Here is a 72089-nt window from a genome sequence, read left to right on the forward strand (position 1 = left end):
GAGCAAATGCTGGGTAATTTTCGGTGCTGGACCCCGGACTCATTTCACCGGCATTATCACCTTCATTTCATCCAGACACTAAATAACGTTAGATGTTGATAAAGCGTCGTAAAATAACCTACTAAAAAAAAAAAAAGAAAACTGTCTTTAAACATGTTCTACTTCCTGAAACTGGAGATATATTCACTTCCTGAATTGGTCTATTATATAGAATTATGATATATAAAATCCCTTCAGAAGAATCTCTGTTATACTTTCTGAAACTAGAGATATATTAAATTGATGAATTGGTACATTGTATTGAATTAGGACGTTAAATAAAAGTGTCTTCAGAACAAAAATCCTTTTCGAAATGTTTTACTTTCTGAAACTGGAGATGCATTCACAACTCATGAATTGGTACACTGTGTTGCATTACGACATTATATAATAATTTCTTAAGAAAAATGTCTTTAAACATAATACGAAAATGTGAAGTCTTTGACGTATTTAATGTAGCAAAATATCAAAAGGTTATTGTTACTAATACATATTAGTGAACGTTTTCGCCCTTATTATGGGCATCATCAGACTAATAAGTAGATATCTATGTAAAAGTAAGTAAATCCATGTTAAACATATTACAATAAACAAGTTTTAAAATTTTAAACAACCATCAATTAAAAATAAATGATTAAAAATGATTGACAAGGTTACATGTAAAATTTATTAGAAAATTATGCATCTATACTAATAATAAATCTGTAGCCGAAATTTTTCTGGTAATTTTCGATTTTCCAAAAATAATTGGTCCTAACATATATAATTAACCACCCTGAAACCGAAAATCGCATTTTTGAAATTTTTGTTTGTATGTCTGTCTGCATGTTTGTTACCTTTTCACGCGATAATGGCTGAACCGATTTAAATGAAAATTGGAATATAAATTAAGTTTGTTGTAACTTAGATTTTAGGCTATATGGCATTCAAAATACTTTATTTAAAAGAGGGTCATAAGGGGGCCTGAATTAAATAAATAGAAATATCTCGCTTATTATTGATTTTTGTGAAAAATGTTACATAACAAAAGTTTCTTTAAAACTGATTTCCGATAAGTTTTATTCGTTACACAATATTGATAGGACTGATATTTAATGAGATAAGTGAGTTTTAAAATTAAAATAACGCCATCTACGACGGTGCAATGAAATAACAAATGACTTCGTCTATAAGTGGCCTTGGACAGCAACTTAGCCTACAGACAATGTTACTGTGTTTGTATGAAGTAATATCGGAAGCTAAATTAACCGATTTGTATAATTAATTATTATTTCACCATTGGAAAGTGTAGTTTCTCTAGATGGACATACTGCTATAATATTATTACAGTAACTTCTTAGTAAATCGAGGATAGGTAAGATTAAAGTAGCTTCCTATGCACAGAAAATTTGATAGACTTTTTTGTACATTCGTTTCCTGTATTTCTTAAAATAATATTTATGTACACATTCATTTTAATCTCAGAGAATTAACGAACAACGAGAGTGTATTGATTTAATATGCAGTAATAGTACGTTAGCTTAGCAGTCCATTATTTTATAATTCAAATTTAAACTATGCTCAATCGAATCGTGTTAAAATACATAAAATAGACTATATATGCAATAAATGCAACGCAAAAAAAATTGGGTAATGAGCGAAGCAGATTATGTTGCGCTGTTGTAAAAGTTGTTGCTTCTGAGATTCAAGAGCCCCCACAACAAATTAAAAACTTTCTTATCGGAGTACATCTGTTATTAACGCACTTTTTATATAATATAATATAATATAATATAATATAATATAATATAATATAATATAATATAATATAATATATACTAATAATAAATATGTAGCCGAAAATTTTCTGGTAATTTTCGCTTTTCCAAAAATAATTGGTGTTAACATGTATAATTATTCATCCTGAGACCGAAAATCGCTTTTTTGACATTTTTGTTTGTATGTCTGTCTGTCTGTCTGTCTGGATATTTGTTACCTTTTCACGCGATAATGGCTGAACGAATTTCGATGAAAATTGAAATATAAATTAAGTTCGTTTTAATTTAGATTTTAGGCTATATGGCATTCAAAATATTTCATTTAACGGGGCCTGAATTAAATCGAAATATCTCGCTTATTATTGCTTTTTTGTGAAAAATGTTACATAACAAAAGTTTCTTTAAAAATTATTTCCGGTAAGTTTTATTCTATGCGAAATTTGGTAGGTCTGATAGACTTTTAAAATAACAATACAATACGTTTTCACCACCGCCTCAGATTGTAGCGTTGTTGTTCCTGCAGTAATTCCCATGTGCAAAATATAAAACTTTTGATTAAGAAGAAAAAACACATTTATTCATTCCATGATAATGGTACATAGGAGATCGTGAATTTTTACATTTTCGAAAGAAAGAAATATAATTACATATCACTGTTTATGCTGTATCACTATTTAAGTTATTTGAAGGTTTCAGAACCATAGTGGGCCAAGCGCCATTTACTGAAGACGTAGAAAATAAGGGTTAAAATCAAGTTATTACCATAATTCAATGGAACCATATAGCAAGTAATATAAAGTTTACACATTAAAACTAAATGATATGTCAATCTTCATTAAACTATAGTTGCGTGTAATAACAAATAAGAAACATGTTAAAGGAATTGTCATTGCACCAAATGAGTGCTCTCTGGACCAAAATGATCGCAATCTAATTATTTAAATACAATTTCAATTAAGTAACATATTAAACGATTTATCCTTCTAACAAACACGAATGTTCCCTGGATCAAAAGTCCTATTTTAATTATGTAATTACTTTATATTTATTTCTAACAGGTGCGGCGGAGCGCACGGGTATGGCTAGTATTTAATAAAAGCGTAGTAAAAATTGTCTGTATGAGATGAGTTAAACATTTTTACGAACGAATGCTTTTCTATCATCACTAGGCTTTTATGGGTAAATTATTAAATGTATTCTTTACGCAACAATTGTATTAATGTGGGAAGTAACTGTAAGTAACCACTATTTATCTAGCAATGGGGAGAAATTAAATATGCATACTTTTTACAGAAAGTCTACAAAGATATCTGCAAAGAGAATTGTCATTAATATCTGGAAAATCAAGTGACGAAAACATGTAACTAAAATCGTGAAATTAAGTAATAAACATGAATGGAAAAGTACAGTATGGAATTAAATTGAATAGTGTATGACAAACTATGAATTAGAATAAGTTAACAGTGAGTGTGTGTGATTACTCAAATAGTGATACCAGAATAGATGAAAACTTAAATTGTATCTAACAATGTTGAAAGATGTGATGAACCAAAATTGAACATTGTTAAATTATAAATGTATGTCATAAATTAGATAATATACAAGTGTATTGTAGACAAGCGTTATTTATTCAAATAAAAGGAACAAGTGGATAATATATATGTATAAGATCAAGAATTAGTACTCATATGTGCTAGAACCACAAATAGAAAGTCCCTCTCGTGATACATATAATTGAAATTGTCCAATATTAAGCAACATTTAAATACTGATGCATTCCACTATTTGGATCGTAGAATTAAAGTGGAAATTATAAACCTTCTTAAATTATAAATATATGTCACAAAGTAGATTATGTAGGATTATGTTATAGCTATGCGTTTTAATATGGTGCTATAATTTATATAATTATGTTGTAAATAAACGTGGTATACTGTCATATAAATTGTGACAAGTGAATAATGTATAAAATAGAGATAATGAATTACTGCTCATATTGTATACTGTAACCACAGATATAAAATTAATATTGTGGTATATGCTAAAATTATCAAGTATTAAAAACATTAAACTAATGGCGCATTTCACTATTGGATCGTATAATTAAGGTAAATAGTGTGAATCTCCCAATGTCGAATCCTCAATGGAGTTGAATAAGAAACATAGAGACAGCAATATGTAATTGTATTATGACGGGAAGTTCTGTAAAGGGAGTCTTTAAACATGTTCTAGTTCCTAAAACTGGAGATATATTCACTTCATGAATTGGTATATTATATAGAATTACGATATCATATAAAATTCCTTCAGAAGAATCTCTTTAAACATGTTATACTTTCTGAAGCTGGAGATATATTCACTTCATGAATTACGATATCATATAAAAATTCCTTCAGAATCTCTTTAAACATATTATATTTCTGAAACTAGAGATAACTTATAGACCTATTGATTTATGAATTCGTTCATTATATTGAATCTGGACGTTATATAAAAATTTCTTCAGAAGAATTTCTTTAAACATGTTACATTTCTTGAAACGATATATTCAATTTCGGAATAGGTACATTTTATTGAATTACATTATATAAAAATTCCCCCTTAACAATTTAACTTGCTCTAATTTCTGAAACTGGAGATATAGGCCTATTCAATTCATGAATTATCCATCGTATTGAATTAGGAACTTGTACAAAAATTTCTTCTGAATGTGTGTTTAAATATGTTCTACTTTCAGAAACTGGATGCCTTGAATTCTTGAACTGGGTTCGTTATTGAGGTTGCAAATAAATCCGTAACTTTTTTCTGATTCAAAGACATTGAGTCAAGCTTCTCAAATTGACAACACTGTTTTCTTCAAAGATCCTAACATTACTAAATAAAACAGACTCTTTCTCTATAATTTCATTTCATCGAAGACATAGTCCATCTGTTAAAATTCGGTAACAAATTAAAACATCAGTCGAAATAATATAAAATAAACTCGCAAGCAGAAGATATTTTTATTGCTGAAACCAGTACCTTGAATTTCAAGCGGAGATGCGATATCACAAATTATTCATAATAACGTAAGTAAGTGTTCCTGAACGTTTTGCAAGTTTTCTTCTGAAGCTGCCAAATTAACCGATATTTTTTCTAACTGTTCATATATTGTCTTAAACCTCTGAATAATAGCATCTCGGTGTTCTTCAGAGTTGCAAGTCCTTGGTCGTGAAGTAGTCTCCTCCAAGACGTCCACTTTCACGGAAAGTCGCTTGGTAGAAATCAGAAATATCTGCATCGCAGTTATCAACTGCTGGAGCGCTACTTCCTGCAGCAGGCAGTTTCGTGTCACCACTTGCATGATGTCCATCAAGAGCTCATCCTGACCGAATCTAGACGCAGTTTCCTTGATGCTATCTGTCACATCCAAGAACGTGAATGACAGGTGGCTGTAGATTTTTATGAGATTCGTTGACGCGTCGTTAATATGCCCGAAAGCGACTTCCACTTTTCTGAATGCGGACTTGAGTTTGAATTGCTCCTGCTTCCAGATCCTCGCGAGATTGGCTGGCTCTGAAGTCGTCCTTCTCCTTGAAGGTAGTCGAACGGTTTTTACGACAGGTGGGCTGAACGTCACTCGCTGGACTGGTCGTTTTGTCTTCGGAGTTTCCATCCCAGTCCCTCCTTCCTGAAATTGTAAACAATTTGATTATTGTGAATAGGGCCAGGATAACAGAAAGGGTTTGCAATTTAACGGGTTACATAAGCTGCTTTTCTATGCGAATGACGTGAATAAGTTAGGAGAAAATTCACAAACGATTACAGAAAACACTAGAATATTACTTGAAGCAAATAAAGAGATAGATTTGGAAGTAAATCCCGAAAAGACAAAGTATATGATTATGTCTCGTGACCAGAATATTGTACGAAGGCACATCACATATAATAATATTAATAACAGTACATCTCCGGTACTATGACAAAAGTATTTTATACATTCTCCCAGCTGCCGAACATCACAAAATATTACAATTATATATAAAAATATATATACTATAAGAAATTAAGAAAATACCTGTAATGTCAAATATTTATCTCATATATCGGGCTGTGACCGAAATAGCACATAGGGAAAACTCACCAGATATGTTTTTTTTAGTTGGTTATTTAACGACGCTGTATCAACTGCTAGGTTATTTAGCGTCGATGAGATTGTGATAGAGAGATGGTATTTGGCGAGATGAGGTCGAGGATTCGCCATAGATTACCTGGCATTCACCTTACGGTTGGGGTAAACCTCAGAAAGAAGCCAATCAGGTAATCAGCCCAAGCGGGGATCGAACCCGCGCCCGAGCGCTACTTCAGACAGGCAGGCAAGCGCCTTAACCGACTGAGCCACGCCGGTGGCTACCAGATATGTTACGACACTGGGAAAATAAAATTCCTGAGGTGGACAAGAACTAGATGTTACATAGAGGACTTCATTTTCAGTTGCAATGAATGGAACTGATGAATAGTGAATTACAGAAAAAAAAATCTGTTCCTCCAAGTTGGGGGTTAATGCAGCAGGCTAGCAGCAACGTGGGTTAGACGAAAGATCTACTTCGAATACGAAGGGATTAACAGTTTTAACTTTGGACATCGCGTTTTTTTTCATAGCAAAGAATCTGGAATTAATTAACTTAGCCTAAATGAAAATGATGTGGTTTCTAGTATGTTAAAACGTGATATTTCTATTACAGTACCCTAAATAAACATTCTACACTAAATTCATTTCTTAAAATTATCATCCTACTTACAATTTTGACCCTTAGTGCATAATTTGAACTTATGATAGAAGTTCGTTCATTTCTCAAGCTATTTTCTCTATTGCTGTAATTTTTTCTGATTAATATAATTTCAAATCTTTTTCTAAAATACGACTTCCATACTGTAGTTAAGTTATCGTTAGAGAAGAACAAATATTTATTATTTTCTTCATCCTACCTAACACTACTTGTTCGAAGTTATCTTGATATAATAGCCTATATTTACTGAAATATTTATAAAATATTATGGAATGAAATATGAGAGAAATTCAATCCATCATCATCACAAAACATATATAACTTATTATTTAGTAGAGTTATTTCATTACCTCCATAGGAAGAATTGAACTATGCCTATTCCCCATAGCAATATGACAGAGACTGAAAATCCTTCCACTTGCCATTATGAAAATGCCACTTCACTTCACTTCAGTGTTATTTATTTATGGATGCTCCATGCGGAATTTATCCGGATATTAGCGTCAAATCTGTTTATCTAGACTCACGTTGTTAAACATCGTAATCTCTTTACATGTGCTACTCTAAAACTTCTTTTTGCATCTATATAAATGCCATTTTGCCTTGATTGTGAAATAAAATAGATGGTATATTATGATATGGTCAAATGTCTAGTATTTGATTAATATCTTTAAAAATCGATTGATTTCCTCTACATGACGTGCACAACCGAATATCGTTTTGGTTTATATCGCTACCTCTCCAAATTTGCAGAAAGAATTATCAGCTTTATGTATTTTAAACAGGTAACTTGGGGTAAGGGCTTTTTTGTGCAAAATATTAAAGAAGAGAGTTATTTCTTTACGATTTATCAATGAACCATGGTTTGGTAGATGGGATATCGGAAGTAAAATATAATATTAAATTAACATGAGGCTGTCTGGCCTGTGTCTTAAAAAAGAGTATAGCTATACGAGTATCATTAATAGGAAGAAGAATTTTACACATAATTGGTGAGTTTATTGCTGCTTTCGCAAGAGAATCTGCAGTTTCGTTACCCGGAATCTTACAGTGTCCAGGAATACAAACAAAGTGAATAGTGTTACGTTGCGTTGTAAGTTTATGTAGGCCTAATATAGTACATTATGCAACGAGCCTATAATGAAGGTAATTAAAAAGCGAGTATGGATATTTATGAAACGAGCGCAAGCGAGTTTTATAATTTTCATACGAGCTTCTTAATTACCATTATAGGCGAGTTTCATACGACTTTTTATGCTCGACCATATTTCTAACTTGATATTATTAATTTTCTTTGTATCTGACCTTGACCAATGTCCCGTATGTTGTGAGATGTGCGCAGACGCGAAAGTATTGATTTTTTTTCCGAGGAACAGATGTTCACATTGACCTTGCTAGGCCATAAGAACCTACAGAGATAACATTGAAATTAAATTAGACATTGAAAAACGAGACGATAAATTGAATTTATTTGAATATTATTTACAATTAACGCTAATTATTATAGTAACAGAACATAACCTTCTGCGACAGTATTGGATTTCCAGCCTCCGTGACTTTTTGCTAATTCTCTTTCGCTTGCATATCCGAGAATAATCGATACTTGCGGTTTTATAACGGTAGAAAGCTGACCTGTCATTGGCTGAACAGTTGTAACCTGAGTCGTCATTGGCTGAAAGACCTGACCTTTAATGGGTAGGTGTACTTTAATGACATGCATTAAAGGTCTGTTACCAGGTGTATAATTACTACATTTCGGCATGGTCGAGCATAAAAAATATTATGCAATTTAGTTCTAATCATCCAAAGGATGGCGTGGCATAAGGATATCTAATATTGGACATAGCATATTATTTCTAGGCATGTAGAACAAAAGTTTAGGTCAAGCACACCAATGTCTCCAAATACCTCCTAACTCATTCTGTATTCGTGATTGGAGAATATATTTTCTTTTATCTGATGGTCTGCTTTTGTATTGGATGATTTCCCCTAAATTTAATTCCGAAAATTACTATGTCGATAATTCCTGCAAAATTTGTCTCCTCATGTGAGAATAGCACAAGGAGAAAGGGAGTATTAGAATTTCGTAGTGTAAGAGAAACAATCTTAGTTTCTACCACAGTCTACTATATACAGTCACGAAGCTTGAGTTTTGAGGGTGCTAGAAACAATAGACTGTGACGGTACTATTTTGCATTGTCTGTAATGAGGCGATATTAGCGATCCTAGTGGTGAGCAACTATCTAATATTTGCATATTTACTACGTATTGAGCTTCGCGACTGTATATACTAGACTGTGGTTTCTACATACTTTGAAATCGATAACATTTCTAGGCATGTAGAACACACGTTTAGGTCAAATTCATCAACTGCCCTCAAATACCTCCAATGACAATACTTGTTTACGGTGGGACAATATCTGTTTTGGTTTGACACACTGCATTTTGCATACAATCGCTATTTTCTGTAAAATATCTTCACATTAGAGTAACCGAGAAGTGTGTATGACATATTTTCTTAACGAATATGAATGTAGAGGTCAACACAATCAGTGAAAATGTCTACAGCAAAATATAAAGCATTCTCGAATATTATTGTATTCCTTCCATCACAATGTCATTATAACGAAGTATTTATAATCGTTAAAAGTTTTTATGCTCGACCATGCCGAAATGTAGTAATTATACACCTGGTAGTAGACCTTTAATGCACCTCATTAAAGTACACCTATTCATTAAAGTTCAGGCAATATGAAAGCGCAAGTATCGATTATTCTCGGATATGCAATCGAAAGACAACTAGCGCGAGATTAGACAAAGTAAAAATGGCGGACACTAGTGATAACGAGCTGCAACTTACACCGCCGGAAATTTCAGCAAAAGCACTCGATGTGACTAATAACTTATTGCCACAGAAATCAAGAAAGATGTACGAAAAATTCTATGTACAGTTCATGGATTGGAGAAAATCAAAATCCATAAACTCATTTTCGGAAGATGTATTGCTGGTGTTCTTCGAAGAACTGTCGGTAAATATGAAATCATCGACCTTGTGGACTCACTACTCTATTTTGAAATCAACACCGAATATTAAGCACCAAATTGACTTATCTAAGTACTCAAAATTGAACAGCTTACTAAAACGCAAATCAGAGGGATATAAAGGCAAAAAAGCCAAAACATTTTCATCTGATGAATTAAAGACATTTATAAATGAAGCACCTGATATTAAATACCCCATGATAAAAATAAATACCCTATATTATCTTCATATTACTAATTACTTTCTTACAATTAGCATATATGTAATAATAGGCAAGGGGGGAAATATTTGGTAACGTGATTCATATTGTTACAGGTAGCAACAATTTTTGGAATAATGGGTGCTTGCTGAAGACATGAGTTACATCAATTGAAAGTTGATCATGTAAAAGATATTGGATCAACTATGGTAGTTACTATCCCAAATACTAAGACAAACTCAACAAGAACCTTTATGGTAACAGGAAAGTACTATGATATATGCCAGAAATACATAAATCTACGTCCAAAAATATGCAACACTCCCTCATTCTTTATAACTTAATAACATGGGAAATGCACCGTGCAGAATGTCGGCATAAATAAACTGGGAAATATGGGGAAAGAAATAGCAGTATACCTTAATCTCCCCAACTCCAATTTATACACAGGCCACTGTTTTCGCAGGAGTTCTGCGACAATTTTAGTAGACGCTGGCGGCGACATCACAACATTGAAACGTCACGGAGGCTGGAAATCCAATATTGTCGCAGAAGGTCATGTTGAATAATCGATCCAAAATAAAATTGAAATATCAAATACAATATTAAACTCAGTCGAAAAAACAACACACAAATTAACATCAATTCACAGTCATCTTCCAGCCTTTCACAAAGCACATTCCCGCAAATTCATTTCACCAATTGCACAATACATCACCTACATTTGAAATAAAGTCAGTTCTGTTACTATAATAATTGAAGCGTGCATTTCCAGAACGTTGTAAGTGCCAATTTGTAAAGTTTACAGTAGGAGCAAAAATAGTTTTATACTGTACATACAACGTTGTAACTTGCACAACCTGAAAGTGCACTACTTTATTACTTGGAGCAGCACTTTCTTCATAATATTTCGTAATATTCTCAAACAGACACCTACAACTGATATATGTGAAAAAATAGATTCTCCCACTTTCGGCACTTACAACGTTATGGAAATGCACGCTTCAATTAGCGTTAATTGTAAATAATATTAAAATAAATTCAATTTGTTATCTCGTTTTTTAATGTCTAATTTAATTTCAATGTTATATCAAGATTAATATTTAGTTTACTCTGAAGGTTATAGGCTATCAAGGTCAATGTGGAGATCTGTTCCTCGGAAAAAAATCAATACTTTCCATCTGCGCACATCTCACAATTTACGAGCTATGCACAAGGTCACTTCCGCTCTTCAGTTAGATACGAATAGAATGAATACTTCTGAATAATTTCAAGTTAGAAATATGGTCGAGCATAAAAAGTCGTATGAAACTTGCCTATAATGGTAATTAAGCGCTTGTATGAAAATTATGAAACTCGCTTGCGCTCGTTTCATAAACAAACATACTCGCGTCTTAATTACTATCATTATAGGCTCGTTGCATAATGTACTATTCATTCAGTGTTCATCTTACATTACTGTTTCCATTTTACTATTGCTCTGATATGTCTCTGTAATTCCGAAATTTGTTTGGTTCGTAGTTCCTATAAAATTTGTCTCCTGGTATTAGGTTAGTATAAAGAGATAGGAAGTATTAAAATTTAGTTCGTTAGCGGAACCAAACATTAAATTCTACATACTTTGCAATCGATAACATTTCTAGCCTTGTAGAACACAGAGACTCTGGAAACATGAACCGAACATACGACCTCTTACCGGTTTTCAATGGACTCTGTTATTTTAGTTTACATGCTTCACTTCCACGTACTCTTGGGATGTCTATGGAGTACGGCGAAGTTTGTAGTATCTTGATATCCCCTCACATGTTCGAACATTGCACTACTAGTGCAAATTGCATGAAACATGTTAGTGCCACGCTCACTCAACATAGCAGATCCACTATTTGGGAAAACGTATGTCTTTCGCTAGATTAGATGCAAAGAAAGGAAAGTAGAAAATTGCATGAGGAACGTAATATTGAAAGAGGAAGGAAAGAGGAATGATGTAAATGGGGAAAAAATACGAAGAAATAATTATTCGTTACTAAAAATATATTTTTATTCATAAAAGTGTAAAATAAGAGGAGGACACTTTGGTAAATATAGATAAAAGAAAGTACTTATAGGGATAATAGTAAAAAAGCTGTGTGTGCTTAAATGATGAAAAAAAAATTGTTTTTCATAGAAGCTGCAAGAAATATTAACATTTATGTATTATGAAATTGAGTTTCCTTAATATATCTTATGATAGAGTTAGTTCATAGTCTTTCATTGTAAAATTACTATACCGTGTTCCTAAATAGAAAAAAATAAAGTGTTCTACTATAAAACAAGTTTAAATTACATGCTTAGAATATTTGCCATTGAAATACAACTAAAAACGTTTCAGGTTTAGAACTACATTCTAATATTGCACTTCACGAAAACGTTATTCCTATATCAGACACATTAAATAAAATATTTAATTAGTTTTGAGCAGCATTTTGAACGAAGATATCGTTTGAGGAGTTTGCGTGGTTGAAGTTTTATTAAGATATTTATATCAAGGAGTAAATAAAGACGAAAACTTACCTCTTAAAATTGACACAGATATATGAATATTAAAAAACAACTTCTACGAATTTCATACTAATCTGCTATGTTTACGCAGTGGGTAAAGTCATCTCCAATATAGCTGTGAAATACAGTATGTAGACTATTTGAGTATTTTTATAATGTGAAATATAAGGTGAACTTAGCGCTACCGGTAAAGTCGTCACAGCTTCCGGAACTTCTGTCTGAATACTGGCACATCAGCTGATGTCCAAGGAGTTTAAGTTTCTTATTTTCAATGCAGTGCAGTCTTCTAACCGCCTGGTGTTCCGTATTGTGAAATAACACCCAATTATTAAACCTTAAAGAACTAAGTAGAATAATAAAACAATAAAGAATTAGAGTGTGAAATTAATAATCTATATTAAAAATGTAAATTTACATTCGAAAAGATCTTTTGCAAGGAGGAAACCGATTGTAGAAATTTTAGTTAAAACAAAGAATATCAGAATCATTGCAAATTGTTAAAAAAAATAGCTACATAAACAAATTTAATTTTAAAACAGTCAAAAAGAAGAAAAAAAAATCTACGGTTGAGAAGTTGGGTAAACACATTACTAGGAAACAAAGTTGAGACACCAAAACATTGCCTACAGGCGGCTACAGGTTTAAGGAACTCTGGCTATAGGATGACTTTGTAGTTTACTGTACTGATGTACCTACATGTTAATATGCAAAAGGAAACAGGTCGCGTAAAAAGTTTTATTCATTCGAAGTTAAATGGGTATCGGTTTTGTATTGTTTACTGCATTCTAAAAGGTTGTTTCGACACAGCATACCTATGTTCTGTTTAAAAAGTAAACCTTTCGTAAGGATCTTAGAGAGCATTGTGATAGTATTCTGAAAGTCAAAATATAATATAATATAATATAATATAATATAATATAATATAATATAATATAAGAATATTTATTTTATACGTTCAGTCGAAATGACTTATCAATATTTAAAAACAACAACAAATATTTATAGTATAAATATAAATATTTCATTGAAGTTAAAAGATTTAATGCTAACGTTTTCGCCTATTTGGCATCTTCAGGCTCATACTCAGATTATCTCATGCGGTATATTATTTTACAGTGATCGCAATAACCATTAAATATGTACATAAACAATCTTAAAATAAACATATTAAAAACGATATACACAAATTAAAGAAATAAACTAATAAACAACAGTTGAGTTGAATTAATTTATTTGTGTGATGGTTAAAACCAAACCAATATTCATATCTACTTCAATTTATAACAATAATTAAAACAACTATAGAAACACAAAAAATAAAAAATTATGGACATTAGAACAGGTTCAAATTATACAAATATTACCTTGTGATTAAGATTAATTACTTCTGAATGTATCTTATTAATGTATTGAACATGATTATATATTATGTTTTACAAAATAATGGTTTGTGTCGTTATGTTATATCAAGCATTATTATTAAAACTGTAACTGTAATGAAATGATCAAATCTCGTAGTTCATGTCAATTTCAATATTAAACTTCATTTATTAGCAGACGTCGAAATGTTTCAAATGGATCCTTCAATTTAAGTTGCAAAGTAGAATGTAGGTATAACTTTTGAAACAGGAAGTTGAGCTAGTCTTTTGTACGGAGTTCAGTTATGATTATAATCTAATGAAGGTACTGTGCAGGTGTTTTAAAATGGCGCCAATATGATCTGCTACTTTGCATGTGCTTGTGACAGAGTTCGGAAATGACTATTTTTCAATCAAGGACGAAAATATATCATGACGTAAAGTGTGTAAGTTAGATATAAAATTTAAAAAGCATAGTTATTTACAAAAACATTGTGACTCTAAAAGACACATCGAGCAACTGAAACTGTTTAATGAGTCGATCTCGGATGTGTCTGTCGCTGTTATGTGCTAATATTCCGTTCTGTAAACTAAAGAATCCACATTTTAAACACTTTATTGAAAATTATACGTCTAGAAAATTGCAGACTCCTTAACCATTCGTACAAAATACTTACCCTCGCATTATGAAGTAACTTTAAATTCTGTACGATCAGTTGTTGGTAACAATGAAAGAGTTGCACTAAAACTGAAAAGTTCTTGAAAAAATTCCTGCATATATGAAAATATTTGAAGTTCAATAAGAAATAAATAGTGAACAGGCACAATATTAGGGCCTGTAATGAAAACAAAAGAACTCAATTTCGCACCGATAACATCGTGTGATGTCGAAAGAACATTTTCTTGTTTGAGTAACAATCGAAAAGTTTTATAGGCCTACTTGACACTTTACGAATGTACAAAGTTGTATACTGCAACAAAATTAGTGACACTCAAAGTACACAATTTTTATTTTAAATGTATCACCATTTTCTACAAAGAAGAGAATGAGGAAAGTCTCTTTCGTGAAAGCTTCTTATACCTTATTTGTTTTTGTCACCTGACTATACAGAGCAATATTTTGATCCAAGCTTATCAGTGTTTTGTACATGTTCCTAAACTTCTACTACCATGAGTTTTTTATATTATATATAACCTAACCCAATTAACGTGGCATTATAACGTAATTTCCTTATTCCTGTCTTGCCACAGGTAGGCTATACTGACGTAAGTAATGAAGGCCTATGTTATATTATTTACTAACCGTACCCGTGCGCTCCGCTACACCCGTTAGAAATAAATATAAAGTAATTACATAATTAAAATAGAACATTTGATCCAAGGAACATTCGTGTTTGATAGAAGGATAAATCGTTTAATGTGTTACTTAATTTAAATTGCATCCAAATAATTAAAATCCGATCATTTTGGTCCAGAGACACTCATTTGGTGCAATGGCAATTCCTTTAACATGTTTCTTAATTTTTATTACATGCAACCATAGTTTAATGAAGATTGACATCATTTAGATTTAATGTGTATATTTTATTTTACTTGTTATAGGTTTCCATTGAATTATGGTGATAACTTAATTTTAACCCTTGTTTTCTATGTATTCAGTAAATGGCGCTTGGCCCACTATGGTTCTGAACCCTTCAAATAACTTAAATTATATTATATAATATTACATATTATATTATATTATATTATTTTTATATTATATTATGTCAGACGTTACTGTAATAACATTATAGCATTATGTCCATCTAGAGAAACTACTCTTTCCAATGGTGAAATAATAATTAATTATACAAATCGGTTAATTTAGCTTCCGATATTACTTCATACAAACACAGAAACATTCTCTGTAGGCTATCTTTCATAGCTTTCGATTGTTGCTGTCCAAGGTCCCTTATAGACGAAGTCATTTGTTTTTTAATTCATTACACGGCCTTAGATGGCAGTTATTTTAACTTTAAAACTCATTTATATCATTAAATATCAGTCCTATTAAAATTTTTCAAGGAATAAAACTTATCGCAAATTATTTTTAAAGAACCTTTTGTTATGTAACATTGTTCACAAAAATCAATAACAAGCGATATATTTCGATTTATTTAATTCAGGCCCCCTTATAACCCCCCTTTTAAATGATGTATTTTGAATGCCATATAGCCTAAAATCTAAGTTACAACGAACTTAATTTATATTCCAATTTTCATCGAAATCAGTTCAGCCATTATCGCGTGAAAAGGTAACAAACATACAGACAGACATGTAAACAAAAATTTCAAAAAAGCGATTTTCGGTTTCAGGGTGGTTAATTATATATGTTAGGACCAATTATTTTTGGAAAATCGGAAATTATCAGAAAAATTTCGGCTACAGATTTATTATTAGTATAGATTACCTATCAGCAATTTGCTAGGAGAAGTCGTCGTACATAGATCAGTTTTTCACTAAACCTAAATATACCTAACCTAACATTTGATTAATTATTGCTTAAATAAATACTACAGGGTTAATACAAAAATGCTATATATGTAACGACTCCTAGCAAATTACCAACACCTATTATCATAATTAAGCCTAGGTACAGAATAATTCTCATCCTTCTAAGCGCTAACAACTGATTTGTCTCATTTTTTAACTTCAAATCCTTCCAAAAGTTTTACACAAGCTGCGGCTGTATATCGCTGAACATTTACTATTCTGTAACGCAATACACTCACACTTCCTGCGACAAGTGAACAAGTAAACCGGCACTCTCGCAAGTCCTCGGCATAGTACCATCAAAATACAGGATCAAGTCTAACTTAATGTTGCGTAAACCACGTCACCACAACTATTTCATTCCTAACTGTACCAACATACCCAAAGAGGCTACAGAATTCTTCAAAATACAAATCCATCTCAACTACTTCTTTCTTCTTGCTTTATTTATAGATATCTTATTCACTAATGGATCCGAATTTTGTCTGTGTTAAGTCAAATTACAGAAAATCACCATCTTTATATAATCACAACTAAGTAATTTAAGGCAATTATAACATTATAAAAAGTAAATTACTGGCAAAAACACATGAATAAGGAAAGGGATGACAAACGCGTCTGCACTTCACCAAAACAGATGGAGAGTTAATGTAAACAACACGAGTTGTAAAATACGCAACGTATCTAATTAACTTCATATGTTCGCTGTGGGAACTTTCATCCCTAACATTACCTGCTACCGTTTATGTACTCAATTCATGAAATGAAATTCTTGAATAAAAACATTCGCTCTTTTAATAAGAGTAAAATTTGTGAATTAAACGTTTATGAAAGCGGAAGCTTTACGTCATTTTGATGAGAGTTTCCAAATCTATCTGTTCATTGAAATGTTATTCTACATAAAATTGGAAAAGAAATACAGTTAAATGGATTTCATGTAATGTTGCTCACGGTATTGTCGCAGACTGTTTTACCTAAACACACTATATAGAAGGAATTTTAATATATTTAAAACTATTAAAATTAAAGTGAGCTTAATTTCTTTTATGAACATAGAATATTCTGAAATACCAAGCATACACGTACTCCACTCAAAACTGATACGTATAGTAATCACTAATTGCTATGTAAACTTCCCTCACTATCACTGTAATCCGGGAGATCAAAGTGACCAAAGTCGATATGAATGTCACCCATCACGTTAATCCCAATTTCATGTTGAATATTTGGAGGTTGATCATCAAATATGGCAGGGCCTTCTCCATTGAGCAAAATATCTTCGTTAGGGGGAGGACTTAAGTCTTCTAGTCCATTAACAACCTGAGCATCAGGTTCAGCCACATTTTGTTCAATATCAGGTTCAGCCAAATCGTGTTCAGCACCATGTCCAGCCAAGTTTTGTTCATCACCAAGTTCAACCAACTCTTGTTCATCACCAGATTCAGCCAAATCTTGTTCAGCATCAGGTCCAGCAAAATATTGTTCAGCACTAGGTTCAACCACATCCTGTTCAGATTCAGCCACATCCCCCTGTTGTTCAGGAGCAAGTTGATTATCTGATGGCCTAGAAATTTGATTGTTGTCAGAGTCTTCCGCTTTGTCGAGTGAATCAATGGTATCTCCTGACAAACTTAATGTTTCAGGTGTAGTAGGCAGGGAGACAGGCGAGATACTCTGAGATCGCGTGATGTTTGAAGGCAACGACACAGCTAAGGAAATCTCTGAAGGTGATTCTGTAGGTAGAGGTGCAAGTTCACTGCAATCAGAACTCTGAACTGAAGTATTTGAACGTTTACACAACGGCGTCAACAACTCTTTTGCAGTACTCGGATCATCCAGTTGAAGAGTAGTTGTCGACAATTCTCCTTCGGTTAACATTGTTAGTTTTTCAAACATTTCCGTCAGAGTTTCTATGTTCATTGATGGCTCTGAAGGTTTTCCATAATTAGTCGCTTCCTCTGATTGAGCCTGAAATCCAGTCATATGTAACTCCCTTTTAATCTTAACAGCCTCCTCCTGCATACGAGCTTCCACTTGAGAGGTTTGCACTTTTGAGACTAGAGCTGAAGCATGTAGTCCTACTAATTGTGAGGCTTTGTCTTTGGAGGAAAATAAAACTTCTTGAGATACAGTCTGATATTCAGACTTCGACGACGGAATTTCTATCTGCATGGATGGTTCATCCTCCTCCTGCCTATGAGTTTCCACTTGAGAGGTATACGCTTTAGAAACTGAAGCCGAAGCGTGCAGTTCTACACATTTTGAGGCTTTGTGTTCGAGTGGAGATGCATATTCTTCAGGCAGAGTCGTGTGTTCAAACTTTGTCGACCGAATTTCTATCTTCATAGTTGGTTTTTCAAATTTTGAACTTTTTTCTAACTTAGCTTCGTCCTCGGATTGGGGCGGGAATCCAGCCACGTCTTTTTTCTTTTCAACTTTAACAGTCTCTTTTTCGGTACGAAATTCCATTTTAGAGGGCGACACTTTCGAGACTGGAGCTGAAGCGTGCAGTTCTACAACTTTTGGGGCTTTGTCTTCGAGAGAAGATGTATATTCTTCAGACAGAGTCGGGTGTTCAAATTTTTCTGATGGAATTTTTATTTGTATAGATTGTTCTTCAAAATTTGAACATTTTTCTATCGTATTTACTTCCTCAGATTGAGCCGGAAATCCAGCCATGTCTACCTTCTTTTCAACTTTAACAGTCTCTTCTTCGCTACGAGTTTCCACTTGAAAAGGTGGCACTTTCGAGATTAGAGCTGAAGCGTACACTACTCCAGATTGAATGTCTTTGTCTTCGGAGTGAATTGCGTCTTCCTCTTCACTCACAATTGGTTTTTCATCATATACTGATGATTTTGGAATACAAGTAATTGGACGGTCCACTAATTTTTGCAGTTGAATTTTTACTTCTGACGAAGAAGAAGGTTCATTTTGTTGTGCAATTACAGGTATCATATGTTCATCGGACGTTGTAGCTTTCTCATCACTTACATCCATTTTTGTGCGCTTCAATTTCGGATCTACAGTTGAAGTTTTCAAATTTTCTGGCATTATAACTTTGCTAGCAGTTAAAGTAAATTCATGAAGTGTAATTCGACTTTCAACAGGTGTTTCTTGGTCTGTCGAAGAAATATCAGAACTTTGTGGTAGTGCCAATGGATTTATTTTTAAGTTGTATTTTGAAGTTATGGTTTCTTCAAGCTGGATATTCTCCTCTGTATCTAATAATTGCTCTTGAAGTTTCGAAAACTTAGCCGGAGTTCCAGGTTCTTCATCCTTTCCTACAGCACCAGATTCGTGTTGTACGGTTGGGACTGTTTTCTCTATTTCGGCAAATTTTCCTGAAGACTTCTCACATAACGTAGGTTCCATTTCAGGTGGTGTTTTTTGTAGTTCAGGTAAGTCACTATCACTGGAATCATTTGATGAAAGAGATTCAGAGTGTTCTTCGTGGAGTTCTGCTATTTCTTTGTATTTGTCCATATTATTAGCCCGTAAAGATTCCTGAAATAAAATTGAACTCATTACATATAAAGCTACACATTATGCAAGGAATTCAGTTAATCAAGACTTTTATAGAATATTGAAAAATTGAACTTAATTTCGAAATTGGAGAGAGAATATATTAGCCTCGAAGATAGGATAAGCTAGTGACTAGGAGAGTTAAATATCGGAATGCTCCAACGGAGATTAGCCGTCAGAGAAGCCTACACATGAAAGGGAAACGTGGTACAAAACCCGTTAATGATATTGTTTATCTTAATAACAGAGTGAAATAGAAAGTTTATTTTAAGTCAGAAACTTAGTGTGGCAGGCTATTCAATTTTACTTTCTTTCCAAAGGAAACCTTTATTATCCACTATCATTACATTTATTTTTGTAGAGAAACTGACAGTCCTCTCACTTATTGTTACAATGTAGGCCTACTGTTATAGGCCTACATGCATTGTAACAGTTAGTGGAGTATTTTCTAGTGTCACTTTACCATTAGTATAGAAGATAAAAGAAAACATCAAAATATCAGTTGTAAAATTAACAATTAAAAATCTAACAAGGAATGCTATAATCTTGAGATGAGAAATAATGAGAAATTTTAAGATGAGAAATAATGAGGATTCATTTGGTGCAAGAGATTCAAAGTGTTCTTCGTGCAGTTCTGTTATTTCTTTGTATTTTTCCATATTCTTAGTCCATGAATATTCCTGAAATCAAATTGAACTCATTACATACAGGGTGTTTCATAATTCCTATTACAAACTTCTAGGGGTTGTAGAGAGGACTAAGTAGATAAAGTTTTGATTAGAAAGCCATGTCCAGAAATGTATCGTTTCGATGCAAAATAAGTTTGAAGATCGATTCGATTTACAATTTTCCGTTTCACGGTACGCAAACTAAATCCCCTGATATCGTGTGTCTTCTGTTTACAATCAGTTCTACGGTGTCCGCTTTCACATCAATGAAGATTTGCCACTGGCACTACGTAAGCAAATGTGGTTCCAACACGATGGCGCACCCGCGCACTTTTCATTTGCCGTCCGCGAACATCTCCACCAAACATTCGGGGAAAGGTGGATAGGTCGAGGTTGTCCAAATCCTTGGCCACCACGGTCGCCAGATTTAACTCCTCGACTTTTTCCTTTGGGGCCACGTGAAGAACCTTGTTTATGAGACTCCTGTAGAGTCGGAGGAAGATCTCATTGTCTCTAGTGGAGTGGGAGATGTGAAATCGATTCGATCTTCAACAATTTGCATCGAAACGATACATTTCCGGACATGGGTTCCCATTCAAAAATTTATCTACTTAGTCCTCTCTACAACCCCTAGAAGTTTTTAATAACAATTACGAAACACCCTGTATAAAGCTACATATTATGCATAGAATTCAGTTAATCAAGGCTTTAACTAATGTAAGAATTGTACCATACATAAATAATGAATCTCTAATTGCTTTAATCATATCTATGAAGATATAATTATTATCAAATAACAGGTCGAAACTGATTACAGTTTATCGCCTCTTTTTTTTTAAGATTCATTAAAATGCGTCAACTTTGAATGCAATATTTATGTCAATACTGTGATTGCAATAAAATTCAGAACCGATATTTTTCTTTCTAGAAATTCTTTTCAACGACTAATGTAAATTCAAGACCATTGCTAACACTTAGTATTGTTGTTTGGTCAACTGTCCGAAGATAGGTCTGAACCTCACAAGTGATACCAAGAAGGCACCACTTATGAGGCAATTAGGCCAGGAGATGATGAGGTAGGGCGGCCAGTTCCTTTCCCTCTCCATTGCATACATCGCCGATTAGCTACATATTCCACTAGTCAAATTTCAGATGTATAGCCTACAAACAATTGTTGTTCTTCTGACGCATATCGCCAAATGCGATTACTGCCTGATAAATAATAGATGTAACTACATTATCAGCCAGAACCTCAATCAGAGGTAAAACATAGTATGAGGGTGCTTAATGTAACAAGTGCTCTCCAGTTTGGACAAACTTTATTTCACAGGCAGATATACTGATATATAGTGATAGGGTACTGGTACGCATTATTTGCATCACCATGCTTGTACTCGTACAAACACTTGATCCAATGGTAGATCAAGCATCGATGCCGGCATAGAAGAAATCTGCGACAAGTCCCTGAAGCCACCTCATGAACTCATGATGGCTTGCTGCATGGCCGTATCGGTGTTGATATCTGGCTATATCGATTGGAGGTTGGATAAGTCTATGTCCCAGACATCCCCATCCCCATTTCCTCTGCCGAATTTCTAATGTAGTTCTTATCCAGAAACTTACATTTAATCCGGCCAGAATATTCTTAGTATGCTACGCAAGCATCCATTAGTAAGGGCTTGCAACTGGTTAAAATTGCTATTTAACGTGTCAATATTTTATGTTCGACCATGCCGAAATGTAGTAATTATACACCTGGTAGCAGCCCTTTAATGGACCTCATTAAAGTACATTTATCCATTAAAGTTCAGGTTTTCCACCAATCAGAAAACACCATTGTAGCAATATGAAAGCGCAAGTATCGATTATTCTCGGATATGCAATCGAAAGACAACTAGCGAAACGTCACGGAGGCTGGAAATCCAATACTGTCGCAGAAGGTTATGTTCTGTTATTATAATAATTAGCGTTAATTGTAAATAATATTCAAATAAATTCAATTTGTCATCTCGTTTTTCAATGTCTAAATCAATTTCCAGGTTATATCAAGATAAATGTTCATTTTACTCCTTAGATTATATCAAGGTCAATGACATTTGTTCCTCGGAAAAAATCAATACTTTCGCGTCTGCGCAAATCTAACAATTTACGAGATATTGTACAAGGTCACTTCCGCTCCCCAGTCATATAAGAATAATATGAATACTTATGAATAATTTCAAGTTAGAAATATGGTCGAGCATAAAAAGTCACATGAAACTTGCCTACAATGGTAATTAAGACGCTCGTATGAAAATTATGAAACTCGCTTGCTCTCGTTTCATAAACATACTCACGTCTTAATTACTACCATTATAGGCTCGCTGCATAATGTACTATTAAGCAACAGTTTCGTTTCATATTGTTTTTATAATATTTACTTGCCACCTTGCAACTTATATTTATTACTTGATGCTTTCTCGTCAGTTGTGATTTAAATTACAATATTTCCTTTTCGTCCCGGTTTGAAATAAATAGCTTTCATTATTCTATATACTCTCTTTCAGAGTTTTGTATACTATACATTTTCACAGTTTGATTCCTATAAAAACGAAACACTTATTTCCAATTAACATAGGCCTATTTGAAGGACAAATTAAATCTACAAGGCAATTTAAATATCTAGTCAATTATCCATAAATTATCGCCGCATCTTTTTTCTTGCTTTCGATTGTGTTTTTATATTTCCCCGAAACGATTTCAACACATGCATCTTTTTCTGTTTTGAAAAATTCTTTGCTCGCTCCTTTTTATGTTTATTTTCAGCCATTTCTTTACAATGAAACAAATGACGGTGTGATCATGAAACTGTAATACCAGCTGACTAGCTATGTTGCCGAACCGATGTTGTGTACTTAGATCACTCTATACTTAGAGCACTTGATCCAAGGTTAGTACTATATATCGTAACGTGTGTCTGAACTATTCATTTTTCGATCGTAGGTCAGCGAGTTCATACAATCGGGCCTAAGTGTTGTATTGGAATTCAGGAAATATATTGGATACATGGTCGTATATGCAACAAAAATTGCGACAGTGGCCGCGGCTACTTGACTATTCGTGATTCCCCCTTGTCAAACCAGTTCTGTAGGCCAATTTACAGACAGCAATTGCTCAGTGTGCGCCATAAGGATAAGATAAGATCATGACGGATAACTTATCTGTTGGAATGTCACAGGGAAACCAGAGCTCCCGGAGAAAACCCCTGTACAACGTATCCCTGTACAACGGGATCCGGATCATTCGTCATAAATTTTTCGCCACTAGGACGATTCGTAGTACATTAGAATTTGTTTTTCGGACGATTCGTAACACATTACATTTTTGTATAACAATATCATTCCGCAGTTATGGTTTCACATAATCCGTGGCGCTACAGCCCGTGAAGGGCCCAGACCGACCAGCCGGCGGCTGGCCTCACACCCACATGTCGAAGCAGAGGTGGACGATCATCCAACCAGAATGGAGGTATCGTATGGTTAGCAGGATGATCCCCCCAGCCGTTATAACTGGCTTTCGCAACCGAATGTCTCTACCTATCGTAGCTCCCCAAGTGCATCGCGATGCTGGGTGGGCACCGGTCCCATACACTGGCCGAAATTTCATGAGAAAATTTCTTCCCCCATGAGGACTCGAACCAGCTCGCATTCCGTAACGGGAATCTTAGGCAGGATGCCTTAGACCACGACGCCACGGCGAGGGACACTATTTCACATGCCATTCAAAAAAGTTTGTACAAATGTTTCCACAGTTTCGGTTTTACATTTCATTCAAACAAAATTTGTATATAGGCCTACATATTTCGTGATGGATAGTCTGAAGAAGAACTGTTCTCATTTTCGATTATGTGGAAGACAATTTCATTAGAGGTCGAAGACAACAATCCCTTTTCCCACAGAACATATGGAAGTGCTATGATACGACCTTAATGGAATTGCCAAGAACAACAACAACACCTGGCATAGGCTTAACCTTTTAATGGGAAAAACGCACTCCTCACTGTGTCATCTTCTATAGGCATCCAACAAGGAAAACTCAGTGCGCAGAAACCAGCGGGCGTGACTGTCTCGCGCAGATGATGTACACTCCCGTTCCCAGCATATTCTCAAGCCTACTGCAGGAGGGTAAGAGGGGTATAGCATGCACGGCGCGAGGAGTTCGAGCTGAGTTTTGTTTGTAGGATACCTATAGCACTCTTTCAGAGAGAGAGAGAGACGGCAGAAATCAACGTGGAAAAGAAAGAATGACAAGTGGCATACCTTCACGCAAGAAAAAAGAAGACATACATTGACTTAGACAAAATAATTCAGAGAATTGTTGAAAAATATGGGGAGTACAAAGATAACGATAATATATTAGGATACTTAAGGTCTCTTGAATATAACGTAGGAGGACATTTTGACTTTTATATATTTAAAACATAAGATTAATATAATTTTTAAGATTACAATATTCATGCGTTCATATTGGCAGCAAGTAGTACTGTGACAAAATTGTCATTGTAACAAACATGTCACATGTTACGAAAAAATACTTGTGAACAACTTATTGTAACCAACAGGTATTGTGACCAAATTTTCATTGTAACCAACTGCCAGCGACTATACAAGCCGGTAACGGAACATTTGTGGCGAAACGTCATAGACCCATTGCAAACACGATTTTGAAGCTCGAATCGGAAGATAATTCCAACAGCTCCTCATCATCATCATCATCATCATCATCATCATCATCATCATCATCATCATCATCTTTGACGAGCAAACATTTCTTGCCATTTTTTCGTCTGTTTTTTATTGCAGAAAGGAAAATATTCTCTTATGTTAAATTTCAGTCGATCAATATACTATTTTAGGCCTACATTTGTAACAAAATCGGAAAGTAGCTGAGAATAGCAAATGAATCTAATCCTACGTTCTCAATTCTGTGAGGACAGAAGTTTGTTTAATACTCGTAATTTCTTATCATTACTTCAGTCTTATCCTGAATGTTAACACTCTGATCATGTTGGAACCTGACGACTGAAATTTATATAATTTTAAGAGCTAACAATGCAGAAAGATAGACAAAACATTCAAGCCAAGATACATTTCTCAGACAGCCTCGTTCCTCTTAAATTGCCTTAATAGTTTCATAAATAAGAAATCCTACAAGTTATAAAATCAGAGAACATGATAGAATTCACTTACAAATGGCTTTTAAGGAACCCGCAGGTTCATTGCCACCCTCTCATAAGCCCTCCATCGATCCCTATCCTATGCAAGGATAATCCAGTCTCTGTCATCATATCCCAGCTTCCTCAAATCCATTTTAATATTATCCTCCCATCTACGTCTCGGCCTACCAGCTAACACTCTATATGCATTTCTGGTTTCGCCCATACGTGCTACATGCTCTGCCCATCTCGAATGTCTGGATTTAATGTTCCTAATTATGTCAGGTGAAGAATACAATGCGTGCAGTTCTTCGTTGTGTATCTTTCTCCATTCTCTTGTAACTTCATCCCTCTTAGCCCCAAATACTTTCCTTAGCACCTTATTCTCAAATACCCTTAATCTCTTTTCCTCAAAGTGAGAGTCCAAGTTTCACAAAAATACAGAACACTAGGTAATATAACTGTTTTATAAATTCTAACTTCCAGATTTTTTGTCATGAAGACATCCGACAAGAACTAAATATCGCAGCCATTACAGAGACAATCCACAAGTATCGGAGCAACTGGCATGAGCATGTTCTACGGATCCAAATGATAGACTACCCAGGAGATTATTAAATTACAGACCCCTTGGATACCGAGATCGTGGACGCCCGAAGAAGCGATGGAGAGACCAGCTTTTCACCTGAGACGGAACAGGCCAAATGGCCTAAACCCTGATAGCTATTGATGATTATGATTATATTTTTTGTCAGCAGATTAGATGACAAAATCTTCTCAACCGAATAATAACAGGCATTTCCCATATTTATTCTGCGTTTAATTTCCTCCCGAGTGTCATTTATATTCGTTACGGTTGCTCCAAGATATTCGAATTTTTCCACTTCTCCGAAGGATAAATCTCCAATTTTTATATTCCCATTTCGTACAATATTCTGGTCACGAGACATAATCATATTACTACCTTAATATACCATTTGAAAACACATCTCAGTTGCGCGGACCACAATTTGGAGACCTCTCACTTAAATCTTTTGAGATTTACCCAGACACTTGTTGCTAGAGATGGAGTGTGACAGCGTTTTGCCGTCACAGTTCCGAACTTTGACAGCTCCGGAAAAATCACTGTGATAGATAATAGCAACTTTGTTACAGTATGATTTTTTTGTTCGGATGATTCTAAGCGACTGCGAATGCGGTAATGCCCTGGCATTCACATAGTTACTCGTTAAAGTTGATGGCAGGCAAAACATGCCACATTCCAGACTCATTGTCATCATCAGTCGTAATGTAAATGTTTCTTGTTGCTGCAAGTCCCAGCTTGTCTGGATCCTTCAAGTTCTCAAATTGTGATCATTTTACAAAATTAAGGAATGTACTACGCCCTCAAATTAAATTTGAGTCCCGTGAATGCAAGAGACGAGCGCTAGTAGCTCGTTGTAGCATTCAACTTACAGTTTCATCTGTGAGTGACGTCATGTTACAAAAGAGAATGCAATGAGTGAAGTAATACATGAATCAGGGATTGCAGAAACAGCACATGTCACTATTTGTGGCGAAATGAGTTTATTCGAGTTTCATGGACTGTTGATATAGGGCTATCATTCCATGCAGGAACCACATACTTATGTCAGTATAGCTGCCTCACATTTGGTGACCTGTGAAATTCTGGAAGCGCGCAGAAACAACTGATGTCAAAGACGTGTGCCGACACATTGGTTCCGATTCCAGACGGCAGACATCTACGACACAAGGATACAAAAATTGATCCCACTGAATGACAAATGTCTCAATTTTGGTGGTGAATACATTAAAAAATAACTTAACACTTCCTATATATGTTGCAATAAAACGTTCCATGAAATTTTGTTCTCTTTCTGTAAACGGCCCCAGGGAAACTTATTTTTTACGGCCTTCGTAATTGCGCTCCAGTGGCCAAAATTTGTGTAAGCACTTCTTTTGACAATCTTTTTTTTTATCTGCTCCCAAAAGAATGTTTGCTTGTAGGTACAAAGGAGAATACCATATTTACCTTCTTCATTGGCATATCTAGACAAAATCGTGCCAATTCAAAGATATACGCAAAGTAATGCGTTACATAGCCTACCACACGAATATCAAGAATTTTACAATAATATTCTTCAATGGCCTATTGCGGAGAAATAAGTTCATTTATGTGCTGAACTTATGTATTAAGTACGCAGTAGCCCTATGCATACATTATATCCCTAATTTGACAAATAAACTTTAGTTGTACTGAAATTATTATACTACCATTTTGATTCCTTGCAGAAACAGCACATGTGAACTAATATATATATATATTGATTTATTTCATTGACAATTCATTAGATTCCAATAAATTTGGTATAAAACGACACATCTATTAGGCTTCTGTCTGAAGAAACCAGTACTATAGCCAATGATGTGGTCTATCACCAGTAATACCGTTTTTTGTGCCTATTGAAAAATTTTGTTTTCATGACGTGCTGTTTCTGCAGTCCCCGATTCATATATAATACGTGTAAAAAATACGGTGGATAATGTTAATATTAGTAATATGTATGTATGTATGTATGTATGTATGTATGTATGTATGTATGTATGTATGTATGTGTGTGTGCATGTATGAGTATGTATGTATGTACGTACGTATGCATGCATGCATGTATGTATGCGACGCCTACCCACTTCCCTTTACATGATTCGGGTTCCGGAGAGATTTAACCCAGGCATATTGGTGCAAAATTATTAGTTGAGGCATACCTCATTGCAATAATTAACTATACAGTATTGAGCATACACTGTATGTGAAGACGATCTGAAATTGGATAAAATAGTCTATCAGAATTAACTAATTATACGGGTACAACGCAGTATTTATATGAGTATAACATTTTCAGCACCTCCTATACACGTATATTCACCACTATCTCATACAACTCGCTGGCACGAATAGTAAACACCTCTTTACCAACTTTGTTTTTATTCGTTGGTTGCAAATGCGAGAGGGAGAGGGAACGGTGATTCACATTCTTTTCAGACACAGATTTAGCTTGGAGGCGTAGTAACTGTCTTTTGCAAGCGGAAATTATATCGAAACAAAAACGGAATAAATCCGAATGTTACAACCAAAATGCTTAATGCAGCCCGTAATGTAGTGAACACAAATATTCGTTTTGAGACCCAAACCATTACTTCTAACTGGTGACAGTGAAGTGTTCAGTTTCTTTTTTCTTTCTTAGTAAGTTATTTTACGACGCTGTATCAAGATCTTAGGTTATTTAGCGTCTGAATGAGATGAAGGTTATAATGTCGGTGAAATGAGTCCGAAGTCCAGCACCGATAGTTACCCAGCATTTGCTCATATTGGGTTGAGGGAACCACGGAAAAAACCTCAACCAGGTAACTTGTCCCAGCGGGGATTCGAACCCGGGCCACTTGGTTTCGTGTCCAGAAGGGTTAGCCGTTACTCCATAGGTGTGGACTTGTGTGTGTTCAGTTTCTCTTTCACATATTCCATAACATTCGATTATTTAAAATTTCATAGAATCAACAATGAGAGTTAAATTCTTGTAAATTAATCTTCTTTAGCAACATGAATTATATAAATTAATAATATATTTATTCAAAACATATCAATGTTTCCCATCATGAGCCAACAGTTGTTTGTTTTTCTGTCTTCTGCGAATTGAATTGATATACCGCTGCCATGTTTTGTATAAACAATAGTGATTAGCGCGGCGACTACACTAAAAACAAAACACATGCTGACCTGTCTTGCTGCGATGTGTTCCGAGAATGTTCATGAAGACGAGTCTTTCATGAAAGAATAGGCTATAGCAGATAGCGAGTGTGAGTTCATCTCTGTTCTAGACCTACCCCGTCTTCTACACAAACACTTGAGTTCCTTACAGACGAACCAATAGCGATCTTGTAGTATTAGTAAACCATAGTTTAACGAATAGAGCTACTTTCATTTGAATTCGATCTCCCTACGTACAACACACGGGATTGATGTCTGATTTTGTGTTGAATTATTTAACGATGATATAAAACAGAGATTGTATAACTTTACAAATATTCCTATACATACGAGTATATCTGAAAAAAATTCAGCGAGTTTTCGTGCGGTCGGGGATCAGTGACAGGCTAGTAGGTTTGATTTATTCAGGATTTTGATATTCCTTGCATACATGTTTTTTGATAGATAGCTAGACACATAGATAGAAAGAGAGTGTTTGTAATGTCTAGGATCAGTGACAGGTTTGTTTAGGTTTTTGGTATGTCTTGCATATACGCTTTTTTTTAGATAGGTACAGAAATAGATTTAGGTCTACCCCGAACAGAAGAAAGGAGTGCTTTTGCACTAAGCATTATGGTGGTATAACCAAAACCACCATTTCTGGCATGTGAAATAAGTAATGGTAACGTTGAGAGCGAGTATCTTACCTTTGCCAGAGTGGGCGTGAAAGCTGACAACTAATGTGATTAGCAGATTTTTGGCGTCACATCTGTTTAGGAGGTGGTACCACTCTCAGCCGAAGTGGCAACATGCCACTGACTGGACAGTGTACTCAAGGACACGCCCCAGAAACGCAAAGTGTGAGTGTCTTGCCTTCGAGCAGTCAGTGTTGGGTGGTACCGTTCTCAGCTGCACTGACAAAAAGTGCTTACTGACTGGCTTTTTACTCAAGGACACGCGCCAGAAACGCTGACACTGGCTGTACAACTGGTTGACGTTTACGCGTGAAAATGTCTGAGAAAATCATCGGTCAGGTGTATGAAAAATGAAGGTATTTGGAGTAGGGTGAGTGAGCTAATAGCTTTCGCAGTGTTCACATCGTGCCTCTATTCTCCCGTGTGTGATGTGTAGCGTACTTTCATTTCCCTCCTCAACACGAAACCCCCAGTCTTTTTGTCCGTGATCGACTACAGCAGGCCTGGGCGTTAATGCTTCAATTGAGATATTGCAGACTACCCCTTAACTCCCCACTCCACTTTTCCCGGCTGAGACAGTTATGTATCTGACCGATACGAGTAGACCTGAAGACAAGCATAGCTGAGTGACGGATTGTACCGGGACACCATTTTGCTTTTACTAACATTTATAATATTAATCTGGCTATGCCTTTGGATTAGCGGTTGAGAACCGGAAACACCGTTTGCCACCCCCTTCCACGACTGGAGTACAATGATACTGGCGTAAAATACAAATAAATCACTTTACTAGGTATAGGAGGGAAGAAAAGCAGTTCATCCATTTACTTAAATTAGGAAATATCACAATTTTGAGATCGATAATTTTCGTTAGGTTTTTGTTTAATCAAAATACAGTACAGTGTTAACAATAAGTGTTTTTACTCACGAACTGAGTTATCCATGCCAACGTATTCATAATGCAGTGTGTATTATACTTTCTACAGCCCATTAGCGTACAATATAGAGAATGAAGTTAAATTGAAAAATAATCATAATATGGATATTTAAACACATTTTTTTAAATGGTGGCCGTTCATTTCGATACAGCTTCAGTTATTTTGTGCATACTATCGAAAACGTTTCAAGCATATCTTCTAGAATTTAATGTATTGTTTCTTGAATGTAATTCTTTCTTTTATTGTTGTAGAATGGTTAGGAACATCACATTCTTTATGGTTGTGAAATTTGGACTCTCACTTTGAGAGAGGAACATAGGTTAAGGGTGTTTGAGAATAAGATGCTTAGGAAAATATTTGGGGCTAAGAGGGATGAAGTTACAGGAGAATGGAGAAAGTTACACAACACAGAACTGAACGCATTGTATTGTTCACCTGACATAATTAGGAACATTAAATCCAGACGTTTGAGATAGGCAGGGCATGTAGCACGTATGGGCGAATCCAGAAATGCATATAGAGTGTTAGTTGGAAGGTCGGAGGGAAAAAGACCTTTGGGGAGGCTGGGACGTAGATGGGAGGATAATATTAAAATGGATTTGAGGGAGGTGAGATATGATGAAAGAGACTGGATTAATCTTGCTCAGGACAGGGACCAATGGCGGGCTTATGTGAGGGCGGCAATGAACCTCCGGGTTCCTTAAAAGCCAGTAAGTAAGTGAGGATGTTTAGCAAACACAACTGTTTTACAGTAACTCCAAGAGAAATAATGCAAAACAATCAAATCAGTCGACATGGTGGGCCATAATCTTGCGCCTCTTGTTATTCTGTTCCTACTGTATAACAGAGTACCTTATGTACTGTAAATTCAATGTTTACTTGTGCCCGCTCCGCACAGATAAATTTATCCAGACATGCTGTCTACTGTGCATCCAAATGTTCATGTCGCAGGGTCGTAGAAAGGGGGGAAATCATGTGAATGTTACTTACTTAGCGAGAAAATTTTATTTAAATTATTTTAAACACTTTATACACAGCATCAAGTATACGTCCAATTTCTAACAGCAAATGTTTTCAGAAAAGAGCTAAGATAACCCAGCCACTAGCCTTTACAGAGGGACCAGTAGAAACGGGTGGGGGAAAATGGGAAGCGTCGTAACCAAACTGACACAGTATCTGTGCAAAAATATGATTCATAATAAATGCATTTTATTCACTGGAGAATATGACCATATTTCTGGAACATACCATACTCACTCATTCAGTACTGTATAGTCTTCTGTGACGGTAAGACGGCTTTGACTGCATATGCGGTTTTGGTTCTATATGGAGGACGGATGGAAGTTTACTAGTATGAGGGGTGGGAGGGAAGTACATTCAAAAGCTCAGGTACAATAAAAATTGAAGTAAAAGTAAAATGATGTCCCTGTATAAGGCATGCATCACAGCTTTCGGCTCTCGCTGGTCGCCTAAAATCCACCACTGATGCACAGTGATTTACTATGTGTTCGTTTCTAAAGCGGTAAAACGGAAAGGACATGGGCGGGGGTATCTCTTTTCCTTTTTCCTTCCCCTTTATGCCCAGGACTGGACTACAACTCCTCACCACTTTTGACTACTCCAGAGGGACGCTTGGCCAAGTCACAACAGACTGCACAACCAAAGACGTTCTTTGAAAAAAAAAATAATAAGAAGAAGCTCCCGGGCCGCTGGTAGTGTTTCGATGAGGTGGGTTACTATTTTGGAAAATATTCAACTGTTGAATTTTGTGTATTCAAACCTAATTTAGTACAGAAACATACAAGATTAAAATTGTACAATATTTTAGCACTAAAATGGAGCAGAATGTTCATAAGTAGGCCTAAGTAGTCCAGGTGCATTTGAACACTCGGTGAAGATAACTTCTATTCATGTAGAAGTCCTGTCAGTGTTATGATTCGTATTTTATCTTTACTCAGAAAAGTCGATGTTCCATATTTTTGTTTCAACTAAACGTTTCAGACCGACGCCTTAGAAATTAATGGGCAAATTTCTGTTATATCGATGGCTAAGAATTGATACCTACAAAAATGGTCATTTAGTTTCACTATATTATTATTTAGATTAACTGCATTATCGGCGTTATTAATTCAATTTTCAAATCTAATTTAGTGCAGATACATACCAGATTAAATATGTATAATATTTTAGCACGACTTATGGAGCAGAAGCCTGGACTCTGACAAAAAAGGCGTTCAACGTATAAGTACCAACGAAATGAAATTCATGAGGAAAACGGCGCGGTACACACTTTGGAATAGGAAAGGAAATACAGAAATTTTGAAAGAATTGACCATCCAATCTATATTACATTTTCTTCAAAACTACAGAATTAATTGGAAACAGCATGTCGAGAGAATGCCAACAGAAAGATGACCAAAGGCAGTACTACATTACCGGACAACGATCTCGCAACAGACCAGTAGGTCTAGTGGATGATGATGATGATGATGATGATGATGATGACGACGATGATGATGATCTACATTATTATGTCCACAAAATTGGACAGTTAATAAATATTTTGTTTTCAAGTAAAAGATCTTGCAAAGCAGGAACATATATAAAATGTTTGTCTATATTGAGAAAAATGTATTTTATAACATTTTTTTTTTTAATTCACCTGCAAATTTATAGATACAAGGTATCACTTCTTAGCCATCGATGTGAAACAGAACAGTGACGTGAAGCCTTCGGCTAAGTTAAAAAATAAATTCTATTTATTGTTATTATTACTTGCCTGTTAGTTTTGACAACAAATTTCTCGACATATGCACAGTATTCATTATTGTTTATAATTAGAATATGATGACGGATTTTTCTTTGGGGAAGAACATGATCGAACTCCTGAATGAAACTAAACATGAAGTCATCGAAACTATCAGAGTAAAGTTACAGAATTCAGAGTTCGATTTCAACTTTGCATTGCTAACAGACATTAGGCCTACGCAACATATCAATGAAATGAACGAAAATTCGAGGACAAAATGAAAATAGTCTACCTCAGACTTAGTTTCCCATTTTAATACCTTCATCAATAGTCTGAAACTCTTTAAATAACATTTTTCTGAAGAAACTTGATATATTTTTGGTCGTGTAAAGACGTGATAAAAGTGTTCCTGTTTTGAATATATAGTTAGCCTATGCTATATATAGTTGTGGATTTCGAGAGCATGAGGTCCCACAGGTAACGTCGTTCAATAATCCAATTAATTTTGAAATTGCATAACAAAATGAACAATTTTAATTAATTATATTTGTGTGATCTGCAGAATGATCCGTTATTTCAATCAAGACTACTATTTTGGAAAATTGTGCCAAGTGAAAGATTTCTTAAGTTGAGTGATTTTTCTAGAAGACTTGCTTACATAATATCTGAAAGTACTTCCGTCTGCGAGTGCACATTTTTCTTCATGAAATCAATTAAATCTATTCAGAGAAATCCATTGAGTGACGTCTGCTTCCGTGGTATCTTATTGCTGCCATAATCTTCGATGAAAATAGGCTTCGAAGATCTTGTTAGTAGAAGTAGGCAAAAACTGTAATTAAACAAATTAAATGACTTTACGTTAAGTGATTAGTTTAATTTTTACGCCCAAGTATTATTATTGTTATTATTATTATTATTATTATTATTATTATTATTATTATTATTATTATTATTGCCTGTATTATTAGTTAATTTATTGGTCTGACCCAATATTTTGGGTTTGCCCTGCCACACAGAATAGCTCACAATAAAATTTAAAATGAAAAAATTATATAAACAGGTTTCAGACAAAAGTGATTAAGACATAAGAAAAAAAAATAGAACCAAGTATAATTTAAATTGAATGTACGCCATTAAGATGCTGACGAAATATCGCTACAAAAAATTATATAATGGTGGTGACGATGGCATCTTGAAGATCTCTCGTCAGCTTGTATTTTTCCCTCCACTTTACAAAGGCTTTCGGAATGGTGCCTCTCGCTCCAAAGAAGAGACCGGTAACTGTGATTTTTTCAATGTTGTATTTCGCTGATAGGTACTGAATCGTGGGCTTGTAGATTTTATTTTTTCTCTTCGTTCACTTCAGATGGTTGAGTGGCTGAGATTTCAAATCTGATCGTAGGATCAATTATTTCGGCTGTCTGTTTATTCCTATTTATAGCTATGATATCGATCCTACGATTGCTCCGTGCAATGCAATGAACTTCCTCGTGAACGTCTAGATTTTTGGATCGAAGTGCATCTGCGATCATAGAACGTATGATGTTGTGACGTTTTATTCTGAGTACTTCTCCCTGTGGGCAACTCCCAAGCACATGTGGTAAAGTTTCATACTCACTGCAGCGCCTACAGTGGGTTGTGCCTGTAGAGCGACTTTGTATGTCTCATTTATTTTGATCTACTATTCATATTTTATTATGCATTTTTCTTTCTTTCTATATGTTATATCGTGAGCTTACAAGGAAAAGGTATTAAGTCCAAAAAGATAGTATTGAGTTAAATCAACTTGAAAGTTTCAATGATTATGAAAAATTTGGTTTTGCATTTAAACTCATTTACTCCTCCCTGTTAAATAATACATGTATTAAGCTACATATTGGCATATTTTTCCGATTGAATTATGTTTTTAACATAGCTAGGGCTAAATTGAATGAAACTAACATATTCACAGATTTTGAACTTCGTGATATAAAGAGTGCGTTAAATGATCGATCTTTTTAGAGGCTAATTCACAAGCTTACTAAAGAGTCATCTCCAGAATCATCACTTATCATCACTGTCATCCACAGCAGGTACTGGAACCTTGTCAACTGCAGTGTCACATGTTGGCAGAGTGTTGTACCAGCCATGCAACTCTTCAGGAATGATACTTGTTCGACAGACTTTTAGAAGATTATTCTTCTTTGCTGAGCTTATTGGCAACGAATTTTAGTATTCTGCTAGAGGTTGTTTTGGACAAACAAATGGTCGTCCCCCCTGCACGAATTTTGATTGCTCTATATTAATCAGAATACCCACACTTAAATTGTAGAGTCCAAAATGTTTCTTTCGTGTAACTGAAAGACTTTACTTTGAGCCAATTAAGAACGTCACCATTTTCATCTTTGGATTTCTTTTCCACCAACATATTTGCCACCTGCTGTAGGTTGGAGTATTTCTTTCGGAGAGAAGTTCAGAGTTTACGAATAATTTTTTCTAAAAACACTGTGTACCAGAAGCAAAGAAATTCTGACGGCTTCCAAACACAAAGGAGGAGGAATCGTAAAAACAGTGGTCCTCGTCGAGATTCTTACAATTCCTTCTCCTTCCTGGAATGCTGCTGATGGCTCAAAGGAGAATTAGGCTGTCTTTCTGCCTTCCAATAGGTTGAACACACCTCCTTTCGCCACTCTTCAGAAATGTTTTCAGTACACTTAAATCCAGACAAGTTACAATTTAGAGGTTCAAATAATTTTAGCATTTTGTGATTTTTTAATTTTATATGTCAAGCCACATTACATTTCCATTTGCTTGGATTCCTTTTTCTCCATCTACTTCCACTTTTTTGGGTTAGTTCTCCAGGTACCGCACATTTTTCATTGTCTTCTGAATACTCAGAGTTAGGATGGCAATGAAAACCTAAACCTGCAAAATCACTTCCGAAAGCATTATAAATTTTCTCCAACACATCTTGTTCCCTTATGACGTATGAGGTTCCTGCTGGTAAATGATCATTTTATTCATTGCATCCTGAGTAATAATTTTTGTTATAATAAATTAAATCATCATGTTTATTTTAGATGTTATGTATTATTTAATTTATTTCGCTTATTTGTAGATCATATCAAATTTAATTTATTAATCAAACATTTTTAATTGGAAATGGAATATCCACAATAAAATGTTTAATATTTACTACCTTGTCATTAGGTGGTCTACTGGATCTCAAAACAAGATTAACAAATGATTAGGTACATCATAAAAATAGCAACTTCACTTCAAAATGTTAAAGTAATACATAATTTGTTTTGGCTATCATGTATATTTTAAGAAGAATCACTTACTAGCAATCTGCAAAGCTAGCTGCAATGATTTCCTTCCTCTTGTCATATAATTGTTCATTTGTATGAGAAAAAACATATGCAATCAATGTTAATCACTAACATAGATCACTGTGTACCTGATCAGATTATGAGCTAAAAACCATTCTTCCTGTACAGCTGAAAGTGATATTGAGGTGTACAGTCAAAAGGTATTAAGTGCACTTAATACTCTTTACCTGTCAACATATCGTTTGTAATGGACTTAGTAATTTGCGAAGGTTTCATTACTAAGGAACTATAAGAGTTAAGACTTAATTCGTTTACCCAGTAGACTTATTGTTGTACTTATTACCATTAATAACTCATTTTTCGCATTTTTTGACTTAATAACTTTTTCTTATAAGCCCACGATATACCCACTGATTTCTACAGACTTGTTCTTTGCATTATATTATGATTCTCTACTTCAGTTTTGTGTGTAAAATTGTAGTGTACTCTTACTTTGTAAATTTGTAATGTTTTTTTTTTTTTTTTTTTGTATCGCAGTTTATTCCTGGTTGAGTGTTATAGAAGGCCGTATGGCCTTAACTCTGCCATGTTAAATAAATTATTATTATTATTAAGATTATTGAATATGTGTTACTAGCTTTAATAGGCCTGCTGCAATTAATATCATTATCATTGAATGCTTTAACACATTTGACACTAATTTCTTCAATGAAAGTGTGCGCGGTCTCCATTTCGAAAGTTGTATGTTGTAGTCCATTAGCCCGAAGAAGTTTGTCATCGCTGAAATAGAAGACTAACCAGAAAACTTTGAGGAAATATTATTCTAAATTAATATGTATTCTAATAATGAAAACTACCCGATTAGCAATGCGAGTTTTAGGTGTGTACCAACTCGACAATAACTTTCAAGACTGAATAATGGAAAGCTTAATCAGCATATGGTGGCTAAGGTTGTCTTGTGCTGTGCTTTAGGCTATAGGCATTCGAAGGTTTTCTATTTGACTCTTCTATACTGTAGACTACGCCAGTGATCGCAAAATGTGCTCTAGCGAGGCATGCACCTGAACGGGCCTGAACCCAGTCCAACGTAAGTAAGACGTCACAACACACGCCCCTCGTTCCACCCCTTCGCTTAGCTTACAGTTTAGACAGTAAAATCATTCTGTTATTTAGTGCTGTTCGAACATTTTGTGTGCTGTATAGAGATTACAATATCTACGGAAATGTCAGTTTCAAACAAAAAGAGAAAAGTTCACGAAAACATGTATTTAAGGCGTAACGGAAGGAGAACTTTTTTATGTAGTCATAACTAGAATGTAAATGTTTACTGTGCTCTAAAATATCAATGGGTGTCAACAGCGGCAACAAGCAACAACATTATGTGCCACATCACAATAGTCATGACTTAATTACAGGTAAGTTTGAGAGTTATTCATGTTCAAATTGAAGGAAATTAATATCGTTGGGTCCGTGTGAAGCGACAGAAAAAGAGTTTCTTCATTTTCAATGTCTGCGGTCACTTTAAAAGTTTTCTGAATCAAGAATAAATAAGTACTGTGAAAAAAAAACTGAAATTTTAGCAACAGAACTTAGAGATAAACGATTAAAAAATTATTGCGTGCACTATGAAAATCCTCTTAATATAGGCATAGTGAAAGTAAGACCAGACCTACAATAATTAGAAGTTCCTGAACTCCAAAACGACACATTTGTAAAAAGCAAGTATGAGAATTGTTTTGATTTATATGTTTTACAAATATTAACCTCTCTAAACAGGCACTTTTCAGATCATTTATTGCCAGAATCGGAGCTATGTTCGGGTCTGCCTACATTTTTGTAAACCATTTTTTAACAGAAAATATCAAAATCACCAAGAAGAACCCGCTTAACGGATGTCAGTCTTCATACACAATTAACAGTGGCTATTTATGAGATAATCCCTAATTCTGAAAGCCTAGTCAGTTCAGATGTATGTTCCAGTATTACAATAAAAATACAATTTAATGAAAAAATAAACAAAAAGGTGACTACAGATCAAACGAATATAATGCTAAACAGAATTTCATTCCTTTTTTCTTGTTATGAATACTGGAAGTAGAGATAAGTTCACAATCCACTGCGTTCTCACTCACTACGATGAATAAATCCCACCTCTAGCCTTCACTCTATGTCGAGCGGTAGTATTGACAATGCGTCATTAATTCATTAAATTATTTGTGACGTTATGCGACCACTGCTGTACGCTCGCTAAGTTTGAAAAACATTTTCAGATATTCTATAGCATGGCTGGCAATTGGCTTCCCGTATGAGCATTTTATCCGTACGGGCAGGGCAGGACTGCTATCCCTCTCTAAGGTACGTAGCGGAAAAGAGGAAAGTAGACAGTTCGTTTCGTCCTAGATCATATATGTAACAGATAATTTCCTCGCTACGTTAAAATCGGCAGCACTTTGAAGAGAACAACCGCCAGGATCGCCACCCGTCCGCCGTAAACGAACACGAGATGGCAGCACAATCGCTAATACAATTCAAATGGGAATTATGACGTGATTCCTTATGTAACAACTAGATGGCAGCGTAGTAAACCTGACAAAAGTTGTTAACCTCAAAGCCTATAAGCCCGACATATCTGTTACATATATGATCTAGGGTTTCGTACAGATCAGGGATGATGTATGTACTACGTATCTACATGAATGTCGCAAAGCAGAAAACTGTAACTAAGGGCCGAATTCATAGTCAACACTTATCGTAAGGAAACACTTAAGCAGTTGCTTATGATAATTTCCAATTCATAAATCACACTGAAGTGAACACTTATTCAAATAAGATAGGTTGTCAGCTTACTCAAGTGTTTCCTCATATGCATTGTAATCAGCTGATTCGGTACACAATAGATGATGATTATGATTTAATTTAATTTATTGAGTTTTGTAATTAAAATGAAAATGAGTTTCGGCAAGCAAAAGATATATCAGAGATATGGAAAATCCTTTAGAGATGTATAATTATCAACAATTTAAGAGGAGATACCGTTTCGACAAAAACACTGTTGTGAATATTCCGGTGTCTCTCATTTCAATTCACAATAAAACCATGAGGCTTACCGATTTCGCCACTACTGAAAGTACTGGTTGCTTTGAGATTTTATGATACAGGAGCATTTTAAGGCATGCTAGATTTAAGCGGCATTTATTTTTCGAAAAGTATTCACGTCCCAACAAAGTGTCATTTGCATTTTTGTTTGTATTCTACCCAAGGAATAAGCTGTTAAAATTTGCGTAATTATACCACTTCCACTTTGTTTAGCATAAAAATAACTGAAAAATAAATTAAAATGATTTACTTACAGGAATATTTCCGGAGTTTGCATTAAACTCAACTGCAAATTTATTCCGTATTAATTTCTTCTTTTGGAGAGAACAATTATCAATTTTTTTACTTTCGACGATATCTCCATATTTCATAACTAGTTATCTTAGCTCACTTCTTTCTTTTCTGTAAAATGCTTTCTGGACATCTTGTATAATTTTTAGCTCTATAATATTTACTTCTGTGTTTGTGTATGGCAATAATGCCGATTTAAGAATTTGAAGGCGCTGGAAAACAATTGAATGTAGGAAATCGCTCACGTCTAGCCATGTTGCCATATTTCTTTCGATGTCGAGGGAATGCTCAAGGCATATGAATGAGTAGCGTCTCTGCAATACGATCTGAAATAAGTGCTAAGGAAATGCTCATTACTGAAGTGTTTCCTCATTTTATAAGTGACGACTATGAATTCGACCCTAAGTTTAACAATGACTGGAAATTGTTTTTTGTTTTTTAGAATCAAAGTAAAGCTGGGACAGTATCTTATTTGTAAAACATGTCAGGTGCAGAAAACATAATTTAAAGCGGCATTGTGATGTGTTCCATGCTAAAAAAATATAAATATATCGTTAGTGACGAAAGGATGAATTTAATCACAGTAGTAAGTGAGAACGTAAGGTTAAAGGTATTATTTCAACTTCTATGTAATGTGTCCAGCAATCTGAAGCATAATATAGAGAACGAAAAGAAGACAAATTAAGAGCAAGTGTGTCGGATTGAACTTCGTAGGTTAAAAGCTGTAGAGAGGATTGTTGTATCAAAGTCTATTACACCATCCATTGAAAATGTTATTAAAAAAGAATGGGGGGGGGGGAAACAAATCTAAGACCTTTGTAAATCTGTGTGTTTTTCTTTCTTTTCTTTTTTTGGAGAAAGATATATTTATTATTTTGTATTCCGATTTTCAAAACTGTTGGAGTTTATGAAATTTACGTATTCGTTTCTGTTGCGTTAATTAATTATTTTAGCTATAATATGCTATTTGCTAGGTACGCTTATGTTTATAGAGTTTTAGATTTACATACAAAGTGTGATAATGTTATTTTCTTTGAGAAAAAATTTAAACGTAAAAGCTGTAATTTGTTTACTACTGCTAGTAGGCCCTACTAATGCTGCTGCTACAGCAAAGTAAAGAGTTTTATAATTTAATACGAGTAGAATAAACATGTTTAGTTACTGTTAATTTAGTTTCTCTAGTTACTGCTATTTTATTGAACAATTCACCGTTGCTTTCCCCCCCTCCATTCATATCAATATTATTTTATTAGTTACGTACAATTTATTTACAATCACACAAGCAGTGGTACTACTACAGTACTGATAAGAAATAAGCACCTTCCACTGCCGCGCGCTGATGTACTGTACAACCCTAGTCATGTCATCACATAGTACTGCAGATACCTCAGCGTCTCAGCTGTGTTTCCGTACGGGTACGCGCCAGTTCTGTATTGCCAATGCATGGAGTATTCCTTGCTGGCCTGTTCTATAGCCTATATCCATGTATTGCATATTGCGTCACATATTATAACATATTAAAACTCCAATTGTTATTTATAGAGTCGTTTTTCAGTATGTCAAATGCTGTTTAATATTATTTTGGGGTTATTTTACGACGCAGTATCAACATTTCAGGTTATTTAGCATCTGAATGAAATGAAGATGATAATGCCGGTGAAATGAGTCCGGGGTCCAGCACCGAAAGAAATGTTATGATATGTTTTATTTAACGACGCTCGCAACTGAAGAGCTTATATCAGCGTCGCCGGATGTGCCGGAATTTTGTCCCGTAGGAGTTCTTTTACATGCTGACATGAGCCTGTCGCATTTAAGCACACTTAAATGTCATCGACTCTGCCCGGGATCGAACCCGCAACCTTGGGCATAGAAGACCAGTGCTATACCAACTCGCGAACCAGGTCGACGCACCGAAAGATACTCAGCATTTGCTCGTATTAGGTTGAGGGAAAACCACGGGAACAACTTCAACCAGATAACTTGCTCCGACCGGGATTCGAACCTGGGTCACCTGGTTTCGCGGTCAGACGCGCTAACCGTTACTCCACAGGTGTGGACCTTTATTATTAATCAACCTATCTTAATGGACCTAAGAATATTTTACAGCATGTTATATTATCTAGATAGTATATCATATCTTCGAACAAATAAGTTCCCATTCACTATTTTGTGTAACGTATTGCATACTCTTTTATTTCATTGCAAGGCTAAACTAGTGGAGCCGAACATAAGTGCGAAATTACAGGAAATTGCGTCAGCCCGCAAGAGCCAAAAGAATTGCGCTTATGGGCTGAAGTCGTGCACTGCAAAATTCGCGGTTATAGGCTAATTTCTCTGCTAATAATGTTGCAATCAAATGTGGCAACATAGATAAAGGAAAAGTAAAGTACTATGCATTTCAGCATCTGTAGACCGTTTACGTATTTCATATTGGAAGTTACATACATTTGGCCTAGCATTTTGCAATCTGAAACCGAACAGTGCTATGAAAATAATGATGTGGCGCATGATCAATATATTGTGTTCATCCTTTGGATTTACTTTGCACCCAAATTAGTATTTTGAATTATTTTTTTTTTTAGTTGCGCACATCTTAGTTAAAGAAGCATTTTCTAGTGCAATTATAAAAACTTTTCGATTTCACTTACGATGATTTTAGTATAGACAGATTTATAATTGTGGTATAAAAGCATTTTCAAAGACCACACCTAAAAATGTTTTTTAGATTATCTTTTCTACCATCGAGTAAACTGGAAGAAGCGTTCTGTGAACTGTTCAGCATAGCTCCTACGCATCAAAAAGCATCCCAATTTTCCGATTTTATATTGAACACATAGATTCAAACACATATTTGTAGATTCCCAATCAAGTTGTGGGCTGATCCTCCGGCAAACTCTCCTCGCACAACAAATGCAGCAGTCATACCGTACCATAAGCATCAAGACTTGTTCCAGGTCTCGCATCCCTCTGTACACGTCTTACTTAGAATTGAATTAGACCTACAAACGGAAATTTATTTGAAGGTGCAATTACAACGATCACGGGTCATCAGAACACAATAGAGGGCAAGAGAACGTTCGTCAACAAAGCCTGGAATGATTGTACAAATAAAAATACAAACTTAACCAGACTGCAGTAATAAAAACTGTGGGCCTCCTATTTCAACCCAGTAAGATGCAAACGTTGCCACATTTCATAAAGAGGCGAGTACCTTGTTTTTATTCTAACTTGATCTGTTCGCGCTTTTGGGTTTTTTAATATACCTAATATTTTCTCGCTTTTGAGCTCTCATTAACCCTCTCACACCTGAATTTATATTAGGCCTAAGCAAAATTGGAAAAAGAAAAAAAAACTGGTCACATAATCATTCTGGGGATCCAAATTCCCAAATCAAGTCTTCATGGAAAATAAAAATTTGGGGACAATTTTGACCCCTGGGGCCCCATACTTTTAAATTTTATTTTTAATTCAGGTATAGAATTGTTTCAAAAATAATATTCTCCATTTCTATCACTTTGAATTTTTCAAAATATTTAAAAATATCGAAGATATTCCAAAAAAAGAAACAATGTACACTATAATGTACATCAGGCCTGAAGGGGTTAAAGCGTATTTGCGCTTATGGGCTGCAGCCTAAACTAGCGCAAAGTTAGTTCATCGTACTATGCTTACACACCTTCAAGTATTTAAAACCTCTCTCCTCAGCGATACCAACATAACTTTGGTGACATTACAAAAGTTTCACGCAATTGTACACTCATGCCTTGTATATACGAATCTGTGACAGGTTAGGTTCGGTTAGGTTAGGTTAGGTTTAGGCTTTTGTTATACTTTGTATACGAATCTATGCAAGATTTTCAAGCGCTGGGCAAATGCTGGTAATTTGTTGTTCTGTGATGTTGTCAGTACTGGTCTGTAATAATGTAGTGAAATGGGAGATTTTCACTTCTGAAATCATCAGAACTAACTCTGCGCTAGTTTCACCCATTCCAACATTCAGAATCATCACATCATGCTTTTGAAGAGTTTGAAAACACTTTGAATATTACAAATAATACCTAATTATATCAATCAAATACTCCAGTAATAGTAACAGTTCTTTACCATGAAAAGAAATTATTATTTTATAGCTCTTTGCTTGGAAATAATAATAATAATAATAATAATAATAATAATAATAATAATAATAATAATACTTACTGGCTTTTAAGGAACCCGGAGGTTCATTGCCGCCCTCACATAAGCCCGCCATTGGTCCCTATCCTGAGAAAGATTAATCCAGTCTCTACCATCATATCCCACCTCCCTCAAATCCATTTTAATATTATCTTCCCACCTACGTCTCGGCCTCCCCAAAGGTCGTTTTCTCTCCGGCCTCCCAACTAACACTCTATATGCATTTCTGGATTCGCCCATACGTGCTACATGTCCTGCCCATCTCAAACGTCTGGATTTTATGTTCTTAATTATGTCAGGTGAAGAATACAATGCGTGAAGCTCTGCGTTGTGTAACTTTCTCCATTTTCCTGTAACTTCATCCCTCTTAGCCCCAAATATTTTCCTAAGAACCTTATTCTCAAACACCCTTAATCTCTGTTCGTCTCTCAAAGTGAGAGTCCAAGTTTCACAACCATACAGAACAACCGGTAATATAACTGTTTTATAAATTCTAACTTTCAGAATTTTCGACAGAAGACTAGATGACAAAAGCTTCTCAACCGAATAATAACAGGCATTTCCCATATTTATTCTGCGTTTAATTTCTTCCCGAGTGTAATTTATATTTGTTACTGTTGCTCCAAGATATTTGAATTTTTCCACCTCTTCGAAAGATAAATCTCCAATTTGTATAGTTCCATTTCGTACAATATTCTGGTCACGAGACATAATCATATACTTAGTCTCTTCGGGATTTACTTCCAACCCTATCGCTTTACTTGCTTCAAGTAGAATTTCCGCGTTTTCCCTAATCGTTTGTGGATTTTCTCCTAGCATATTCACGTCATCCGCATAGACAAGAAGCTGATGTAACCCATTGAGCTCCAAACCCTGTCTATTATCCTGAACTTTCCTAATGGCATATTCTAGAGCGAAGTTAAAAAGTAAAGGAATAATAATAATAATAATAATAATAATAATAATAATAATAATAATAATTGTAATATTAATTTTATAAAATATCCTCAGGCTGAGATGAAAACTTTTAAGATACAGTACATAAAGATAATCATTTTTAAGATACAGGTTTTTATATTTTGTGCACTGAATTCTAAAATTGAAATAAAATTAGAATTTTTGGATTAATGATGTAAGGATGTAACTACCTTGAACGTAGAAAGACAGGTTCCGTTTCAAATATTACTCATTAATACATCAAAGATGGTAATTATATAAATTAAGTTATAAAAATCACAAGGTTTTTTAGGTTAATTTCTCTCTAAAATAAATTTATCGAGACTTGTGACGTAATTCAACACATTCAGAATTCAGCAACTTCTAGTCAACTCTAAATGGAAAATCACTCTACATTACCTTGATGTTTTCCTTTGTGTAACGACCTCACAGCTGAAAATAGCATACAGTACTGAGATGACTTGTCTATACTGCGACCAAGCGTTCAGAGGTACTGGCCAAATATTTCTTCTTTTTCGTCTTCTTCAGTTTATTCCTTGACATCCTATCGGTCCCACGATATTAACGTCCTAATCGATTATTTTCTGGTGTAGTATAATATGAGATTCTATTTGTATATATCCATGGTGTTATAATAATTACAATTTAGTTGCTTAACGTTTTAATTGTATTACAATTTCTGTTTGGTAAATGATCTTATATCCCTCGGACGAGCTATAACTATAGTGTATAAGAACTTGCATATTTTCTTCACAAATGTCGATACGTAGGTTGCTTGAATCAAGACCGTCTCCAATACTCAGACCTTAATGTAGGTATCGATAGTGGCCAAAATGGCGCTGTAGAGGTCCAAGCATGATTACCACGTGGTTTTGTTATAATGTTTTTTTGTGTTAATTATGTCATGAAATCGCCCATTTGTGTTGTGTACCGGGTTGTAATTTTAATAGTGAATCTGTGTCTCATATTTCAGTGTTTGAGTTTCCGAAAAGTACAACTTTACTACGCGACAAATGGTTTAGGTGCATAATCGTGACAATTTCCAAGGTAAGGAAATTACAGTTTGTTGTTGTTTAGTCAACTGTCCGAAGACAGGTCTGAACATCACAAATGATACCAACAGGGCACCACTTATGAGGCAACTAAGCCAAGAGATTATGAAGTAGGGTGGTCAGATCGTATCTTCCTAAAATGACAGTGTTACACATAAAATATTTTGAACCTAAATTAGTTATTAGAAAAGATATTTTTCCTATCGTAAATGGTGATCCTTTTCGTATTCCTCGGGAAATTTCGAATCTTACTCATGACGCCTAAAGAATCATATTTCCTAACCAACTTTCATATCGTACTGTCAGTCATTCTAGTGCCTAGAAAGAATCCACATCAACGGAAAGGGGAACAGATCGAGAGAGAAGAATTTTTCAGGGAATCGTGTGAAAGGGAAATTATTAGCACTTTCGATCAGTTTCAAAGTGATGTTCAGGAAAGAAATGTGGTTTCATTTATGACTGTTGTTTAAGGTGACTGTTATTTTCTTAAATATTAAAGATGACCGTGTAGAAGAAATTCTATCATTAATAACTGTACAAAGGTGTTGAACGAGAGAAAAACATTTCAAACCAATTATCGAGAAAAGTGAAAAGAAGTCATGAAGAGTTAGGCCTAAGCCTAAAAGTGACAAAACATGAATTGAAATTCAAGACGAATTAGGCTAAGGACCCTAGATTGTCAACATCCATCTATTAAAAATATAAAATATAAGCTGATTTATTATTATTATTATTATTATTATTATTATTATTAGTAGTAGTAGTAGTAGTAGTAGTAGTAGTAGTAGTAGTAGTAGTAGTAGTGGTAGTGGTAGACTTTGTAGGCCTAATATTGGCTGACATTGTTTAGTTGTGTTATTGATTTTGAGTATGTGTTAACCTTTTGTATGCCCAACAACTATTAGTGAATGTTTGCACATACTGCAGTAACTTATACGGAGTTCAAGGTATGATTTTCAACTTACTGAAAAGTGTTTTCAAGCTGCGTTTACACTGTCAAGTTCATAACTTCATAGCAATGTGTTTCTACTTGTACCGTATTTATCTTATTGTCTCGCCTTTGAAATTGAACTTAACATTGCTCATAAATTAACACTGGACGTTTATTTAAGACAAAAGTTAGTAATTCAACTTCAGAAATACGAAAAATTTAAGTATTTTGACATAAAGATATGGCGGAACCATCTATATAAATGGAAATGGTTGGACCTCTGCGGCGGCCATCTTTTTTCAATATTAAAGTCTGAGTATTGGAGACGGTCTTGCTTGAATGTTATATCCCAATATCATAGGTTTGTCACCATGTCGACCACAATCATATAGCGCTGTATTCGCTTTTCCCATCATATGTAAGTATGCAGGAGTTAACGTTTGTTTGCATTTAATATTGTGGCATAGAACTATTTCTGTTCCGGAATTTCTAGTTATACAAAATCGTGGTTTTCGAGTTGGGTACGATTGAATAAAATCTAATGTATGTTGACTTTATAGACTACACGAACGTTCAAAAGTTTCCGACCTACGATTTTATGATCGTGTAAGCGAAGTTTCCAACCACGGGATAAGTCAAAACTAAAGATATGAAAAATTGACAAACTTTGAAAGAGTTCCGCTAGTTCTCAATAGGTGGCATCATTATTGGCAGCCGTTAAAAAGTGTTAGCGAGAATTATTATGTAGATTAAGCATAAATTATTCCTCTAATAGACAATATCAGCGGATTCCAGCCAAAATTAGTGTTGTTTTACAATCACTAGAGTGGTATGAAAAATTGAATTCTATAACACAGGTATATTTATCTGCTATTGGCAACAATGACTATTATCTTCGCCATCTATTCATAGAAGTATAACTAAAGAATCCACAATTACACCAACAAATTATCGATCACTATCGATTAGTAGGATCAGATATCTTTGAACATCAGTGTACTAGTAATTGCTGTTGTATTCTAATTCTATTTGTCATTTCATCGGTAATAGATGTTAGAAAATTTGATATTTTGTTATTGTTTATTGCTTCCGTAGCTAAAGATCTATCATTTCATTTCCCTTTATTCTTTCTTGAGCAGGAATCGAAATCATGAAATATTACTAGTTTGTTGTGATACTTTATGGAGGAAGTAGGCCTATTTACAATAGAATTCATTTCCAATTAACCATTTTTAATGAGGTATAAATTGAAGGGTTCAGAACCATAGCGGGCCAAGCGCCATTTATTAAAAACAGAGAAAGCAAGGGTTGAAGTTAAGTAAATACCATAATTTACTGAAGATTGACATATCATTTAATTTTAATGTGCATACTTTATCTTACTTGCTATATGTTTCGTTAAATTATGGTAATCACTTAATTTTAACTCTTGTTTTCTCCGTTTTTAATAAATGGCGCTTGGCCCACTGTGGCTCTGAACCCTTCAATTTAACCAATATTTATGGTCGTTCTTTTTGAATCACAAAAGGTAAGTATAACACTGTATTGTGAGTACTGCGTTGTTATATTAAAGCTTTTCCAATTGCTAGTACTTCAGCTGAATAAAATGGCTATGTATTGTTTAATAGCAATTGTTCCTGATTAAAGTTTTGTAGAATGTGAAATGTAGCATCTAGACGTACTCCTTATTTGTTTTGGCACCATCCATGTATATTGTAACAAATTGATTATATGAATTATTATATTGCGATCAAAATTCTTGGAAAGTAGCAGAAATATTTGTTTTTATACGCATTTGCTATATCTGTAGTTCAAGTTGTGTACAATATATCATAATCAGGCAGCTCATTTGTGTTCCCAAACTACAGCGGATCGAGTAGTTTCTTCTTGTACATCTATTACGTCACGTGGATGCATAAGCAGGTACGCATGGACTATGAATCGTAGTAACAGGCGCCCCATCGTCAATGTTGTTTATGTAAAACACCAAGTTACGACTACTTCGTGATATGATTCTAATACTGAATAAGTTGCAATTTTATTCAGACTTTTGTATCAAATGAGTGACATCAAAGGTATTGTAATTTCCAATAAGATAGATGAAATGAGGTCAATAAAGAAAACTGATGTATTATAAATATGCCCCTGTAACGTCATGTGAATAGAAAGAACATTCCCTCAGTTTAACAAATTTTATGTGATGTTCGTAAAATATTTGCATTTCATAACCTCAGAATGTGTTTTCGTTCACTGCAACGGGATAAGTTTTGATAAATGGATTATTATTTGTATATATTGTGTCCCTGTAACGTCATGTGACCTAGGAACATTTTCTTAGTTTCAACAAATTTTTGCTGGCAATTAAGGTAAAATATATGAATTTCATAATTTCTGAATAGGCCTACATGTTTTTGTTCGCCGTAATGGAACTGATTTTTTTTAACGAATTAATTTTATTGCATATAAAGTATATACGGTTAATTTGTATCATATTTACTATTATGTTTTAGAATATATATTCTGTATACTAGTTCAGCATTATTATCGATCTAATTATATTTTCTGATATATGAGCCATTCAGAGCAGAAGTGATGTAAGTCAAAAATGGGTAATGAGGGTTAAAGTAAACATTCTATAAAATACAGCGCAAAGAAGCAATTAATATTCAATTCATTTACACTATTAGTTGTCAGTGAACAGCAAGAAGGACTTATTAATAGCTACTCTGCGCTGTATTTTACAAAATTTTTACTTTAAACCTCATTTCCCAATTTTGACTTACACACTTTTGCTCTGAACGGCTCATATGTAGCACTAATATTTTTAGAGCGCAAGTTAGTGCCTTTATGTGGATAAAAAGTAGCTGGACAGACCATTTCAATTTAATAGCAATTCCACTAATAGTTGTCATGCTTCATTATTATTATGTACCAGCAGAACTATACATTTCATAGCATCCTGACGTAAGCATTTAGAAACAATGAACTCCAGGCTATACTAACCGATAACTTTCCTAACTTGTTTGAGAACAAAAATGCTAATTAAAAACAAAACAGTTGAACGTAAGACACATGATGAAAATTTTCTTTTCGGTGCCTGTTCTTTAGTTCTTTTAAATTGAGCCTACCTGGCAGGAATTTTGGCTAAATAGGTCATTAATTCAATTTTGCGGACGAAGGAAGCTTAGCAAAGACAATTCGTTTTCGGTTTTCTGTAGTAGGCCTACAGGGACATCATTTTATTTTTACAAACATTTCTAATATTAACCTGGCTATACCTTTGGATTTAACTATTGAGAACCGGGAACATCGTTTGCTACCCCCCCCCCCTTCCACGACCAGAGTTCGATGATACTGGCGTAAAATACAAACAAATCACTTTACTAGATATAGGAGGGAAGAAAAGAAGTTCATCCATTTACGTAAACTAGGAAATATCGCGATTTTGAGTTTGATAATTTTCATTGGGTTTTTGATTAATCAAAATACAGTACTGAATTAACAATAAGTGTTTTTACTCACGAACTGAGCTATCCATACGGACGTACTGTATTCATTATGGAGTGCATATTATACTGTCTCCAGCACATTAGCGTACAATATAGAGGATGAAGTTAAAGTGAAAAATAACCATAATATGGATATTTAAACACATTTTTGAAAATGATGGCCGTTCATTTCTATAGAGACTTCAGTTCTTTTATGCATATTATCGCACTATATACTATTGTACCTAATTTCAATTACCAGTTTCGTCCTTGGTACTAGTAACTCATGTTGAAATAATTCTGTACCTACTCTATAAAAGAGTACGTTACGTACTGTAAGTTCACTCTTCACTTCTGTCCGATCCGAAAGGATAAAATTACTCAGACATGCTATCTACTGTCTGTCCAAGTGGTTTTGTCGCAGAGTCATAGAATGAGAGGGGAAATCACATGACAGTTAATTACTTAACGAGGCTCTTTTATTTAAGTTATTTTAAACAGTTGTATAATATTACGTAGACGTCCAATTCCTAACAGAAATTAATGTTTTCAGAAAAGAGCTAAGACAGTCCAGCCACTAGCCTTTTACAGAGGGGTAAGCAGAAGCGGGTGGGGGGAAACCAGGATGCGACGTAGGCAAACGGACGACAGTACCTGTGCGAAAATATGAATCAATATTGAAAGCTCTTTCGTCCCTGGAAAACGCGAACATATTTCTGGAACGTACTATACTTACTAACTCAGTACTGTTGACCTTAAGGCGACTTTGACTGCATACACGGCCTTGGTTCTGTGTGGAGGACGGTTGGAAGTTTACTAGTAGAGGGGGTGGGAGTGAAGTACATTAAAAAACACAGATACAATAAAAATTGAAGTAAAAATAAAATGATGTCCCTGTAATAGATTTGCTGAAATTTGCAGAAGTCTGGAAGAAAAAAGGAAAACCCGAGAACGCCGGATGCTTTAAGCTAGTTATAGCATAAATTAGAATATTGCATCCTAAAGGATACTCGTACTTCGCCAATTTAAGTGTTGATATCTAGAATCTCATTACAAACCAGTGATATGCTACACTTTAATATTTGCAACACTTTTATATGTTAATTTTCGTACATATAAAAATAACTTTACTAGGCCTAATTATGTTTAAAATATGCAGTTGACCGCTTTGGCTCTGTGGATGGCGTATACGATTCCCATCCATGCTATATGTGGTTCGATTCCGCCACAGGTAGTGGAAGAGATTTATCTTACGTTTATGGGACAGAGTGTTTGTCTCTTGCCACTTGCTGTCTTGTGTTGTCTCAGCGTGGCCCTGTGCAGTGATGACCACGCGAGCGGAGACTATTTCATAGAAGTACAATTTTACATGCATTTGTCTTATAAAATTTTGGAAGCAGAATTTACAAGTGCTTCATAAGGTAAAGTTATATAAATGTAATTAAGAATGAATTCTTACAATTTAGCAGGCAAATATTCTAAGATTTATAGACATTTCTGGAAGATTTTATAAATTACAAATGTGTAATTATGAAAGTGTAAATAATTTTAACTTACGACCTTCAGAGGTAGCTAACTTGACTACAAATCTCTGTTAAACTTGTGGAATACTTCTAGTGATGGAGAAACCTCATCAAATTCGGAGTCGAAGAACTTTGAGAAGAATAATAAATTATTATTTTCAGAGCGAATTTGAATTTAATAAAAGATTTAGAATGTCAGCAGTAAAGCTGGAAGAATTGCTCAGTATCATTGGACAGGCGTTATGTTAACTTACGTTTAGAAATCAGGCAGTGTCAGCAAAGCAACCAATTGTGCAGTGCTCTTAATTTGTTGGTAATGGAGGTCAGCTTCATTATATCTGGGATATGCACGGAGTTTCGAAAACACAAACTTCCTTTCTGAAGGAAAATTTAGCTAGCTCATATCTATTCTAATTCACTAATTTTATTTTGAAACAGTGAAATTACAATAATTCAAATTCTGTTACATAGGCCTTGCTCATAGTAGGAAGCAATACAACATGAACATTCGGTTAAAAAAGATGTAATTCTTTCAATACATTATCAAATATTGAAATGTCTGGATAAACTGAAATCGTATGAATATAATATTACTTTAAATATTTTAATGAAATTAACTTACTGTACACATCCTACCACATTAAAATAAGTTACTTTAATAATATTGAGTTACCTGAATATATTGTTCCAAATAGATTCTGTTATCTAATTACAGTTTGCTGAATGTATTATTTTGTAGACTACTTATAAACAATTTTAGTCCAATGGAGTAACATAAATACATCGTTCATGTTTAGCGTGCAATGAAATTGCTCAATGCATTGTTCTCAGAGAACAGTATTTCAATATCATCTTGTTACTGAATAAGCCTATGTTGCTCAATAAAAACAGTTGTTAGTACAGCGTAGGTGTCTGATTACTTCGTCCTACATGCTCAAATTTATGTTGTTAATTCATTGTGTAATATAAGAATGCTTCAATTTTAAGTTCTCAGAATACACTGTACAGCAGTACAAATTAATAATACTGAAATGGGTACAATTAGACCACATTAGGTCTGTACATAATTTATTACAAATTAATTTAGTGAAATTTGTTAAACTCCAATGAGTTTAACAAAATGTGGACTGCAAATATGTTTATATCTCTTTTAACTTTTTGGGAATTTTACATTAATTTCATAACAAGTTGGGAATAGGGCAATTAATATCTTATGTACTGATATATTACCAAATTTGAATCCAGTTATATTTTCACGTTATACTAAATTGTTACATTTGTTTCATCCTATCTTTAAAAGCTGTATGTGTATGAAAATGTCAGGATGTATACATTCGGAAATCTAATTACACAAAACTGTGTTAAAACAAGGTTTTTCTATTTGTAACTAAAGATGTGATAAAATGTAACACAGTGTTTAAGAATGTCTCTCATTATATCATACAGGGTAGACCAGGGTAATTGTAAACAGGGGTAATTGTAAACAAATGCTGTGAGAAATAAGAAAAACTGTCAATATAAAAATTTTAATTCGGAGAATATTTAAATTACCATGTTGGCTAACCTACAAAGCAGTTTGGCGCCAAATAGGAGTAACTGCTTAGTTGTGAACGAATGTTTTGTAAGAGTCTACAAAAAAAAGTTGAGAAAAAATTTTGCTTCACCTTCATTTTTGGCATTGTAAGTAAACGTACAGTGGTATTTTTTAAGAATATGTTGTTTTTATGAGTAATGTATAGTAGTTAACATTTATTACAATGGTTTTGAGATCTCCCATAACCTCAGTCCATTAAATTATGACGTGTTTACATTTGTCCCATAGTTTTAATTGTTTGGGGTAATTGTAAACATGTTTTACTATGGTTTCATTTCGTACTTTTCAGTAATCAAGGAGACCCCTACCCAACTGCACTGTAGAGGATTTAGAGAGGGTTGTCACCGATGTGAAAAATGGTAACTACAGTTATCGTGAAGTTCAGGAGAGGTACGGAGTTTCTATATCCGTCATATATCATAGGTTAAAGGGACGAAATGTACCAGTGATCAAAATTGGAAATGGAAGAAGTACAGCTCTTTCTTCTGAAACAGAACAAAAATGTTCAGTGTCTTATAACCCATGCGAAAATTGGTGTTTACAATTACCCCCATCTCAAAGGGGTAAATGTAAATAGGTGGGGTAAGTGTAGAAAGCAATTAAAAGGTGAGAAAGTCGACTTTATTATTTTAAACCCATTTTCAGGGAAAAGAAAGATCTAAAAAATAATACAATGTTTCTTTGTCATACTTGCCGTTACTGAGGGTTGTATAATGTTGAAATATATTTGAAATCAGTGAAAAGTGTTTACAATTACCCTGGTTTACCCTAAATACCTATATTTGCATTCTTGTTTCTGTAATTATTCTTCCCCGAAGTATTGCTTCAGAAATCCTTCTGTTATTGCATCAATTTGTTCAAAAATAATTTGATTGTGTATGTCTTCTAAAGCTTGGGCCAAATTCTGTAGCACGTCTTCTTCTTCCCCATCCTCAGAGTCGCTTCTTTCATATGAGGCAGTTGCCTCTTTCGAAGAGGCTTCTTCTTCAGCAGTTTCAATTGAAAGGAATTGGTAACAATCTGAATCACAAGATGCCTTCAACACGTCATGTTGTTCTTGTTTTGGAAACAGAGGAACTTCTGGGGTGTGAGTGGCTGAGACTGCAGGCTCGGCTATTACTTCTTCAGACTGTTGATGGTTAGGCAATGGTTCAACATCTTGTGTATAAGAGGGGTGTTTCTTATTTCGCGATTTGCCTCCTGAAAACAGGGAATAATTTCAAAAATGGCTAAGTTAACGGGCAGTTGCTCCACTATTCATGTGTTTATTTTCTGTATCAGAAAATAGCCTACTCGAAAGAAGAGTATTCAGAGTTCCAGTAAGTGTATAAAATACGTTTTGAATAGTTCAATTTTCCTGGAGTGGGCGTGGATTTCAGGGAAAAGTTTTTGAAAGATATTTTCCAAATACGTTACAAGTCTTCATATTTTGATTTCTTACCTGGCTTATATATCTGTTCCTCAGAAGTACTAGGTTCCTCAGACATCTTTGAAGCATGTTCTTCAGAAGATTCGATTGGAAGGAATTGATAAGGACCAGGATGAAGAGATCTTTTCAGCACGCACCGTTGTTCTTTTTGTTTTGGAGACAAAAGACCTCCTGGAGTGTTAGTGGCTGAGACTTCAGGCTCGGCTGTTGGCTCTTCAGACAGCTGACGTTTAGGCAGTGTACGCAAAGGGCGTTTCTTCTTTTGTGATTTGTGTTCTGAAAGCAGAAAATATGTTCCTAAAGTGGCAAAACCAACAGCCCGTTGCTCCGCTAATACTAGTGACAGACTATAGTCACTAATCGCGATCGGGGTTGTAGTGTGTCACTGTCCCGATTGCGATCAGGAGCTTAATCCTGTTTCCAGAACTAGATAATCGCGCTGAGGCACGGCCCAGTTGACGAAAGTAACATTTTAGTAGTCTTTGGTTTCCAATCACCTTGATTTATATTATTTAGGAAGTCGTGATAGCTTCCATTGTATTATATGAAGGGAAACGAAAATAAACGTCTAGAAAATGACATTTGGCTACTATTAGACGTATTGGAGAAATTTAATGCAGATGTGGAAAAAATAAAAAGAAATAGGCCTATATTAACAAATGGCAGACGAATTATTCATATATGGAGGGCAATAGAAGTCTGCTGAAAGGTGTTTCATTTCAATAAATAATGGATTACAAACTGGAACTGAGTTCTTTTTCAGATTTTTAATTTCAATCTCCATTAGGACGATATTGTTGAGGTTAGGGATCATTTTAAAAATATGTTCTATTACAAAATAATATAAATCTTACGCTTAATGATATAAATTTTATAGGATACAAAATCTCTTTCCAAAATAATATAAATAGTAATGACATAAATTGTATCAGCTTAGGCCTACATTGTAAAACATGTAAAAATTTTAACAAATAAATTCCCATATCAAGCTGCAAGAAACAACAAGGAAAAAAAAAAAGGAAATACAATGAACAAACATCAAAAGAAGGTATGAATTTCCTGGTGTTGTACAGGAGGTAAACAAACATATAAGTATGTAAAATCCGTGGCGCTACAGCCTATGAAGGGCCTAGACCGATCAGCCGGCTATTGGCCTCACGCCCACATGCCGAAGCACAGGTGAACGATCATCCAACCAGAATGGGGGTATCGTGTGGTTAGCACGATGATCCCCCCAGCCGTTATAGCTGGCATTCGCAACCGGATTTCGCTACCTATCGTAGCTCCCCAAGTGCATCACGATGCTGGGTGGGCACCGGTCCCATAGACTGGCCGAAATTTCATGAGAAAATTTCTTCTCCCATGAGGACTCGAACCAGCTCGCATTCCGTAACGCGAGTCCTAGGCAGGATGACTTAGACCACGATGCCACGGCGCGGGACAAGTATGCACATAGAGACAATTATTTCCTCTATGGTAATTCAGCTGTTGGCCAGACGGGACCAACCGTGACCTAGTGTGTCAACACATTTTCGGTAATCGCGATTGGAGATAATCGCGATAATGCTAATCGCGATTAGCGACTGTAGTCCGTCACTAGTATACTGTAATGTATCGTCTTTTGAGAGTAGGGAAGATAAGAAAGAAAAGTTTTCAGAGTTCAACTACATAAGTGAGTAAAAAGGTTTTTAATAGCTCACTCTTCCTGGAGAGGGCATGGGTCTCAGTGAAAAATTTCACAATACGTTATCTATATACCTATCTTGAGCTTTTGATTTCTTACCTGGCTTATGCATCTGTTCCTCAGAAGTACTGGGTTGCCCAGACGTCTTTGATGGAAAACTGTCATTTGAGGTTTTTGCTGATTTATCTGCCATTTCTCTTCAAGATCGTATTACACCTTCTTCAATGGATTTCTATAGATCCTGCGAAAAATTACAAAAAATATTTTAAGTATAACATAGAAAATACTGTATTAGTTGTTTGGATAGATAGATCATCTATTTGTAAACTAATCTACGTATTTATTTAATACTTTTGATTTATCTTGTCACAGATAAAGAACATTTTTGTTTTTGAGAAATAAGTTTGTCTTAATAGTTTATATAGAATAAATAAAACAATTAAAAGGCAAAATTATAGGAGTTAAAGAGATTTACGCATCTTTTTCTTCAGTGAACTGTTGTTAAATTAACCATTAAATATTTTTTGTAAGTAATTTTGAATGTTATAGGTTCGAAACAACAATATATAAAAGAGAAAAAGAAAGAGGGTGCGAAGAATAGAAAAAAGAGGAAAACGAAAAAAAAATAGAAATGGGGAAGAGGAAAATTAAAAATAGGAATATTAGGAGAAGAAAAAGCAGTGACAAATAAACAAAGGTGAAGATGAGCGAAAGAAAGAAGTAGAAGTAGGGATAGGAATATATGGTACCAATTTTAACATAAATGCTTATAACCCACAAGTCATGGAATTTATGTTTATTTATTTATTTATTTATTCTGACGTAATTAAGGCCATCAGTCCATCTCTTCCCCATCATCAGAAATATAAAATAATAGAAAATCAAACTATAAATAGACTAAAGTAAAACCAAGCGCGCGCGCGCGCGCACACACACACACACACACAGATATATATATATATATATATATATATATATATATATATATATATATATATATATATATATATAGATTACAGTCACACAAACTTTAATTGAATTAGAATTGTCTTGAAGTTCAGGAAAAGAAAGACACACTCCTCGGCCCTATAGGCCCACTTAGCATTGTATCAATGTTCTACAAATCTTACATTTTATCTCTGTCTGTGGGTGATTGTTAAATTTCAAGTGGCTTATCTTAGTCATGGGAGTCAACGTATTAAAAAGCTTTACAACCTTTGTGCCATCTCCTTTCCTCCCCCACAAATATGACGTTGCACAGAGACAGAGATAAAATAATTATAAGATCTGTACATTGATCTGAAGCTGTGTATTTCATGTAATTTCATGTCTGTGTGTGCTTTCACTTGAATTTCAGAGACAGCTGACGATAAACAGGAAATTCCCTTGCTCCCAATCTAACCCGATGGGGTGTCATCGAGAGCCAAAATTTATCTCTTCATCGGTCGTACCAAAAAATCAATATATATGTATATAATCTAATTTATATTGGAAGAATTTTACTCCTTGACTGCTGTGCGCCTACTTTTTTTTTTAATATGACTTCAGAAACTATATCTCACAAATTCAAAACATATTAGGCCTATATTAATTCTTATTCCATACGCAGAATACAGATACAATATAAACTCGCAATAAGTCATTTTTTAAAATAGAGACTAATATTCTGAGATACGTTTAGGCCTACCAGTTTTTTCTTTTTTTTTTTTTTAAGATATTATTTCCACAACGCATAACATACTACAATGGAAACGTGATTATACAGTTAGAATTTCGCAATAACACACTTTCGGACATGAACAACAATATTTTGAGAGAGGTATATTTTAGAATTAATACAGTGTTATTTTCAATCGGCTTACAGTACGATTATATTTTAGTCCTGACAGTCGCCGGAGATGTGCGTCAGGCGATTCCATTTAGTTACGCCAAGGGGTGTTTGAGTTATTCACTCACTTGTCTTCGGAGCGATCGGATGTCATGCGTGCGATAGAGCGGTATGTTTCTAGAACAATATTAAGCTGTACTGCATTCCTTTACCGACCGCTCGCCTTTATCTCTACTCCGGAGCTCTCCCCATTACTCCTATTACTTCCCCTCTTTCGCATCGCTGAGCTGTCAGGACTACATAATCGGTTTGTACGTACATTCACATACTACATTAGCAATATGACAAAAGTATCATTGAATTGCCTTTTGATATGTGTAAAATCTTTTTTTATCCTACTTCTTTGTATGAAATATAGTTGAGACTGTGAAAAACACTGAATTTTTAAGTTAATGTCTGCAACTTTGTGCGACTGTCCTTGAGATTAAATTTAATATGGCCATCACTAATGCTAGTCGCACTGAAATTGCTGTTACTTAAAATCGAAAGGCATGTTAGTGGGTATCATAGGAATGCGTGGGATAAAAACATCTTCTTTCGTTTTGCCAGTTAATATTGTCACTTCTATTACTACGTTCTGAATGAGTTTTTTTTTTCACACCAATTCTTGTTCAGTATTAAGTATTAAATGATATGGTAGCAATCCTTGTGGTTTCAAAGAATTCAAGAATTCAGTTAGATTACACACAGTCTGCTCACTATGTCCAACTGCATCGAGAAATTCATAGTACGTTCCTGGACTGCGTAAAGATATTTATTGCATGAATTATCTAGTTTTAGCCTTCATGGTGTGTATCAACAATGTTATTTAATTTCGTGTTGTAATTTCCATGGCCTCGTGAAAGTCGGTTTTGAAAACTATAAAGAACAATTGACTGCAGAAAATTTCATTTTAATATTATACGTCATGAATGTTTCATCACAATCTAGTATGTACAGTCACGAAGCTCAATACGTAGCAATTAAATATGCATCCATAGACAGTTGCTAACCACTAGGATCGCTACTATCGCCTCATTATAGACAATGCGAAATAGTACGTGCACAGTCTATTGTTCCTAGTACCCTCATAAACTCAAGCTTCGTGACTGTATATACTAGACTGTGGTTTCATCGTATTTATTTTTAGTTTTTATTTGTTTAATTAATTTAACGTCGATTTGCAGAATTTTAATATAGCCTATGCTTTTTTCCTGGTTATGAAGGTTAAATGTACAAACTTTGGCACATATCGGTCAAGGCTTGTAGATTTGTATAGAAAAAACACACGTACGCACGCACACACACACACACACACACACACACACATACATTCACTTTTATGTCTGCCGTCGATTTGCAAAAGGAGACATGTTCAAAATAACAAAGTGTTGGAAAATCGCAAAAACTACAGTATAATTAAGTTAAGAAATTAAAATGTTCATATATATATTTTTTCTTATTAGATCACTATGGATATATGCATTCAGGATCCATGAACATTTTAATTTTTTAAGTAGGCTAAGTTACTTTTTTTGCGATTTCCCAATACTCTGATATTTTGTTAAATTTCTGTGTTGAATTTTGTTATAGCCTAGAAGAGCCATTTTCAATCGTTGTGCCGAAAGTGTGCCGCGAGAAAATGAGAATAGTGAAGGTTTCCGTAGCAAAAATTAGAAAAGTAAAAGTGAAAAGAGTAGTGAAAAAAGTGAGTCCACAAGATTCAAGTTTCAGTGAACGCGGTACAAGTCAACATTCAGTAAACACATTTCCTTCTAAAACCCTCAAAATTTCCCCCTGATTGGGAACCACTGGTTTAGATTATAAGAGTGTGCCGCGAGATTTTCAATTACGGCTTTAATGTGACACATGTTGATAAAGGTTGAAAAACGGTAGCATAGAAGTTTGTTACTTAAAATTAAATTTAACATGTGCTTGAATTTCTTAAGGGGTTAGGTACAGCTTATAGCAGTAAAAGTTTTGGAAATATTCAACATTTTTTCCTCCATTACTGTATCTTGTACAATAATGAAAATTTGTATGTGTAAAACACTGTCCTTCTGCTATACGAAAGAAGTATTTTTACGATTTAGAAAAATTTTTTTTTTTTCAAAATTCAAAATGGTGGCAGTTTACTGTACAGTGATGAAGCGTTTCCCTCATAACTCATAAACTTGTTAACTTTTCATGTTCTTTCTATTTTATTTTGTTGTTGAAACTCATGTTTACAATATCATGCTCTTTCATCTACATTCCTTAATGAATAATATATATATATATATACAGTATATATATATATATATATATATATATATATATATATATATATATATATATATATTTGTATTTTGTGTTAGAAGAAAATACTGATATTTGACCATTTTTAAAAATGAATTTATTTTTTATCAGACAGTCTATCATAGCTAGAGAAGTGATCTTGCATCATATTGTAGATATGACGTGCATAAAAACACACAAAAAATTTCATCACAGAATGTTGGATAGTTTTTGAGTCAAGTGGGAAACGCTTCATCACTGCACAGCGAACTGAATTAAAAAAAAAATGTCAATAATTTTTTTAAGTCGTAAAAATATTTTTTTCATATACTGTAGCAGAAGGACAGTGTTTTACACATACTAATTTTCATTATTGTACAAGATACAGTAATGGAGGGAAAAAATGTTGAATATTTCCAAAATTTTATTGCTGTAAGCTCTACCTAACCTCTTAAGTGTTTTGGAAAATGCGATGATGTAAGAAAATATTGTGACTATAAATAATCTTAACGATAAGGCTTGTACCTAAAGTTCTGCATATTTACGTATATCTAAGGTGACAGTACGCCCCGAGTAAATGTGTTCGTCCCGTTCTTGAGCCTTGCAAATTCTGTCCGAACTTTTTTTTTTTCAATAAATAGGCTTTTGTCTGATTTTTGGCGTAAGTTTGCAAGTTATAAACTTTTTACAAGTGTGCCGATAAATTTTATCATAATATTTGCATACTGTCGACATGGAAGATATTTCTCTATGCTATAGATTGTATCTATTAATGATAGCAATTTTAGGTTCGTACTATCTTGTTTGTTTATCGATAGAACGATAATATTCGAGATTTTTTTTACCGTTTTTTGTTCAGTTGTCAAATTCAGCTAGGGTTTTAATCAATTTAATGCGTGTTTATAGTGAACATTAGAATTATGATTTACTGCTTATAACAACGCCAAAGAAGCAATGTAAATTTACAGAAGAGCTTCAAAAGAAATTTCCTTGTTTTTAGAGCTACAGCAAGTAACTATTCAGCTGAATATAACTGCAATGATTTTCATTCATATTTGCTTGCAAAACCTGAGTTGTTGAATGCAATAGTAACTTCTGTTAAGTATGATTGGAGTAAAGAAAGTAAATAAATCTATGTAGAAGCCTAATTTTTGACATGAGCTAAATATTAATACATTTGAAAGTGCATTTAATTTCTTCTTATTACTATAATATTATTTTAACATGGATAATTTAAAATTATTAACATTTAATTGTAATGTTTGTTAAGGTTAATATTGAATATATTAGGAAGTAGATAATTCATATATTTTCTCCAATATTTATGGCCACTAATATTCACCCTATATGATAAATTGAAGAATATGTTAAGATTTTTCGGATTGAAATTTGATTTAATCCACCAATAGATCCAATACAGTAGTAACTGATATTAAAATAATGGTTCACATGAACATATTTGTTCCTCCTTCAGAGCTATTTACGTTTCATTTTTGTATGTGTATCCTTCTTATGATTAAATTTAAATCAAATAAATACTAGATTTTATAAAAACATCGTGTCAGACTTCTTCCCTAAAGAAAGTGATTAAAGTCCCACTTTCACTCATGAATTATGGTCACCCTACGTATATGTATATAGGCCTATGTGCGTATTTTTTATTAATGCACATATGCAGTATACTTATAGAGCCCGGATGTTTGGCAAAATGCCTTTTTTTACTGGGTGAAAGTAAATCACTATTTGCATAGATATAAATGTGATTTGGAGTAAATCAAAGTGATAGAGCCAATTTTTATTTTGCCTTTTTAAGGTGTTTCTTACTAATAAATACCTTTTTTCTAATTTTAAAGCAATATTTTTTGTTTATTTGCAATTTTCTAATTAATTGTAATGTAATGAGTATGAAATTTAAATATATGAAACAATGACTCAATTTACTAACAGTTGTAAATGAAAGTAATTTATTTTGGTGCTTAATCTGCTAATAATCGTGCTTTAATACTATTGGTGTAATATGAATAGTGATCGACAATGCACAGTTACAAATATAATGTCATGTCTTCACGATACCAACAATCAGCTTTATAATTTTAAATATTAAGCTTGTTCTCATAGAAGTTGTCACGTAGCATTTTCAATTGTTTGCTTTTATATTTTCAAATCTTACTGTTACAATTTTGTGCTACACGTGTTTATTTTTATATGAGAAAGAAATTTTAGTGAGGAACAATCAGTTATTGTAGGGTAATAGAAGGTGTAAGATCGGTTAGGTAGAATGCCTAAATTCAATAAACCATTGCACAGTATACTTCGTGCTTACGTTAGTGAATTTGGTGCCCATGTGTTTTAAACCGATGCAATAGTTTTGTTATGTAAGGTTTGTGGAAAGACAGTTAATCACGAAGAAAAGTATTTTATAAGTCAACATGTGTCACCTACGAAATAAATATGTGAGTTACGTTGATATAATTTAAATTTATTGCTAAATTATATTATGCATTTTTAAAACTTATAATGCCTTTTTTTCAAAGATTATTGTGCCTTTTTTTTACGTTTTTATTGCCTTTTTTGCCTACTTATTTTAACTATTATAAATGCCTAAACATCCGGGCTCTACTTATAAATAATTTCTTTAAATGTGCAATAGTTCGGAAGCAAAGTACAATAATATGTTGGGTCTTCAGATCTGGTAACATTAGTCCCAACACATACGCATCGCTCGCACCCGTCGATGTCAGCTGTGCGCGGAAGTAGGGATGGGAGGTTATTCGAAAACAACCGGTTATTTTAAAATTAATTTAACCTGAAGGAAATTAACCGATCAAAAATAACCGGTTATTTTTCGGTTATTATTTTTTTAACTTTTTAAAGTCAGCAAATTAGTCTGGAAAACAAAATGAGAGGTTATTTACAATAGAAATCGAATAACAATTAGCAATTAACTGTAAACCAACCAGAATATAGTTGAAAGAACGTCACTAAGTGCTGAAGATCATCAATGACGATCTTAAACAAAATACAAAAGAATAATAAGAGGCTATGAAATTGCATTTAGTTAATTATTTCACTCACATTGATGTCGTAGGTAAGATAAATAAAAAATAACACAAATTCCATAATTGTTACAATTAATTACAGACACATTCCAACGGACAATCTATTCTCCTACGAGTATAACCAATAAATACTGAAGTCAGAATTTCTCGCCGTTTCAAATCCTCCAATACCCGCAGATATATTATAAGCCAATAAGAAAAAGTCGGCGATTAAGATACGCACAGGTTATTGACATTAAATTGAAGTCGAATTTCATTTTGCATCTATGGACAGACGAAGTAAGTGTAACCCCATTCTATCAAGGAATGGCCTAGGGACAATTTTTATACAGAGTATATTACATGGAGTACAGAATAATAAAAGAAACTATGTTCGACTGATGTTAAATTCGAGATAAGCTTAAAATATATTTGATTCAGTGTTTATTTTTTAAAATAACCGGTCGTTCGGTTATTGAGGAAAATAACCGGTTATCGGGTTAAATCAGCAAGCAAAAATAACCGGTAATTAACCGGTTAACCCTATGAAAATAACCGGTTATTTTTGCCCATCCCTACGCGGAAAATGACGACCAACACACAGATAGATTAGACCGAACTAATATTAAGTAATTTAATGTCTATTTTCATTATATTGGATAAATAATTTTGTTTTTGTTACCAGTGTGACATTTTACCTTAACGTAAACCGAAAGAATATCAACATAGGTCTACCACCCGACCGTGACTTGAGGGGACAGCCTACATAATCACGTAGGTGCCACAAATCTTAGGTTCGCCTTATAAATACATAGCCTATATATCGTCATGCAACGGAACTCACATATATAGACCTATATCTTACATATGAGGGGTTCACAACCAGAGTGGCCCAAGTCCATCTGGAATAGTTCTGAGATATTGAGTCTTAAAGTTCCTGACTCACGCTTAGCAACCTTCACCTTCCATAGGAAAAGCTGCCCTCTGTGGAGTAACAAATTAGTTATGGACTTGGTTTGTTATAGCAATGAATAAATCTAAGTTTTCTTCATCCTAGATTGTATTAATCCATAAACTGATCACTGGTGGACTTGGTCCACTCTGGTTGTAAGCCCCTCATATATCACATGACTGCATTATTTCACACTCACTACGTATGACACATCTCAAGCATAATCTAATAATACCACATCACATACACTACAAGAGCCGAGCTTTTCACACCTAGGAATAATCCAAACGCACAACAGAGAATTCTAGTCTCTAAGCTCGTCTTCACTGCCTGACGTAATGAGACTGAAATCTTACTTCAACTGACGAGTTGCTCCTAGTTGATGCTCAGACGATGGCAAAGAAGTGAGTCAGGGCGCAAGAAGCCTACGAATAAACAGTCTACTCGCTTGTTATTTATACTAGGGAAATGCGACTACTGAAACGCCTACCTCCCAAGCATCAGGTGGCCACGAACTACAGCAAGTAGGCCGAAGCTTTGACAACAGAGGGCAACACATGTACAGTATAGACGACATTACGAAACGTTTCACATCGTCCCAAATGAAACAGCAGTCTAGTCACCTCTTTTTCGAAGTTGAGATTTCTTCAGATGTTAGCTCTGCTAAAGTAGAGTGACTTTTCACCGACAAGAAATTGCCGAAGTCCATGTCTTTACACTGTGACGTCTTCATCCTTCCTTCCCATGCAATAACATTCCAAGTTTATCACTTTAATCATTCTTTCGTTATCGGCAGTGGGATTTGTGTTGCTTCAAAGTCACTGGGTTGACAATTTGAAAATGGAGGACACTCGCCAGCTGAACGAAGTTGCGAATCTGATTGTGAAATTTGTCTATAACCAAAAAACTATACAGGGTGTTAAAAAGTATCCAGTATTGTAGGAGGTGATAGTATGCATCAAAACAAGAAAATGTCTAATAAACATGGGTCCTACAATACATACTTTCTGAGATCTGAAGACTTGTTCATAAGAGGTGTTCAATGTGACGTCCATTCATGGCAATGCATTTCTTCTGCCCTACAATACAGCAGATATACCATAGTTGACATCCCTGGCATGGAATAATAATACATCGCAAGGAATACTGAAAACAAAAGTTTGGTTAAGGATATGAGCAGTTATAAGCAGAGATGGTGTTGTGAATTTTCGTAATCAGCGTGTGTGGGCTGATGAAAATCCCCATGCAGTTGAAGAAACAAGGCATCAACACCGATTCTCAATCAACGTGTGGGCAGACGTTCTTGGTGATATATTAATAGGGCCATACGTGTTACCACAGAGATTAATACTGGGGATCGTTATCAGGGCTTTCTTATTAACGTATTAAGTTAAAACAAATTTCAAAGAGTGCGTGATTTCTTACCCCGAGGGGCAGAGAAATGCATTGCCATGAATGGACGTCACATTGAGCACCTCCTATGAACAAGTGTTCACTTCTCAGAACGTATGTGTTGTAGGACCCATGTTTATCAGACATTATTTTCTTATTTTGATGCGTACTAGCACCTCCTAAAATATTGGATACTTTTTTTTAATACCCTGTATACAATACTCTACCCAACAACGTCCACCAAGAAGCATGCAGAATAAAACGTCCAGGAAAGGGCAGCATGCAACTTTGAATATTTTTGTTATCACAATAATTTCAATTATATTTTTGCCCGTCCAAAATCTTTTGTCTGTGGAGAACGTGAAAAGTCGGATACTAACATTCTGGTTGAAAATAGTACAGCTCTTGATATCTTGAAAAAGAGAAAGTTCTTCATCAGTGAAAGGCAAACGAATAGAATTAATTACTAGAGTATTTTTATGATGTCTGAACCTCACTAGTGATACCAACATGGCACCACTTATGAGACAACTAAGCCAGGAGATAATGACGTGATAATCAGCCAGAACCTCAGTCAGAGGTTTCAGGTTTCTTAATGTTTACAATTTCACTGTAATCTTATATGTTCCTTTAAATTGCGAGGTCCACATTACAATGAATGTAATTGCTGATATGATATATTCCTTTATTTATTTCTTATTTCAAGAATTTAACCAGAAAAATCTAGAAAATGCGTCTCTTAACACATTGTTGACATTGAAATTCTACCATTAAACTTTTCGTAATAAAGTTGCATTAAAACACTATAAAATGCTAAATCGTAACATTAAAAGTACTGAAGAAAAACTAAATTAATTTTTAAAGTTTTAAATTATTGATTTTAAGTTGCTAAAATCTACCTCCTCTAATCAGTGACATGTATAGGGATTCACTTATCTTAAATATAGAATGAAAGAAATGGAGGGGACATTGGGAGTTACGTCACTAACATGGTCATCGTGACAGCTGATCCTCTCTGGATTAAAAAAACATTTATGGCTTATTTCTTAGTTTATCTTCTAAACAAATTATTTTTCTTAACATGAGGAGGAATCTCTCTTGAAAATATTTGAAGGGGCGAGTCTCCTGTTTTAATTCTATGCGAGGGGGCAGAAAGTGCCTTGCCTCCTTAAAGTTGGCACCTATGATGGAGAGTGTTGGTGGAACGAAATGGAGAAACGGGGGTACCCCGAGAAAATCTTTGTGTAACGTCTGCTGTCCATCACAAATTCCATTACAACCGGAACGGAGACCGAATCCGGGCCGCTTGGATGAGAGACCAGCGCCACCAACTCGGCAAGAGCGAGACATGGAACGACAGGTTAGAATGTTGACGTTTCGCACTTCCTTGACCTCTCAGTGTTATTTGCCCCACCCTTCCGCCATCGTATTTCATATTCCTTCTCGAAATGCATTATTGTTTTACCAACTGTTTCGCGTGTCGAATTACCTTCGCTTCATTAGGAACAGCAACCAAACTCACATAAGAAGCAGCAAAGTAAACTTCTAGAAAGAGAACTAATGAACTTCGCGTTCTGTGCTCAATAGCAGGTTATTGTTCTACTGGCAATAAGTAATGTCTTCTGACACGTGCATTTCTTTACGCGCGGAGTCACCCAAGAAAGTATGGAGATCAGCTTCACCTAGGCCAATGCTTCTCAACTTTTTTTTAAACGTTACTTAATGAATCTAATTTATTTATTTATTTATTTATTTATTTATTATTTTGCTAATAATTGTAACATAAAATATAAAACATACAGAGAAACTTTAGCTGGCCTCTGAAAGAGTAGAACTCGTGCTCAGGGGCGGATTCCTGAATTGAAATTAATAATTATTACAATACAATTATAATTAATAATTATACAATACAATTTGCAATTATGGTATATAAATTTAAATTTACAATTTTTCAATTTTTATAAAATCCATGCATAACTTTTTAAATTTAATACTAGAACTATTCGAATTGACAAGATTAGGATATTTAAATATAAAATTGTTATATATTCTTGGGCCTAAATTACTACTATGATTAAATACTGTGACAGTGTTGCATTTTGGTTCAAACAGCCTTAAACAATTCATACCTTTTGTTTCATAATTATGGGAATACAATTCAAAATTATTTTGAATTTTATGTATGAATTTTATTAATACAATATAATAAATTTTTCTTACGTTAAGTATATTAAAGTCTAGAAACAAATTTTGAGATGGAAAATCAATAGGTTTATGAAGACATATTTTAATTATTTTCTTTTGTAATAAATAAAGTGGATTAAAATTGGATTTAAATGAGCTACCCCATCCTATAATTCCATACATAATTACCGATTGAAATAAAGTTAAATATATTTTACGTACTGTAATAAACTTATTGTCAAGTAATTCCTCAATAAAACAAAATAATATACTATTTTACGTAATTTATTACAGAGGTAATTAATATGTTGCTTCCATTTTAAATGATTATCGAAAATTATGCCTAAATACTTAACTTCAGAGGACTCTTTAATAATCGGACATTTACACTGTATAAGATAACAATCAGAATTATGTAATTTAATACTTGATGACGTACATACATAAGTGTTCTGCCCATGGGCAGATCTTTCACTGCAAACCCAGCATTATCCAATCTTTTCTAACTTCTGCCTTACTCTTAGTCTCCGCATATGATCCACATATTTTAATGTCGTCTATCATCTGATATCTTCTTCTGCCACGAACTCTTTTCGAGTTCTCTCTTTTCCTCACATTACTTTATTATGGCCCCTTGTCATAATTTGTAGAGTACAATATACACGGACATCATTTTATTTTTACTAACATTTCTAATATTAACCTGGCTATATCTTTTGAGTAACGGTTGAGAACCAGAAACACCGTGTGCAATCCCCTTCCACGACTGGAGTTCGGTGATACTGACGTAAAATACAAACAAATCACTTTAATAGGTATGGGAGAGAAGATAAGTAGTTCATCCATTTACGTAAACTACGAAATATTACGATTTTCAGTTTGATAATTTTCATTAGGTTTTTGTTTAACCAAAATACACTACTGTATTAACAGTAAGTGTTTTTACTCACGAATTGAGCTATCCATTCGGACCTAGGCCTATTCATTATGGAGTGTATATTATACTGTCTACAGCACATTAGCGTACAATGTAGAGAATGAAGTTGAATTTAAAAATAATCATAATATGGATATTGAAACCCATTTTTGAAAATGGTGGCCGTTCATTTCGATACAGGCTTCAGATCTTTTGTGCATATTATCGCACTATATACTATTGTATCTACCTAATTCCAATTACCAGTTTCGTCCTTCGAACTAGTAACTCATGTTGAAATAATTCTGTACCTACTCCTACGTACTGTAAATTCACTCTTCACTTCTGCCCGATCCGAAAAGATAAAATTACTCAGACATGCTATCTACAATCAATTCAAGTGGTTATGTCGCAAGGCTGTAGAAAGGAGGGAAATCACGTGACAGTTAACGACTTAACGAGGCTCTTTTATTTAAGTTATTTTGAACAGTTGTATAATATTACGTAAACGTCCAATTCCTAACAAAAATTAATGTTTTCAGAAAAGAGCTAAGACAGCCCAGTCACTATATAGCCTTTACAGAGGAGCGAGCAGAAGCGGGTGGGGGAAACTGGGATGCGACGTAGGCAAGGACGACTGTACCTGTGTGTGCGAAAATATGATTCAATATTGAAAGCTCTTTCGTCGCTGGAAAGCGCGAACATATTTCTGGAACGTACTATATTCACTGTTTATTATGACCATAAGGCGACTTACACTGCATAAGCGGCCTTGGTTCTGTGTGTAGGACGGTTGCAAGTTTACTAGTAGAGGGGGTGGGAGTGAAGCACATTCAAAAACTCAGGTACAATAAAAATTGAAGTAAAAATAAAATGATGTCCCTGTAGAATCCATTCTGAACCATATAGTTTGAGCTGCTCTAATTGATTTCAACCCCATGTCACTTATATATCAGATAGGCCATTCGCATGTAAGGAAATGACAACATATAAAAGAGAACAACCACCAAAATCGCCACTGTCTGAAATTATTTTTTGGTAACGACCGCTATATTATAGCACAGTTGCAAGCTATTATTCCATGCAATTGCATCAGGATTATGATGTGACTTCTTTAGCAGTCGCTAGATGACAGCATAGTGGAATTGATAAAAATTGTTCAATCTGATATATATGGTCAGAGATTCCAACAATCACGGAATAGCAGACAAATTAAATTCATCTTCTCTCTTTTATTATGTTCAAGCGAAAGCCTCTTACGTTTGTTAGGCAAGGGTGGAGGGAAAACTTCGTAATCTTTCATTGTCCATTCTTAGTGTATGTTGAAACCAGTTGTTATTTCGCGGCCCTCTAGTAACCGCTCTTCGGCTCCACAGAAGAGCGCTGCTCCCCGGTTGAGAATCACTGACCTAGGTCGCAAGGCGTCCACACCTGTGGAGTAACGGTCAGAGCGTCTGGCCACGAAACCAGGTGGCCCGGGTTTGAATCCCGGTCGGGGCAAGTTACCTGGTTGAGGTTTTTTCCGGGGTTTTCCCTCAACCCAATACGAGCAAATGCTGGGTAACTTTCGGTGCTGGACCCCAGACTCATTTCACCGGCATTATCACCTTCATTTCATTCAGACGCTAAATAACCTAGATGTTGATACAGCGTCGTAAAATAACCCAATAAAAAGGTCGCAAGGCAGTAAATATACAGAGTGAACCAGCCAGGGCTAGACTCCTAACCGCACTGATTCATACGTGACGACGCTGTCATATGCGGAGGAAGCGTTCCGCACTTTTGGGGTTAATATTGCGTAATGATGTACTTACCGAATAGACAATTCATGTTCGAAATGACGTCCTTGTAATATCTCCTGAAGACATGTCCAACAACTCGCCGCAGTTCGTTCTCCAAATGGCTCGAATTTATGTCATATAGTAGCTGTGTTTAGTGTTCACGTAACCACTGAGGTGGAACCGTGCTTCGTCACTACAAAAAATTAAGGTGGAGTGAAGTAGTCGATCATACACTGACTGCTGGAACCACATACAAAACCTAAGTCTACTCTGATAGTCGAGTTCCGTTAAACTCTGAACTACACGAATTTTGTAAGGTTTTAATTTTAATTGTTTCGTACCTCTTATCACTGAAGATTGTAGCACCCCTACTTGCTGAGCTACACGGCGGGATGATGTCG

The 72089-nt window shown here is 34.6% G+C and overlaps 1 protein-coding gene and 1 long non-coding RNA gene across 2 annotated transcripts; both read right to left on the minus strand.

Moving 5' to 3' along the window:
* Window positions 1-16129: 16129 nt before the first annotated feature.
* Window positions 16130-46323, minus strand: LOC138698230 (enolase-phosphatase E1-like). The gene is made up of 2 exons (XM_069824032.1): window positions 45980-46323; window positions 16130-19742 (listed from the first exon to the last, which is right to left on the minus strand). Exon 2 carries the CDS (start codon window positions 19719-19721, stop codon window positions 17352-17354), a length of 2370 nt encoding a protein of 789 aa, XP_069680133.1. The 5' UTR covers window positions 19722-19742; window positions 45980-46323; the 3' UTR covers window positions 16130-17351.
* A 9291-nt stretch (window positions 46324-55614) lies between these two features.
* Window positions 55615-65834, minus strand: LOC138698872 (uncharacterized). Its single transcript, XR_011331973.1, has 3 exons — window positions 65772-65834; window positions 57381-57522; window positions 55615-55873 (listed from the first exon to the last, which is right to left on the minus strand). It is a non-coding gene; the product is annotated as an uncharacterized lncRNA (long non-coding RNA).
* Between the last annotated feature and the right edge of the window lie 6255 nt (window positions 65835-72089).

This window comes from Periplaneta americana, chromosome 4, assembly GCF_040183065.1.
Source record: "Periplaneta americana isolate PAMFEO1 chromosome 4, P.americana_PAMFEO1_priV1, whole genome shotgun sequence".
Lineage (NCBI taxonomy): Eukaryota > Metazoa > Arthropoda > Insecta > Blattodea > Blattidae > Periplaneta > Periplaneta americana.

What these genes read in the sequence shown, in the direction of transcription:
- LOC138698230 (XM_069824032.1), bottom strand. Translation starts at nt 19,721, where the DNA reads ATGGACAAATACAAAGAAATAGCAGAACTCCACGAAGAACACTCTGAA.